Here is a 72,089-nt window from a genome sequence, read left to right on the forward strand (position 1 = left end):
GGTGCCAAGAGGGCAAATTAGCAGAAGTGAGAATGTGTACAGGGAGGACAAGGAACAGTGAGGAGACGTATGAAAGAGGAGAGTAGTGTCACAGTAAGCACACAGGGGAGTCCATGGATACACGTAAGTACAATGCAAAGAAAATGAAAATGGATATGGGTGGGAAAAGGATGCCAGTGAAGTACAGAGTGGGGATGCGAGCAGCAAGAGCAGACTAAAGGCAGAATATAACATCGGCCGGAGGAAAGAACGAGTGAGCAGATGCAGGCGGCCCTACAAGAAGAGAGGTTTAGTAATCAAGGTCAGAGAATACATGTGAGGTCTAAGAGTCTTAGCAGCCCAGAAATAAAGACATGATCGAATGCCTCAGTATTATATAACTGCTAGGGGCGGACTCAGACATGTGATGATAGAAAGGAAGGGAAGACTCTAAAGTAACACCTAGATTACAAGAAGAAATATGCATGGGAGGAGAATCGGGACAAAAGGAAATAGATGCAGGAGCAGTGCAATTTTAAGGGGAATTGGCAGAAAAAGAGGAACTGAGTTTTAGAAGGAGTAAGACGAAGAGAGTGAAAGAGCCTTCAGAGCTACCGGTGGCAGGCACTCAAAAATAGGCATGTGTAGAACAGTGTAGCGAATCTGAAAAAGTCATATATGAGCAGATGATACGAGCATCGTCAGCGTGGATATGACAGGAGAGGCCAAATAACCGAAACTTGGAAGAAATCGGGATAACACATACAGTAAGCAGCAAAGGTCCAAAGACTGAGCTTTGTGGAACACCCAAGTCGAGCAAGTAAATACGAAGAGTTATTCCTGGTGCATGAAACAGCCTATGTGTTATGCTAGAGACAAGAAGAGAGCTGGGACAATGCAACAACACAAGATATGCAGAGTACATAAAGAAGGAACAGACTAGAATGTTCCACAGTATCAAAAGCCATGGAAACCAAAAGAAGCATTAGAAGAGATCATTTCACATGGGAGAGGAACTGCGAAAACAAGAGATGTGTAAAAGAGCAGTCCAAATAGAGTGTGTGGGATAAAGGCCAGATTGCAGAAGTGGAAGCAGAGAATGTATTTCCAGATCTGAATGGAAGAACCGAGATGGGACAAACGTTAGATGGATGGGAAGAGTCATGAGAAACATAACATTGTAGCATGTTCGAAGGAGGAGGGGAAATACCCGAGGACAAGGTAGATTTGGAAAGAGAGGTTGGATAAGGAAGGAAGAAAGGGTATAGCAGGGTGACACGGAGGGAGGGAAGTGGATCCAAAGGGGGCAGCAGTGAGAGATGCCCATTGAAGCAAGAAAGATAGTGAGTGTTCAAAGAGGGGAAAACAAGAAGTGATTCTGAGACAGAAGGAAAGGAAGAATGCGAAGGGACTAAAGAGGTATAAGATTATCAATCTTCCAGTTTTGGAACCTGATTTAAAAAGCATTTTTCAAAGGGATTTTGCCATTGTTAAATGCCTTGGTAAATCCGGCCCTTGGTCTTCTGACCTCGCAAGCTGTTGGATGTCCAGCATTAGTAAATTGCTCAATCCTGAATGCTTCTTTGCATTCTAGTACATTTTTGCAATCTGTCTTGGTAGGATAGCTCAGGGGCAACGTGCTCGCCTTGGAAACTAGACTATACGGAGCACCACAGGTTCGATCCCTGGGTCTGTGCTTAGAAAACTCTGGGTATTAAGCGCATTATAAATAACATATCGTACCATATCATATGCATGTAGTTGTGCTTTTTCCCCTTCATCAATTTGGGGCATAAAGTACCAGAATTCATTAAACAAAGCAACACTTTGCTTATGTCGGTCCTGCAGCAACTCTATTGCAATGAGAATTTTTTAGATGGGAAGGATTAAAAGATACTTGCAAATATAGTCCATGTTTAAAATGCCCATTTGCTTTTCTGAAAGAGTCTCTCAACCTTGCTCAATACATATTTTGTTTGGTAGCATTTGGATGTTTAGTTTTCGCTATTATGTGTCACTTGCGACACCTATAAGCCAAAGCATTACATTAAATAACATAGAGAGAAAAATGGCATATGAGGGACACACAGCTTGCAGGTGTTGTTTGGTTATTTGCCCACCCACTGATGGCTATGCTAATCCCTACGACCATTCCCTCCCAGTTCCTGTGCCTCCCTGCTCAAAACATCTCCTCATGGGAACTCTTTGAGCTTGCTTTATTCAAGCCTTACCACTCAAAGTGCCTCACAGTGCTTTCTCAAAGCAGTCTTCTGAGAGTTAATGACTTAATTAGAGCTGTAAACCCGTTGATGGTCTAATAAAGATGTCTTAACCAGCTCTGCCTTCTGCCACTCTCTGAAGTCCTATTAAAAACAAGCACTGGTAAAGCCAACTGTTTTGGTTTGTGTATAAGGATTAGGCATTTGCCAGACACTGCTTTTAGGTACTCACACCATTTTGCAACTGATATTTCCAATGGCCACTTAATATCACTATGGTTGTGTCTTTCCCATTCCTACACACACGCCCAAACTATTGGCATTGCTGATGCGTGTTCTCTTCTCTGTGCTCATTAATGTGGTTGTTTCCTCCTTTGGGGCTTTCATGCATGAATGTGCACCAACTTAATGTGTTCATGTGGGTAGTAATAGTGGGATCAGGACTACAGCTATGCACCAGCATTTCCGAAAAGAACCAAATACCCTGCGTTAAGGGGCTTCCTAAGTATGACTAAGCCACTGTCCTCAGATTACCACTGTTTAGGATTGTCCTGTAAATGTGTCTCTCCTGTTCCCTCTAACGCCTGTACAGTGCACCCGTGCTCCACAACTGGATCTGTGCAATATAAAGCACAAATATAGAGAAATACAAATATTGTTCACCCATAAATGCAATTGCCTGCATTAAAAAAGTGATGGTTTATAAAGCTGATGTGATCACCAGCATGTCACGCAGACTCTGAGAGGGGTGCTAGCCCTCTATTTTGTTTACTACAACTACCAGATGTCTTACCACTTTGTTCTCTGACCAGCACCCCATATTCAAGGCCCCGCGCTCCTATAAATGCTCTGTCTGTGATGCTCCGCTGCTCCTTGCAACTGCACCTTGAAGTGTAAAGTCTCAGCTAACTAGGCACTATGTGTTCTCAAAGTAAAAACAATGGGCCGCTGGTGAGTCCTAAAGTTAATAAAGATCAAACACAGAAACAAGCCTTACCATGTCTGTGGAGCAGTAGCAGGTTCCATGTGCTAATGTCGTTGTGAAAAAGTCGCCAGGTAGGCAACTTTTTTTTTCCTGACCCCTAAAATCCTTTCCCCAAATATTCTAGGAGGGGTATAATTATATATCATTATCTCCAATCCTGGAATATTTGGGGAAAGTGTTTGATTGTCTGGAGGGTGCATTTTTGGGGAAATGTCAGCACCTGGCAGCCATTTCCCCTGTGACTTTATCACTGGATATCTAGTATCTCCTCTCCAATATGATTCCACTGTGTCTTGGGGCCGGATTGATAGAATTCTTAGCGTGGTGAAAAGGGGCTTTGCACTGCCAACAAACACTCTGATTCACACCAGGGCACAGTCAGTGAGAAGTCAGTGCAAAGTCACTTTGCACTGCAAAAATACACTTTGTACCGCTCTGTGAATCAGGGTGTTTCTTGGCAGTGCAAATTCACTTTGCACCACTGCAAAGTCACTTTGCACCTTGATTGCAATTCCATGACTCAGGCCCTGCATGATTTACTTGCATTTTCTTCAGGTTTGAACCTTGTGCACATGTTTCTTTTTTGTGTATATTCTTTGAGCATTGGAATGTACAGTCCGACTGTGTTTAGATTGTACAGCACTCCACTAGCCAACTGTTGGCAAAGTTAGCACTTGCTAAATGCCTAAAAGGAAACGGAAATACAATGCACTTCTGCGCTCTATGAAATGCCTATTAAACATACATGTCAGGGTACTCAGACACCGTGGCCCTCATTACGACCCTGGCGGAAAGGGTTTTACGCTAGCGTAATGCATGGCGTACCTTTCCGCCTTACTACGAGTTCCCGTAGCGCCATGGTGGTTTTTTCGCCTGGTTTTTCCGGGCGGAAAAATCCATGGCGCTACGGGACCTGTTGTTAATTACGCCACCGTAATTTACGGTGGCGTAATTAACGCCTTCCCCACTCCCATTATGCCCTATGGGGCAAAAATGGGAATGGGGAAGGGTAAATGGGGATTGGGGACTTACCGCCCCGCCAAGGTCGGAATGGGGCGGTAAGTCCGCCAACCCCCATGGCGGAGTTGGCAGCTCTGCGCCATGGACCATGGTGCAAATTGCACCATGGTCCTCCGCCAGGGTCGTAATGAGGGCCCATGCGTTTGATGCGATTCTACACTACCGAGTCGGCTCATACACACATCGGCTAATTCAACGATCTGGTTCTACAAACAGTAGTTACACAATGCAACACTGTTCCCACCCTAGTGTTTGGCGGCTCATGTTTTATTAAAGACGTTGAAACTCTACCAACTCGCTGCCCTTCAATTATTTAACGGTAACTCACGTTTGGTGTCGATGACGTTGTATCGACAGCCACAATCTTGCAAACCTGCCATTATTGTTTGTGTAGAGTGAGCAGCCTTTCATTTCCAATTGCGTACAGTGGACCACAAAAAACAAAATACTTCAACATATTATTGGAGGTTCTCCAATGAAAAGACAAAGGGCCTCATTACACGGTAGGCGGTGGACCATGGCGCTATTAGCGCCATGGTTCATGCCGGTAATTTACCGGTACCGCCTTGGAGGAAAGGGGAATTACCGCCCTATTCCAAGGTTGGCGGGGCGGTAATTCCTCCTTCCTCCATTGCCCTTCCCCATTCCCATTTTTGCCCCATAGGGCATAATGGGAATGGGGAAGGCGCTAATTACGGCACCGCAAATTGCGGTACCGTAATTAGCTCCACTGGTCCCTTTGCGGGTTGGTTTTTAACGCCTGCAAAAAGCAGGCGTTAAATTCCCCACCCCGCAAAGGGACCACGTAGTAAGGCGGTAAGGATTTACCGGTACAGGTAAAATACCGGTACCGGTAAACCCTTACTGCCTACCGTGTAATGAGGCCCAAAATATTGCTGGATGACACCCACCTGCCAGGAGTGGGGCACAAGTGGACACAGAGGAAGGCTGTAACTGTTACACTATTCTACAGTCATGTGTGGTGGCACTTGGGGAAATCAAGCCTTCTATCAGATGTCCTTGTACATTTGGGGTGGCATTACAGGCACTTTGCAAGTGCAATGTGCACTGGGGACAAGAGCAAACCTAGTCCAAGAAACATATTGGGTAAGTACCATGTGAAAACGCTATACCTAGAAAGCATCGCACATGGACGCTTTTTTTCTCTGGGTACCTGCATACCCCACATATTCTAGGACTGGAGTTTGTTTACATAAATATACCATTCATAAAATATGCCGGGAGGTGTGAATAGTTGGATAAAAAGAAATGGTTTCATGTGAATGTTGTGCAATGTTAAATGGGTGCATGGGGGCCATATTACTATCACTTTTCTTTGCTATTAGAGCAGTTAGCACTGGGAAAAAGACATCCATATGCAGAATGTTTTCTTTCAATGCAAATTTGCAGTCCTAATCCGAGCACTAGAGTGGTATTTGCCCTGGTGGGCAAATGCATTTAAAGAATACTTTTTTGCACTAGAACAATGTTCGCTTAGTGCTAAATGCAGTTTGCGATGATCGCCATTCCCTCTTCAATCATGATTTCTTAAACCAGAGATATGGGCCGGCAGGGTTGCCTTTCCTCCCTACCAGCACAGTACTCCTGGGGGCCAGGGCATCCGGCCTGTAGAGGGGTTTGTTTGGTGGCAGGGAGGCGGACAGGGGAGGATGGAGCTTGCTGTGGGGGCTGGCACAATCATATCATCACACTAGCCTCTTGCATCAACTTTGGGGGCATGCCAGGAGCTTGCTTGGGCCAGAGCAGTCTTTCCATCCCCGCTTATAGCAAAATGTTGTTTGTTTTGCATGTCCTGCAGAGTCTGTAGATGACAGAAAGTGCAGTATCAGGTAGAAAGTAAAGCACCAAAGATCCAGGTATTGTGTTGCCACCAGTGCCACGATGTGCAAGAGCCGGACAGGGCCGGGTCATCAGGGAGGCTTACATTAGGCGGGGTCTGACTGCACGGACCACCCTGCTCCTTGGGGGCCTTTGAGGAACCTTAAAAAGTTTACGTGGGATGTATCTGGGCTTCATGGCCCTTTCAACTGCATTTGATTGCATTACCCATGTAAAGCTTCGGGAAGTATTACGTGTACGAGTTATGCCAGAGGAGATTTTGCAATTCATGGTTCAAATGCATTCAAATTTATCACCAAGAGTGAGGATGGGGACCCAAGGCAAAATGACTTAGGCATTTCGCATCACTCGAGCAGTGAGGCAGGGGTGTGTAATAACCTCAATACTTTTTGATCTTTATATAAATTCATTGCCGAATGGACTGCTGGACCTGGAGAGGGATGTTCCTAGGACGGCTGGCCAAAAGAAATCTGTACTTCTGAATACTGACGATGCAGTTTTGATAGCAGTAACAAAGCACGCTCTCCAAACTTTGGTCAATGGGTTTAATAATGATATGGGACAGAAAGATTTGAAAATAAATGTGGGGAAGTCAAAGGTCATGTATGTTGGTAGCAGTAAACCTCATAGAAATGAAATATTCATTCACGGTACGAAATTGGATTGGCTTACTACCTTTCGCTATTTAGGCGTGACGATTTCCTGTGACCTGGCATGGTCCACACATATCAAGGAACAAACAATGAAGAGTTCACAAATCAATTGTTCAATTTGGAGATTTGGTTCAAGATTGGGTGGGCTGCCATTAGACCATATTGTCCGTATTTATCTGGCAATATCAGCACCATTGTTGATTCATGGTGCAGCTGTGTGGGGTTACTATCTCACAAAGGCAGCCTAAGTCAGTGAAAATCAATTCTTGAGGAAATAGATGGGTGTACCCCAAGGTTTCCCTGGGTACTTGCTAGACGAAGAACTCGACTTGGTCTCTATGGAAGATCTTATACTATTACAAGCCTTAACCTATTGGATGTGCCTTTGGGGAAACTGTCAACTGTCGCTAACTAAAACCTTGGTGGGAGAAGTAATGACCTTGAATATATGTTGCTTTTCTCCTTGGTTAAATTCCATTTAGTCATCCCTTTGCATGCTTGGTTGCATGCGCTTCTTTAGCGAGGAACCATTGGTCGGCAATGCTGGAAAGAGAGAATTAATGGACAGCTTCATTTCCTACAGAGCAAATGATATGAGGAGAAATGAATCGCAAAGGTAAGTGTGCAATTTTATCATAAGAACATCCCCATTGTAATTGCTAAAACAGGTTATGCCCAGTGGTTCACAAACCCAAGAAAAAGGGCAATCATTCTTAGTTTTAGAGCAAATCTACTATTTATAGCCAGTACTGCACCCTTGTCGCAGAGTAATTGTGCACTGGGCGGAAGTACAACTTGAAACACTTCTTATTTTTTGTCCTTTCTTTGTGGTTCTGAGGAAGAAATTCCTCCTCCCAATGTTGAGGGTGTGGGGAGTGCGACACGTACAACCAACCCTGAGGCTTCTTTTATCAGTTTCAGATTTATTTAAAGCACAGTGCATTTAACCCTATATTGAAAGTGCTCTTTTGTTGTGTAGCCAATTACTGTGAATGACATTTCCTATGTGCTGCTTATTTTAATGCATTATGCTTATAGGTTGTTTTATCTTCTTTTATATATGCATTGTTGTTGCTTTATTGTGTTTAAATTATACTCTTTGATGGAAATGCTTGTTTTCCGAATAAAGAAAGAAAAACTGAAACTTAAATGGGAAAAGGGTTTTTGGGGGTTGAGGATAGGTGCCCACTAAGGGCCCGATTCATGGAATAAAATTGTGTGGAAAAATGGGTGCTTGCGTGCAAAACGCGCGCAAGCACCCGTTTGTTGATTCATGGAACACAATGCACAGACTAGCGTTCAATCCGCGCGGGTCCAGCACATCACTGCGACACCACAAACGCGTTGCGCGAGACACCTAGCAAAGGCACATACCGTCTAGTGCAGTCACCTGAAAAGGGGGCGGAACATGTGGAATGGGTAACAACAAGCGTAAATGTGGGCGCTACGTGGGAAGTACCACAGTAAAATACTTGCAATGCCCACACGCCTTCTAACAACACGTATTCATGGAATCGAACAGGGCTCTCTGGCACGCGGAAAAGACGCACTAATCCAGAAACACGTCTGTCACGCGAAAGCTGGCGTAAGTGTCACTGCGCACTAAAAACAATGCATAAAAATGCACGCAAAAGCCAACACGCATATACAGCTACAATGAATGTACCATTTTCCGCAGCCATGATCGTGGGACACCGCAAGAGGAGGAGGAGGATAGCCAGCGCACACCTTTTTTTACCCAGGAGCAGCCTTTTTGGGTTGCCTGATGACAAGGTCTATGGCAGGTATGGGTTCCCACCTCATATCATATTAGACCTGGTCACAGAGTGGGAAGATGACCTCACATCGCCCACCCTGTGCTCCCAAGCACTGAACCCCTTGGAAAGGTGCTCAGTGTACTGCATTCCTTGGCCACTGGGCTATTTCAGCAGACAACTGCCATAGTCTGGAGCATTTCACAGGCCACACAGTCACGCTGCCTACACCAGGTGTTGGCTATCATGACTGCATGTCAATCAGTCCGCAGGCACATTTACTTGCCCAGAAAACCCGCAGAAAGGCAGGCCATGGTCCAGGACTTCTACAGGGTGGTGCACTTCCCTAAAGTGCTTGGTGCCATCGATTGCACCCATGTGGCCCTACGTCCCCCTAGGGCCACAGAGCACAATCATCGCAATCGCAGGCACTGGCATTCCATCAACGTGCAGGCTGTATGTGATGCCAAGGGAATCATTATCTCTGTATATGCTAACTATCCAGGGTCCACCCATGATAGTTTCATATTCAGAATGTCACCCCTACACCGGGCCCTGGAAGCTGGAAGGCATGGCAACACATGGCTCATTTGGCTCTGCAAATGCATGCTTGTCTTGTACAGACAAAACCACACCACTGGAAAGGGGAAGCAGGAGTGGCATATGTGTCTGGACCCAAAGACACAAACAAGGAAGGTACCAACATGAGACAAGCCTGCATTGGTCCAGCTGGAATCTACAGTGGATGCCCTCGTCTGCCACACAAATCAACACACTGTTACATAAAAGCACAATAGACAAAAAACAAGGTAAAAAAAAATCAAAAATACCCATGGAGGACCAGAGGGGGCACCCAGGAGGGAGGAGGTGCAAGGTGCACCTCAGCACCCATATGTGTGGATGTGTTGAGAGAAATAAAAAACCCTCCATTTCTTAGTGGGCCGCATGGGTATCGCTGCTGTTGCCACCCTCTGGTGTTGCATTTAAATGTGGTAGTGGTAAGGGAGGATCACCACGTATAGCCCTGGTCTGGTCCTCGATGGCAGTGGCCATGTGGGACTGAGATGCTTGCATCTGCAACATGATGGCTCGTAGGTCTCCATGTAACACATCACAGGATGCACGCAGTTCCTCTGTGATGGTACAAGTCATCAGTTGCATCTGCTGTTCAGACCGTCCACTGCTGGATGCCTCGGGTGCAGCCAGTGTAGTCCTGAGGGACCTTTACTCTAACGTCAGGGCTTCGCTGTGGGCCCGACCCTCTGCAGCCATGGGTGTACGCAGAGCCCTCAGTTCTGCCTGTCGGCTCCTGTTGCGGGCCACCATGTTCAGCCTGTGTGAGTGGCATGTGGACCACAATGCCTGCTGCTGGTGCTCCACCTGTCAGGCGGGGAGATCATGGAATTGGCCACCCTATCCATGCCCTGAGCCAACATCTCAGATGAAGAAGCCTGTTATTGTGCAACAGCATACAAGGACTTCTCCCACATGGCCACCGCATTGGCGGACCCCACGCCTGCCTGGGCCAAGGAAACCTGGCCCTTGATATGATGGTGCTGTCTGTGGCTGCAGGACTGCATCCCTCCCTTGATCAGCTGGCCCAGGAACAGGAGTCAATACTGTGGAGCGTGACCCTGCAACCGTAACCACCACAGACAGATGTCACAACACTGACTGGCCCTGTGAGGGGTCGTCCCCCCTTCAGACATTTGGGATACAACAGTACCCACATGTCATGATGCCTACCCCCGGGGATCCAGATCAAGTCCAGCAACCCCGGAAGCAGGCATCAGGTTATTCCAAGCAAGGGCTATTTGGGTGCAATCCTGGCGTCTATGGTGCCAGGCTCATATGGAGAGTCAGTACTGGCGACATAGGCGCCAGGCTCATAGATTAAAACTCACCTGATGCAGACCATGCTGCAAACTTTCTTGATGCAGACCATGCTGCAAGAGCTCCAAGCCAAAAGAGGCTTGGAAGGGACTACTTTACCTAGGGACTATTTTTTTTACTCGGGTGGGATCGAGGAGGAAAACTTACCTGGGACTACTTTTGAGGCTATTTAAGCCACGGCCGAAGAGCAGCACACGCTTCGCGTTATTCTGCATCCAGCAGCGTAACGCTCACCGTGTCTGCAAGTCTGCATCCAGTCTTCTGCCACGCCTGCCTCGAGTCTGGAGCTCCTAGAAAGAGGGAGAAAGAAGGAGAAAAGGTTAGAAAAAGAGCAATACCTTTAATCTTTACCTGAATTCTCGATCCACCGTGCCTTCGAGCTGGAAGAAAGAAGTTATTTTATGCGCGTCGCCTCGCCTGCTGCAATGCCACGCTGAACTCACCGGCCTTCGCAGCATCTTTGCTATCCACCGCATCCTTCTGCATTTTCCCGCCGCACTATGGCACCTATGGGGAATACCAGAAAAGCAAGGTGAGCCAAGGGAATAAACAGAGGCAATATTAGTTACCCCCCATAGACTTACCTGATTTTACCACCGGGGGTACTATTCCTCTTCATGGGTCGGCGCAGCCTCCACCGCATCTTCGCCGCACCCCGGCCCCTAAGGGGAACAAAAGGACAGCAAGGTGAAACAAAGGGACAAACAAGGGTAATCCTTCTCACCACAATAGACTTACCTAATTTTACCGCCGGAGGCATTATTCCCCGAGACTTCATAATTTCTCTCAGGACCTGAATAAGGGAGAAAGCAACAAGTTACATACTGACATTATTTTAATGAACTGTGTTGGATAATACAAATCCTTACCTGAATGTTACTGGTTGCCATGAGGAACTCTTTGCTAGGGTCAAGCTGCAACCTGCAAGGAATCGGACAAGAGTGAAAGTCAGACATTTGAACTCTTACGAACTATATACTTACGGAGTCTCGCCAGAAATCTCAAAGTCAATATTGTTCTGGAACTCACCAATTCCTTCGAACCAGTGAAGCAACTGGTTGTCTACTCGCCCCTGCGCTCAATGCAGGATGGAGAGCTCATCTTTCCAAACCATCAGTTGAAACTATAAGAGGGGACATTAAAGGTGATCAGTGGGGAGAACAGCGGGGGTTAACACTCAACTCCACTGGTGGTTAATTCCCTTTCTCCATTTGCAGAAGAATACTCCTACGGGCCAAGCGTGGGCCAGTCCAGTCTGTGATCTCGGCACTACGCGTCACATTGGTGGAGACCGTAGCTGTCCAGTTCAGTTCGACGTCCCTGTGGGAGCCAGGTGAGCGTAACAGAATGCGAAGCCTACCCACAAATTCCCACCCGGGCATTATGGATACCTCAGAAACTGACCAAGTAGCCCAATTACTAGGGCAACTGAGGGCTGAAGTGCATTCCGTCTGTCAAGAAACCAATGCTCTTAGGAGAGAACTGATTTTGTCAAAGGAGCGAACTGATGACCTTGCTAGGCAACTACTGCAAAGCCAGTCTGGACAAACACCCCTACCAGAACTCGGGGGAAATACAGCTCCTGTGTCATCGAGTAACCCTGTGCAAATAAACCTACCAGGAACTATTCCATTAGCTCCGCCCGAACGCTTTGCTGGGGACCCCAAAAGGTTCGCCATGTTTATGAACCAATACCACTTGCACTTTTTATGCAGAACTGGAGCCTTCCCAAATGATCAAGCCAAGGTAGCCTTTGTATTGTCATATCTCAGCGGCAGTCCGGCTGATTGGTCGATTCCACTAGTCAATCAGGATGACCCAATTCTTCGGGATTTTCAGGGCTTTCAAATGAGAATGAAAAGACTATTTGCCCAGCACTCCCAAGGACAGGCCCTGGATAACTAACTTTTGTCCCTACGACAGGGTAACCAGGACCTTCTATCCTACATCGCGACCTTTAATAGGTTGATAGTGGAAACTGGATGGCCCGAGGTAAAACAAATCAAGTTATTTCATCGAGGGCTTCGAGGAGAACTCAAGGATGTCTTGGCTCAAGTTGTGAACCCACCTCAAGACTGCGCTGAATATATAGACTTAGTGGTCCAGTTAGATCACAGACTTCAGAACAGAAAGGCTGATTGAGCCAAGTTTGAGAATCGGGTGTTGGTCAAAACCCACGCTAACCCTAAAGGAGCAGATGCTTCAGAACCCATGCAAATCGGAGGGGTTAAAGGACCCTTAACCCAGAAGGAAAGAGAAAGGAGACGGCAAATGCAATTGTGTCTATATTGAGGAACTTCTGGGCATTTTCTACGGGATTGCCCTGTAAAACCACCCAAGAAGGTGGTAGGAGCTGCTGATAAAAGCCATATGGAGTCAGACTCGGGAAACGACCACGCCCGACAAGCGTAGAGGTCCGCTTGCCAAGCTTGAAGAAGGATACTCAGACCTCGCATTTCATCATACCAATGGTCCTTGTAGATCCAAGGCAGCCATCACGTATGCACGCAGTAAGGGCATACATTGATAGCGGGGCCATAGGAAACTATGTGGACTACGAATTGGCTTCCAGGATGAATCTACCTCTCTGCCGAAAGACCACCTCAGATGTCATCACCACAGTCGATGGAACCGAAATTGCCTCTGGGCCTGTAACTCATTCCACCGCAGAGATGACACTATTGGGTCAGGATGGGCATCGAGAGACTATTGTGTTTGATCTAATCAAAGCCCCACAGTTCCAAATAATACTGGAGGTACCTTGGTTGGAAACACATAATCCTTGTATTGATTGGCGAGAGAAGAGAATAACCTTCCCGGATTGTGCACAAACCTGTTACCCAAAGAAAAACTTGAACACAGGCCTAGCCACAGTCACCACATCAGTCGTACAATTACATCCGGAATATCAAGAATTCCAGGATGTCTTCCAAAAAGAACAGGCAAACACCTTACCGCCTCACAGATCGTACGATTGTCAAATCGATCTCATACCCAGTGCACAACCCCTTTGTAGCAGGATCTACGCCCTTACGGAACCTGAGAACCTTCACCTACGGAAATACCTAGACCAGTACCTTGCTAATGGCTTCATACGCCCATCCAAGTCCCCTGCATCTTCATCTTTGTTCTTCATGCCCAAAAAGGAAGGTTACCTCAGAACGTGCATAGACTACTGCGCATTGAACCAGATCACTGTTAAGAACCGATACCCATTGCCTCTGATCCCCAAACTACTAGACCAAGTAAAGGACGCTTGCATATACACTAAGTTGGAGCTCTGGGGGGCATACCATCTGGTACGTGTGAAAGAGGGCGACGAATGGAAGACTGCTTTTCGCACTAAGTATGGGTTATTCGAATACAGGTGATGCCCTTTGGGTTGTGCAATGCACCAGCAGCCTTCCAATACTTTATGAACGATGTCCTTCGTGAACTCATTAACGTTTGTGTTGTCGTATATATCGATGATATTCTAGTGTACTCCTCCTCAGAATCTGACCATGTGAAGCACGTCCGAACAGTCCCTGAGAAATTGCGCCAGCACAACTATATGCAAAACTGGAAAAAATTTGTTTTTCATGCCACAGAAGTTGAATTCCTTGGGTTGATCCTGAGTCCAAAAGGAGTCCAAATGGACTCACGAAAAGTGGATGCAATTCTTAAGTGGCCATCACCAAGTTCAGTTAAAGGAGTACAAAGCATGCTCGGCTTTGCCAATTTCTACCGCAGATTCATCCCGGATTTCTCACATGTTGTACATCCCATCACAGCACTCTTGCGAAAAAACAAACGCTTTATGTGGACTGAAGAAGCTGAAAATGCCTTCCAAGAGCTGAAAGTGAAATTCATGTCTGCACTTGTACTAAAGCACCCACGCCCTGAACTTCCATACATAGTGGAAACTGATGCATCCAGTTTAGCCATGGGAGCTGCCCTGTCCCAAAAGGACCCTGAAACTGGCCAGCTTCACCCAGTAGCATTTTTGTCCAGAAAGTTCTCGGCACCCGGGTTAAACTATGCGGTTATCAACAAGGAGTTATTAGCCATTAAATCCGCCTTCAAGGCTTGGCGGCACTATCTTCTCGGTGCCAGGCATACCATTACTGTGATCCCCGATCACCGGAACTTGCAGTATTTAAAGACAGCCAAGGCCCAATCGTCACGCCAACTCCGATGGGCATATTTCTTTGCCGAGTTCGATTTCCTGATAACCTATCGACCAGATTGCAAGAATGGTAAAGCAGATGCCTTATCCCGAATAGGGATGGGAGAGGCAGAAGTGAACCCAGAAACAGTACCTATAATTTCCGAACAAAGGATTCTTGGCATGACTACTCTGCAGACACTAGAGGACATTCAGGTAAAGATCCAGCAACTCTTTGATCCTACAGCCCTGCAGGACTGGGTAAAGAAAGGCCCGGACTACTCTGTCACCAATGACCTGCCTTATTACCAAGGGCGGCTATTTCTGCCACACAAGGAACTACAAGAGCTAGTCATTTCCCATTATCATGACACCCTAATGGAGGGGCACCCAGGTATCGCAAAGACTGAAGCTAAAATTAAGAGACAATTCTGGTGGCCCACCTGGGGAAAGGATATTAAATCATTTGTAATGTCTTGTGGCAATTGCGCCCAAAACAAAAGTCAGAAGAGAAAACCAGCTGGACTCTTACAACCTTTAGACATTCCGCCTACTCCATGGCACACCTTATCGTTAGACTGTATTACTGATCTACCTCCATGCAATGGATTTAACACCATTCTAGTTATTGTGGATCTTTTTTCCAAGATGGCCCACTTTATTCCTTTAAAGGGATTACTTTCAGCTTCAATCCTGGCCAAGGAATTCCTCGAAAACATTGTTCGCATACACGGATTTCCATCAGTATTGGTCTCTGACCGGGGCAGTCAATTCATTTCACATTTTTGGAAGAAATGTTGTCAATTGGCGCAAATCAATGTGAGGTTATCGACCAGTCACCACCCCCAAACCGATGGTCAAACGGAGAGGACCAACCAGACTCTCGAACAATACCTGCGTTGTATGTTACATCAGACTGAGAGTAATTGGAAAGACATTTTTTGGATCGCTGAATATGCATACAATAATTCTTCAGTACATTCTGGAACTGGACAGAGCCCCTTTTATACCTTATATGGGCACCATCCTCGAACCTCAGACCATGACTCACCCCAACACTTAGAAATACCCGCAGTGCACCATCTGCACGCTAAGATTACACAAGCCTTTAAGGAAGCAACTGCACATTTAAAACAAGTGAAAGAAAAATACAAGAAAAATGCTGATCGGCATAGAAGTGATACTCCACAATACCAGATAGGGGACCAAGTATGGTTGGCCACATACCTCTAAAGGGAACACAGACCTTTAACCCCAGATATTTGGGACCTTACTCTATTAAGGCCATTATCAACCCAGTGGCCGTCAAGTTGGACTTACCTGCTAATATGCAAATTCACCCGTCTTTCATGTTTCATTCACTTTTGAAGCCAGTGCAACCAGGGACAAGACTAACCAAGCCACCAGACCCCATCCTTATAGAGGGGGAACCCAAATTTGAGGTTATGAACATCCTGGACTCCAAGCTGGTGAAGTCGAAGCTTTTTTATTTAATCGACTCGAAAGGTTACGGACCACAGGAAAGGTCATGGGAACCTAGTGACCACATTCATGCACCCCGATTGGTGAAAAAAATCCACCGAAATTTCCCAGACAAACCAAAACCACGGGGAAGAACGACTTTAGGAGGGGCCTTGGGGGGATTGCTATCATGATGCCTACCCCCGGGGATCCAGATCAAGTCCAGCAACCCCGGAAGCAGGCATCAAGTTATTCCAAGCAAGCCCAACAACCCCTGCTAGGGGCTATTTGGGTGCAGTCCTGGCGTCTATGGCGCCACGCTCATATGGAAAGTCAGTCCTGGCGCCATAGGCACCAGGCTCATAGATTAAAACTCACCTGATGCAGACCATGCTGGAAACTTACCTGATGCAGACCATGCTGCAAGAGCTCCAAGCCAAAAGAGGCTTGGAAGGGACTACTTTACCTAGGGACTATTCTTTTTACTTGGGTGGGGTCGAGGAGGAATACTTACCTGGGACTACTTTGGAGGCTATTTAAACCACGCCCGAAGAGCAGCACACGCTTCGTGTCATTCTGCATCCAGCAGCGTAACGCTCACCGTGCCTGCAAGTCTGCATCCAGTCTTCTGCCACGCCGATTCTGGAGCTCCTAGAAAGAGGGAGAAAAGAAGGAGAAAAGGTTAGAACAAGAGCAATACCTTTAATCCTTATCTGAATTCCCGATCCACTGCGCCTTCGAGATGGAAGAAAGATGTTATTTTATCCGCGTCGCCTCGCCTGCTGCAACGCCGCGCTGATCTCACCGGCCTTCGCAGCATCTTCGCTATCCACCGCATCCTTCTGCATGTTCCTGCCGCACTCCGGCACCTAAGGGGAACACAAAAACAGCAAGGTGAGCCAAGGGAATAAACAGAGGCAATATTAGTTACCCCCCATAGACTTACCTGATTTTACCGCTGGGGGTACTATTCCTTGTCACGGGTCGGCACAGCCTCCACCGCATCTTCGCTGCACCCCGGCCCCTAAGGGGAACAAAAGGACAGCAAGGTGAAACAAAGGGACAAACAAGGGGAATCCTTCTCACCACAATAGACTTACCTAATTTTACCGCCGGAGGCATTATTCCCCGAGACTTCATAATTTCTCTCAGCACCTGAATAAGGGAGAAAGCAACAGGTTACATACTGACATTATGTTAACGAACTGTGTTGGATAATACAAATCCTTACCTGAATGTTACCGGTTGCCATGAGGTACTCTTCGCTAGGGTCAAGCTGCAACCTGCAAGGAATCGGACAAGAGTGAAATTCAGACATTTGAACTCTTACGAACTATATACTTACGGCGTCTCGCCGGAAATCTCAGAGTCAATATTGTTCTGGAACTCACCAATTCCTTCGAACCAGTGAAGCAACTGGTTATCTACGCGCCCCTGCGCTCAATGCAGGATGGAGAGCTCATCTTTCCAAACCATCAGGTGAAACTATAAGAGGGGACATTAAAGGTGATCAGTGGGGAGAACAGCGGGGGCGGGGGTTAACACTCAACTCCACGGGTGGTTAATTCCCTTTCTCCATTTGCAGAAGAATACTCCTACGGTCCAATCGTGGGCCAGTCCAGTCTGTCATCTCGGCACTACGCGTCACATTGGTGGAGACCGCAGCTGTCCAGTTCAGATAGACGTCCCTGTGGGAGCCAGGTGAGCATTAACACCACAGTCGATGCACTCACCTGCGACACCACAGAGGTATCCATATCTGTTTCACCACCAGAGCCAAAGGCTTCCTCGGAGGTGGACTCAGACTGAGTCAGGGCCAGGATGGCCTGTAGCACCAGTGGATCTTCATGGGCTACCACACCACGTCCTCCACTGGTGGTTAGTCGTGGCACAGTATCCTGTTCCTCCTCCAACTCCTCCTCTACATCCAGTGCCTCATCACATGCACATAGACAGAAAAATACATGAAGAGCCATGTAAATAGCATAGCCCACACACATAAGCATCACAATGTCCCCATGCAACACATCAACCTGCCATGTCACAAACTCCTGCACGTATGCAGTGCCAATGAAGTGAAGGCTAGCATGAAAGCAGCTATGGACGTGTGTGGAATGGCTAAATACAACATGCAGTACATGGTGCATAGCACTTGCTACACACATGAGCAGCTGACTGGCATAGTTCATTTACCAACATCACTGATGCAAAAACACATATGCGACGTAGCATAGCCATGCTTGAACTGTATACTGCATGAGATGGAAATCACAAACTCAATACACACAAGTGTCATACAGTGCTACAATGCAAGGGTGGTGGAATAGATTGAAGCCAGACACACCCATCCCATGAGGCCAGGTCACATTGACATCACATGAGTGAATAGGCATGGGGAAGGTGAGACCTGGGGTTGGAAGTGGGTGTGAGCAGTGCAGTACATGGGAATGGCATACCAATAAAATACAACCTACATAATCAGCAATGAAAATGCGGCAGGCTGGTGGAAGTGTATGTGCAGACATCGGGTGTCAATTGTTACTAGAGGGTTGTAGGGATACAGTAAACAGCCAGTGAGTGTGGGGTATGGCAGTGAGGCAGTGCATGGGTGGCTCAGAGACCCGTGTCGGAGATCAGAGTGTGGGCAGGTGACTAGTGCATTCTCTCAGTCATCCAGGACTCCAGCAGGGGAGAGGAGATGGTGAAAGCACAACACATGAGGAAGCATCAGAAGTGCCTCCCAACTCGGAGAAGGTTCACCTCCTGTTCCATTGAGGCAGGGAGGCCATACCAGAGTGAGGCCCCAGTCATAGATAGACATTAACAACCAACTAATTGCTATGAGAATTAACTGACCCTGAGGGAGCAGGAAAGGGATGATCAAAGACCATGAGAAGGAAGCGATTTGGGAAGATTGAGTTGAAGGAATTACAGCTCCAGGGCCCATTTGGCCATGTGGACAATGCACAGCGATTGGAAATGAACAGTCGTAGCCACTGGGAGCCAGTGCAATCATCACAGTCCTAGGGAGATTCAATACCTGACAACAAGACAAAGGACAATCCCCACTGCCCAGGTCAGGATGAGTAGCAGAAGGAAGAGTGTAGAGCCACAGAAATCTTGGTAGAGGCCATTGCAGTACCCCACCATAGGTATGACCAGTCCTTTGGAGACAGTGATCTACTGGGGGAATGAGGAAAGTAAGAATACCCCTGAGGCGGTGCAGCTGGCAGGGTGACCTCTCAGAGACATCAGAGATGTGCGGAGAGAAGGTGAGTGTGGAGTGCAGAATTGTCACAGGCTATCCGCCATCACAGGTTGGAGCAGGAAGAGGGCCAAGAGAGCCTGGACAGAGAGTGACATGGAAGGAGTGAGCAGGTGTGGTGAGGGGATTCATCACGGTGTGTAGCACATTGTGCACATGCAGTCTGCAGGACAACAAGCACGTGTCAGTCCACCATGACATGGTTCACCCATGGCAGTCATGTAAATGCAGGCAAAACTGCCAGACAATCATTACACTTCATCCAAGCAACATACACATTCCTGGACACACATGCATCACCACTCACCAAACATTTCCTCATAAATCAGCAGATCACACACGCCTTGGATCTGCTTCACATCAATCATAGCACCTATGATCTTCTCGTGTGGAGTCAGTTCTTCGTCCTCTCGAGGTGACCCACCTCCAGTCACCTGAGTAGAGACATAGTTGGTTCCCAGCTTATCTTGGCTCAGCGCCAGAGGTCATACAAATGCTTCATTGCATCAGAAGCTGAGCGCCTCTCATGCCCCAAGCGTTAATACAATTGGCAATACACTGCCAGTGGGCCATATGCTGGGAAGGCGTATGTGTGCTCCCTGTCCCCACAAGCATGTTGTGTTTGTGTTCCTGCATGTAGTACATGAGGATCTGGAGTTCCTCATCACTAAAGCTCCTCTTCCTCGACATGTGGGTCTCCTGTGCCATGCCTTGGGACTGAACCTGTTTGTCTACTCCCCGCTTTGCCTTCTTGCAAGGTCCTGCAGACCCTGAGTGGCTCGGACCACTTGGGTCAGTAGGGGCTGGAGCACTGGTGGCCTGACCTGTGGCATCACACACTGATGGTGTGACAGTAGGTGCCCTTGCAGGTGGCTGTACCTGTGTGCTAGTGCCACAACGCTGTACAGCATGTCCCTGCCCCTACGATGCACAGATAGCATCTGCCCCTGCATCTCCGTGGACCGGGGTGGGGAGCACCACAGGTCTGGTTGTGTGACCCGGAGTCTGGGTAGTGAGGTCTGCAGCTGCCCTTGCAGCTCCCTGAGCCTGGCGGGTGTGTACAGTAGTTGACAATGCTGCATCTGGACCCTGGGTGCCGGTGTCAGGACGCTGCACAGCATATCCCTTCCCCTTCGATGCACAGATAGCATCTGCCCCTGCGTCTCTGTGGATAGGGGTGGGGAGCACCACAGGCCTAGCTGTGTGACCCAGAGGCTGCGTGGTGAGGTCTGCGGCTGCCCCTGCAGCTACCTGAGCCTGGTGGGTGTGTACAGCAGTTGACAATGCTGCATCTGGACCCTGGGTGCCGATGCCAGGACGTTGCAAAGCATGTCCCTTCCCCTTCGATGCATGGATAGCATCTTCCCCTGCATCTCTGTGTACCGGGGTGGGGAGCAACACAGGCCTGGCTGGGTGACCTAGCGGCTGGGTGGTGGTTGCTGCAGCTAGCGGCTCGGTGGTGGTTGCTGCAGCTGCCCTTGTAGCTTCCTGACCCTGTTGGGTCGGGGGCATAGCTCTCCCTGCATGGGCCCGGAGACCTCGGACACCTCGTCCACCTCCACCACCTCAGCCACCTCTACCACCCCGGCCACCTTTGCCTCCCTTCCCACTAGTTGCCCTCCCAGTCATGGCACATATGGATTAGTGCAGTGGGAGGTGCAGCTATCGATTGTCCTGGGCAATTTGAGTGAGGGGGCAGTGTACGTGATGTTAAATGTACCAGTGTGCCCCAACAAGGCTCGATGTAACCCCAGGGGAAAAAATGAATGGGCCGCGTAATGCACAGGCACCCAAATATGAAAAATACGTGTATGCAACCCCTCGGCAGCCCACTTGTAAAGGAAAAACCTAATGCAGTACGCTGTGGCACCAAGCTACACAAAAAATAAGTACGCGAAGGACACATAAGCTACAGTGATGGTAAATAAGGGGCCCCCAAAGATTGCAAAATGCATACGCAACTCACCGTCAGCCTCAAAATACACGCATGTGTGCACGGAGGCAATCCCTCACCAAAACAAGAGGCTTGCACACAATGAAGAGATTGCGTGGAAACTAAGTCCACATGTTCGTCTGCTATAACTCGGCAAGCACGTGATGCTCTCCTACGCACTACTTTATCCCGATCCTGAACGCCATGCCCAATGTTCAGCAAGTCACGTAAGTTACGCACTTAGGGCCTTTCCTCTGATTTCACACTTATGCGCTGTTTCCGCATGTGCAGAGTCACTCTGTTTCTGGCTGGCCACGCAAGTAACACAGAAGACCTACACTCCTGCCTACCAGCCAATTTACCTGCCTCCAAGTGCCCCGAGCAGCTTCCTATGAGCCATCTGCTGCTGCCTGCCCACTGTGTGTGACTGCTGCCCACGTGACCTGCATTTTTGGTGCCTGCTGTACAGCCATTGCCAGTGCTCCTGTCATTGGACCTGTGTCCACATCTGCTGATCCAGAAGACTCCCGACGTGCCAGACCACCACTCCACTGCCCAGCACCATGACTACCTTGCCCATTCACACCTGCTTCAGGGGTTGCCATGTCTGAAGCAACATCATCAGAGGCAAGTGGCAACCCCCGACAGCGATGCAGAGGGCTGTCAGCTTCTCAGCCAGGGCAGCTGACATCCTGGTGGAGCAAGTCCTGGTGCATTATAATGCCCTCTTCCACGGACCATCGCAAGTCTGCAAGGAAGGACGGAGGAAGATCTTGGCGGTCATTGTGCGTGCCATCAATGCAGAGGGTGCGGCACCATGCGACTACATCCATGTCCACAAGCGCTGGGAGGACTTCAAAGCTAGACCCGCAACAAGGCCCGGCGCTTCCTCAATGCTGGCATGGACCAAGAGGGGCACCGGGGCTGGTTGACCACCGACAACAAATGGGTCATGGAGAGCGATTCTACACAGCGCTGCACACCCAGGTCATGGATTTGGAACTCCGTGGAGTCAACAGGCAAGTGTCCATGTGTACTTGTCCACCATAATGCAAGTGCATGTTGATGTATGGTTGGAGTATGCACCTTGGCCTTATGTCTGGTATGCCTCTTGTACAGATGTCTGTGTGCATGTTCCAGACAATGCTGCATGTGAGTCCATTCAAGCATGTGTCACATCAACAGTGTTTGTGTAGCAATGTGTAATGCACGGCAGCATGTAACGACATGCACATGGTTGATTACATGTGTCTGGACTTGGCCATGTGAGAGGTGTCACACATGGGTGCTTTTGGCAACATCATGGACATGCATGGTGCATATGTGCATGTGTCTGAAGAGTGTGTGTGTGACTGGCCAACACTCCGGGATGGATGTCACTTGAGCATTAGATTGTGTGATTGAGTCATGCTGCCAAATTGACCTCTAGTGCACTCTGACGTGATAGTTCCATGCCCTGCTTCATGACTGTCAGATGGTGTGTCTGAATGAGATGTGTAAGTCACATGGTGCATGCGAGGTGAATGCACAATTTTGAGGTACAGACAGTGCCTTCTCCAAGGATGTGATTGTCTGTTGGGAATGCCAGACATGATTGTGCATGTGTGTTGATTGCACTATCCTGTGTTTTGTGGATGGTGATGATGGTTGTGACCTTTGACAATGCCACTCATGTACATTTGCTTTGTGCAAAACAGACATATGTTCAGTACCCTGATGTTTGTTTTCTATGTCTCCCCATCCACAGCAACAATGGTAGAAGAGGGCAGAGAAGGCGCTGTGGAGCAAGGCAGCAGGGATGCCTCCACCAGGCACAGACACAAGGCCCAGTTACACTCCCAGCTCATATCATCATCGGGGAGCGAGGAGACTGGTGCCACGTCCGAGCCAACGGCCACAGCTGCTGAGGGGAGGCCCAAGAGGGTAAAGTTGGTCGTGGGCTCCTCATCAGTGGGCGGGACAGGTGAGGTAGCACAGGGGCAATCCGCAACAATGCCACTAGTAAACAACGCTCTTGTAGGTTGTTACATTTATTTGAAAAAAGAAAAAAAGTAAAAATGATTCTCTCCATTAATACCATGATGCAAGTATTGTATCCACTGGCAAATGAGCACACAGAGCCTATCCACTATATAAAGATATCTCAGCTATCTGTATAGGTAGGCTTTGAGGAAAAACAGGCCCATGAAGACAAATAACCTACACTTGATGATATTAATTATTCAATATAACCAGGTCCAAGATATAAATCCTTCTTTAAAAATGTGTCTTGATAGGAAATGCCACCAGACCATGCTTGACACGACCGATAATATTAGATACACACAAATAATTCATTTGATGCTGTGCCATTCAATATTTTCATTAAGTCCCATTACATGGCTATTAGTTAGAAATATCAATTTCTGTTCCAAATTCAACAATTTTCTATTGATATCTTCCTGTGTTTTCCCTTTTACTTTCTTAAGGATACACCATTCAAAATCCATAAAAGAATGGCCCTTCTCCTCAAAATGTTTCACCAGAGGGGCTTTCTCAACATGGTTTTTAAGACAGCTCTTGTGTTCTATCATGCGTGTCTTGCATCTTCTGTTGGTCTTACCTATGTACAATAAGGCACACGGGCATCTAATCATATAGATCACATTATCAGTCTGACAATTAGTATGTTCCCTCATTTGCCATTCAGATTTTAAACCCAGATTCACGGAAGTCATTTTTCGTGTAAGGGGGCACATAATGCAATCACCGCAAGGATGATGTCCTACAATCCTGGGTAATCCCCATAACGTGCTCTGTCTCACTTCAGTGCTATGAGTTTTCTGCACATCATTCCTCATTACTAAATTGCGAATGTTGGTACTTTTCTTAAAAGCCACTAGAGGAGGTGGAATGGTCATTATTTTTTCCAATTCTTATGGATGATATTCTTGACTTTATAAGAAATATTGCTAAAGGTGTTTACGAATACTAGTGGGCTCTCTACAATGTCTCTATTTTTCTTTTCAAACAAAGCTTCTCGATGATTATTAGAAGCTCGTTTCGCAGATTGTTTAACAATCTTGGCTGGGTACCCTCTTTCTGTAAGTTTGTTAATCAAAATGTTGGCCCCGTCTTCATAGTCTGACCTAGTGCTACTATTGCGTTTGAGGCACAAAAATTGCTCAAAGGGCAAATTGTCATGCACATGTTTAGCATGGTGACTACCATAATGCAGTAATGCATTCTTATCGGTACTTTTTACAAATGGTTTGATCCACAATTGATTGTCTCTTTGATAAATAGTCAAATCTAAATAATTAACTTCATTGGAACTCATAGATGCTGTGAATTTCAGGTACCTGTTTTGATTGTTCAGCCACACCACAAAATTATTAGCTTCTTCTACTGATCCATGCCATACCATAAAAACATCATCAATATATCGCAACCACTGAGATATTTGTTGTCTAAAAGGATTGGCCCCAGAGTAAATGACGGTTTGTTCCACCATATCTACATATAGGTTTGCTAAATGAGGGGCAAGACTGCAGACCCCAGGAAGTAAATACACTTTATAACTGAGGGATACGAAGGTAGGATCGTTTTACTCTCCCTTGGTTTTCCCTTTTTTAGGCTGTAACCTTAAAAATAAGAACCTACAGAGTGTTCTGTGTGTTTTTTAGCAGAGTGTATGCCTTATGGTGAATGAGTAACCCTGATTCGGGTTGGAAAAGATCCGAAATATTGTGCCTACAAGACAGAACTATCAATATTGGAACTAAGGTGAGGGTATGCCCTGTAAGACTGGTTTTGGTCTATTTATTTAGGCTTTCTGAATAGAGATATGTGCTCAATGAATAGAATAGACGTTAGCAAGCAAAATGTTTTTGATGATGACAGTAGAGTATGTCGTAAGATGTGGGCTGTCTCTCTCCAAACCACTGTTAATGGTGAAGGACAAGAATTGTGATTGTCATATAAACCTGTATAACATTTATTGGTTACAAGTTTGAAGCACTAGTATTTTATAAAGTATATACTTGATGCATCCTAATGGTGATTAGGTTTGGCTAGGTTAAGTAAAAGAACCAATTATGCCAATGTAGTAATTTGTATGTTTTGTATGTACCCCCAACTATAGAAACCGGAACCATACAAAGTACTCTACGAGAAGCACAAGACAATTTTCTGCCTCTGAAGAATGTCCAGTTAATAATAACATCCAGGACAGAAACTTATATAAGTCGGGCCAAGTTGTTGTACACTGTAGGAAATAAGAAAAATTGAGTTTGCTACTGTTGTGTGTTTTCAAGTATTTGTTTAACTTGAATATGTGTGGTGAAATCACCATTTTTAAACATTGTATATCTTTTATGTGTTGTAAATGCATTTTTTAGTAAAATGTTTTTTGATACTTGTGCTGTTTAGCAAATGAATTAAAATATAATATTTTAAATGTTGGATAGATGTCACTTATTAGACTTTACACAGCCTATATTTGTTTGAATGGCTGCGTGATCAGGTTTCAGATTATTGAGGGTAACATATTGTGTTAAAAAATATGTATATGTCCCTTCTTTTGATTAAATAAATAGTATATCCCCATTTGGTAGGAGGGGTATCACCGTAGTGTGGGGCAACCCACATATGAAATAATGCTTCTGTGAGGCAACATTTTGTCTCAGAGGTTTTTTCCACTTGTTTGTGGTTGGGAGAGTACTACTGATAGCCATATTCTTGCCCATGTTCTCGTACTGTGTTAAATAGATCTCTTGAATTGAGAGTGACCTAAGGGATATTATGGCCACTGCTGCTGATAAGAGTTTGGCCTACACTGAAGATTATATCTTACAACTTTTGAACTCGATACCTGAGTTGGGTTTAGATAGTGAATTAAGTGACATCAGTAAAGATGATAAATGGAATGAACTCACACAAACCCGTAAGAGGCTCGTACGGACCGAGTTGCATGCAATCATTATGTTGGAGTACCTTAAGAACCAGGCCCCACCTCAGGACCTTATAGTACGCAATGAACCAAGATTATTCTTGGATAATGCAGACTCCAAAGTAAAATGGAGATAGCTGGTTAGTATTAATCATTGAAACAGCCCAAGAAACCACAAAAAAGATCATGGTGGACCTAAACACGTAGAAGAAGAAATGAAAAAGAACTTCGACATTGAAAGCTTCAAAACCAAATTAGAAGCTCACATGAAGGAAATGCAGAATTTCAAAATAGAATCCAGTGCAGACAGAATTAAAAGGCTCAAAAAAGATCTAGCCAGTTTTGGACATGAAAAAGCTTTTCGGTATGTAATGAAGGATTATAACTTCGGAGCACCTGTCGAAGGGCAACAAACAAATCAAAGAGTGAGGTTTAGGAACACTTCCTATAGCTCCAGCGAGGAAGGTGGTACATCCAATGAAAATGAAGATACTAATGGGGGTGGACAGGGAGGAAGAAATACAAATGCCCCTCCACAAAGAGGCCGTAATACTGGAGGGAACCAGGGTACAAGAAATGGATCGAGACGCCCACCTTTTTTAGGCAGAGGGAACAGCCGGCAAGATTGGTCAATGGACCGAATGCAAACACGCAGTTACCGGGGCTGGTAGTGAACTTATCTAGTAAGATTCTCACTAAAGAAGAGGAACGGTGCCTTAATAAAGGTCTAAATTTTGTGGTGTTGAAATATCACAATCCTTTTGAGTTTAGATTGGAATTTAATGCTTTTATGCGGAAGGTACATTTGAAAGAGTTCTTTGAAGACAAACCAGCTAGTATTTATACCAACTATGGTGGTTTGAGAAATCCATCTACTTTTTGCCCTCCCCAGCACACTCATTCCCTGGAATCATTGGTTTTTGAAAAAAAGGTACTCCGGGAGATACAGAAATTAGAAAAGAAAGGGACGCCTAAAAATTCCAACTTAAGTCAATCAGAAATTACTATGTTACCCAATCTGGGTAACGATGAGAAAATAGTGATTAGACAGACGGACAAGGGCGGCGCCATTGTTATTCTAAACAAAAAAGATTATGTAGATGAATGCGATAGGTTATTGGCAGACAATAACAGCTACCGTAAAATTGAACAAGATCCTAGTCCCGGTATTATTAAACAGATAAGGGAAAAGGTTGATAAAGCTGTCGACCAACAGCTTATCAGTAAACAGGAAGGTGACTACCTCACCCGAGAAACAGCGAGAACCCCGATATTTTACATTTTGCCCAAAATCCATAAAAACAAGGATAAACCTCCGGGTAGGCCGATTGTTTCAGGGGTAAACTCCATTTTGGAACCTTTGTCCAAATACGTAGATTGTTATCCATGTCCTTTTGTCAACAAAATGAAGAGCTATGTGCAGGACACAAGAGATGCTATTGTAAAAATTGAAGGACTTATTTTTGATCCAACTACTGATGTATTAATCTGTCTAGACATACAATCGTTATATACTAACATTCCCCAAAGAGCTACGTGAGAAGTAGTGGAGGAAAACCTGCTTAAACGTGAGGATAACCATCCGGATAGTAATGCTTTAATTATATGGTGTGCCGAAATGGCCCTTACTAAAAACATTTTTCAATTCATGGGCCAATTTTATATGCAGGTGGAAGGCACTGCCATGGGTGCAGCAATGGCCCCTAATTTAGCAAACCTATATGTAGATATGGTAGAACAAACCGTCATTTACTCTGGGGACAATCCTTTTAGACAACAAATATCTCAGTGGTTGCGATATATTGATGATGTTTTTATGGTATGGCATGGATCAGTAGAAGAAGCTAATAATTTTGTGGTGTGGCTGAACAATCAAAACAGGTACCTGAAATTCACAGCATCTATGAGTTCCAATGAAGTTAATTATTTAGATTTGACTATTTATCAAAGAGACAATCAATTGTGGGTCAAACCATTTGTAAAAAGTACCGATAAGAATGCATTACTGCATTAAGGTAGTCACCATGCTAAACATGTGCATGACAATTTGCCCTTTAAGCAATTTTTGCGCCTCAAACGCATTAGTAGCACTAGTTCAGACTATGAAGAAGGGGCCAACATTTTGATTAACAAATTTACAGAAAGAGAGTACCCAGCCAAGATTGTTAAACAATCCGCAAAACGAACTTTTAATAATCATCGAGAAGCTTTGTTTGAAAAGAAAAATAGAGACATTGTAGAGAGCCCACTAGTATTCGTAAACACCTTTAGCAATATTTCTTATATATTCTTAAAGAATATCATCCATAAGAATTAGAAAAAAATAATGACCATTCCACCTCCTCTAGTGGCTTTTAAGAAAAGTACCAACATTCGCAATTTAGTAATGAGGAATGATGTGCAGAAAACTCATAGCACTGAAGTGAGACAGAGCACATTATGGGGATTACCCAGGATTGTAGGACATCATCCTTGCGGTGATTGCATTATGTGCCCCCTTACACAAAAAATGACTTCCGTGAATCTGGGTTTAAAATCTGAATGGCAAATGAGGGAACATACTAATCGTCAGACTGATAATGTGATCTATATGATTAGATGCCCGTGTGCCTTATTGTACATAGGTACGACCAACAGAAGATGCAAGACAAGCATGATAGAACACAAGAGCTGTCTTAAAAACCATGTTGAGAAAGCCCCTCTGGTGAAACATTTTGAGGAGAAGGGCCATTCTTTTATGGATTTTGAATGGTGTATCCTTAAGAAAGTAAAAGGGAAAACACAGGAAGATATCAATAGAAAATTGTTGAATTTGGAAGAGAAATTGATATTTCTAACTAATAGCCATGTAATGGGACTTAATGAAAATATTGAATGGCACAACATCAAATGAATTATTTGTGTGTATCTAATATTATCGGTCGTGTCAAGCATGGTCTGGTGGCATTTCCTATCAAGACACATTTTTAAAGAAGGATTATATCTTGGACCTGGTTATATTGAATAATTAATATCATCAAGTGTAGGTTATTTGTCTTCATGGGCCTGTTTTTCCTCAAAGCCTACCTATACAGATAGCTGAGATATCTTTATATAGTGGATAGGCTCTGTGTGCTCATTTGCCAGTGGATACAATACTTGCATCATGGTATTAATGGAGAGAATCATTTTTACTTTTTTTCTTTTTTCAAATAAATGTAACAACCTACAAGATCGTTGTTTACTAGTGGCATTGTTGCGGGTTGCTAATGACAACGTCGCATTTTCCAGCGACGGCGTCGTGCGACGTGATGATGTCATCGCGTTACATCTGACGCGATGACATCATCGATGCGCGCTAGATCGCTGTGCGCGATATAAATAGAACGGCTCGCGTGGTGAACGTGCCAGCAGGACAATAACGAACTGCGCATGGGATTCCGTTTAAGCATTAAAAGAGGTAAGCTAGAGTGCCTACAAGGGGCATATGTGAGGTCCAGTATTTACAATTTTTCCCCTGTGTATGTTGAGTATTTAAGGGTGTACTTTTTTTCGTTACATTCCCATTATAGGGAAGCTGTTTTTCCCACAGAGGGCTACAATGTGGAGTAGAAATTAGTTTCTGTAAGCGCCTTTACAAGACTGCAGACCCCAGGAAGTAACTACACTTTATAACTGAGGGATACGAAGGTAGGATCGTTTTACTCTCCCTTGGTTTTCCCTTTTTTAGGCTGTAACCTTAAAAATAAGAACCTACAGAGTGTTCTGTGTGTTTTTTAAAAGAGCGTATACCGTATGGTGAATGCATAACCCTGATTCGGGTTGGAAAAGATCCTAAATATTGTGCCTACAAGACAGAACTATCAATATTGGAACTAAGGTGAGGGTATGCCCTGTAAGACTGGTTTTGGTCTATTTATTTAGGCTTTCTGAATAGAGATATGTGCTCAGTGAATAGAATAGACATTAGCAAGCACAATGTTTTTGATGATGACAGTAGAGTATGTGGTAAGATGTGGGCTCTCTCTCTCCAAACCACTGTTAATGGTGAAGGACAAGAATTGTGATTGTCATATAAACCTGTATAACATTTATTGGTTACAAGTTTGAAGCACTACTATTTTATAAAGTATATACTTGATGCATCCTAATGGTGATTAGGTTTGGTTAGGTTAAGTAAAAGAACCAATTATGCCAATGTAGTAATTTGTATGTTTTGTATTTACCCCCAACTATAGAAACCGGAACCCTACAAAGTAGTCTACGAGAAGCACAAGACAATTTTCTGCCCCTGAAGAATGTCCAGTTAATAATAACATCCAGGACAGAAACTTATATAAGTCGGGCCAAGTTGTTGTACACAGTAGGAAATAAGAAAAATTGAGTTTGCTACTGTTGTGTGTTTTCAAGTATTTGTTTAACTTGAATATGTGTGGTGAAATCACCATTTTTAAACATTGTATATCTTTTATGTGTTGTAAATGCATTTTTTAGTAACATGTTTTTTGATACTTGTGCTGTTTAGCAAATGAATTAAAATATAATATCTTAAATGTTGGATAGATGTCACTTATTAGACTTTACACAGCCTATATTTGTTTGAATGGCTGCGTGATCAGGTTTCAGATTATTGAGGGTAACATGTTGTGTTAAAAAAATATGTATATGTCCCTTCTTTTGATTAAATAAATAGTATATCCCCATTTGGTAGGAGGGGTATCACCGTAGTGTGGGGCAACCAACATATGAAATAATAAGACTATGAGGGAGCATGGTGAGGAGAATTAGCCCGCTGCCATTGTATATAGTTATTTAGGTGTAAGTTTCATTTTTTGGTTCTGTTTTTTTTTGGAGTTATTGGACTGTGCTCCACTTTTTGTATATAGTTATTTTTTGGTGTGTCATTTTGTGGATTGTTTTTTCCATGTTTTTGTTATGCATTTGGGACAATGGACCTTTCATACTTGTACATAGTTTTCATCTTTTTGGATCCTTTGTGTTTGTTTGCCATGATGGAATGGATTTATTTAAATTTTTAATTTTTAATTTTTCATTTTGTTTCTTTTTTTGAGAGTCAGTTAAGGACATGGACCACATTTTTTGAGTTTGACATATTTTTTTGTGACCTTTGTTTTTTCATTTGGACCTGCTTGATTTTTTTGTTGATTTCATGCACATTTTATTTAATTTCAGGAAATTATTATGATTTTCATACTTGTTTTAATACATTTTCTTTTTTTTTACTACAAGTGGTGTTTGGTCTCAGATTCTGTGCAAGTTTCACTCTTCCGTACTCTGTTCTGTGTCCCTGATGATGACCAATGTGGTTCATGTGTGTGCACACAAGCATGCATGTGTCATGTTTGACATCCATTCACATGGGACATGTCCTGGTGTGCATGACCAGTGGATGGGTGTTATGGTGGAGTTGGAGTATGCACCCTGTGGTGGTCTTTGATTTCACATGTGCAGCATATGTGTGTCTTGGTCCTCAGTTTTTTGTGAGGGTGGTGGGTTGGGTGAGTGATGGGAGTGTGTAATCTTGAAATTTCTGGAACAGGATTTGCTTGATGCAGTGTAAGTGCCTTCACAATCATGTTTTTGTGCTAATTTAATTGTATCTCATGTAGTTGGACATCCTGCTTTGCTATTCCTATTTTCCTATTGGTAGGGTTTGACTCATGGATAGAACAATTCTGCAGTATACGTTGTTAGGTAACGGTATGTTTGCCATGTACACAATCATGACTTGAGTCATTCCTCAGTGCTTGTGCTTTTGGTACTGCCTTGAAGAGGTCCTGTGGAAATCTGCTATGGTCAGCTGTGTACCCTCTGAATTTGTCATAAGGTCCCCTTGTACGCCACTTGCACTGGCTCACAAGCATGTGCAATCTTTAGACTGTTTTTATGTATGCCGACAGTTTGCTGTTTCCACTTAGGCTTGTAATTGACACTGGCTGGCCAGATTAACTTTGTTGTGGTTTGGGGTGTTTTTCTTGAGGTGTCTTTCACAAGTGCAGAACTGCCACCTCTGCAACCACATTTCATCCATCAACACTTCCCAAGCACGGACACCGTCTCAATGTCACCTGCCCAGACTAATTTCTAGTGTCTGTTTTCACTCAGTTCTCCCTCCCGGGACGCTTTGGCCCTTAGCACACTTGTGTACATGTACATTGTGAATGGCATGTGATTTGATTGGATGTCATGATATGTCCCTCACACATGGGAGGGTCACTCGTGTGTTTATGGGGTAATAGATTCATGTGATGTGTGCTCATTGAGGCTCATGCCTGATACAGCAGGCACATTTCTCTTAATTTGACACAAATTGAGGGTGCTTTGGATTCTATCATGGTGTGTGTATTTGTACATGTGTTTTTTTTTTTACATTACTCTGTCACATGGAATGCAGGGCTGCCTTTTGCCATACACATTTGTGATGTGTATGTTGGGATGTGGTTGCAGTCAGCAATTGTCTATGATCAGCTGGGACACTGATGCTTGTGGGTCAGGTGTATGGCTTTTTTGTTGTTTGCTGTATGTTTTGTGGACATGAGGTTGAGGGTGGTATCAATATATGGCATGCATGCTCACAGACATGCCATCAATGGAGTGTAGGTGTGTCACTATGTCAGCATCCAGCATGCAGATGGTGTCCAGTATATGGAGCCTGCCACGACGGGTGATGGGGGTGTCCCATGACACGGGGCCTGTCTGCAGTTTGCCGTGATGGGCTGGGGGTGTCCCATGACACGGGGCCTGCCTGCAGGTTGCCGTGACGAGTGATGGGGGTGTCCCATGACACAGGGATTACCTGCTGGTTGCCATGATGGATGATGGGGGTGTCCCATGACACGGGGCCTGCCTGCAGGTTGCCGTGATGGGGGTGGGGGTGTCTCATGACTAGTAGCCTGCCTGCAGGTTGCCATTACAGGTGATGGGGTGGGGGTGTCCCCTGACACAGGGCCTGCCTGCAGGTTGCTGTGATGGGTGATGGGTGGGGGTGTCCCATGACACGTGGGCCTGCATGCAGGTTGCCGTGATGGGGTGGAGGTGTCCCATGGCATGGGGCGTGCCTGCAGGTTGCCGTGATGGGTGATGGTTTGGGGATGTCCCATGATACAGGGCCTGCCTGCAGGTTGCCATGATGGGTGATGGGGTGTGGGGTGTCCCATGGCATGGGGCCTGCCTGCAGGTTGCTGTGATGAGGCGGTCCCTTGTGGTGTGGGCTGCCTGCAGGGTGTGGTCACAGGTGATGGGCTGGGGGATCCCATCTGGTGTAGGCTGCCTGCGGGGTGTGGTCACAGGTGATGGGGTTCCCTTGTGGTGTGGGCTGCCTGCGTGGTGTGGTCATGAGTGATGGGGGTCTCTTGTGGTGGGGGCTGCCTGCAGGGTGTGGTCAAGGGTGATGGGGGTCCCTTGTGGTGAGGGCTGCCTGTGGGGTGTGGTCATGGGTGATGCGGGTTGGGGGGATCCCATGTGGTGCTGGCTGCCTGCGGGGTGTGGTCACAGGTGATGGGGGTCATATGTGGTGTGGGCTGCCTGTGGGGTGTGGTCACAGGTGAAGGGGGCTGGAGTGTCCCATGTGGTGTAGGCTGCCTGCAGGGTGTCGTCACGGGTGATGGGGGTGTCCCATGACACAGGGATTACCTGCTGGTTGCCATGGTGGGTGATGAGGGAGGGGGTGTCCCATGACACGGGGCCTGCCTGCAGGTTGCCATGATGGGTGATGGGGGTGGGGATGTCCTATGACTGGCAGCCCGCCTGCCGGTTTCCATTACAGTTGATGGGGTCGAGGTGTCCCCGAACACAGGGCCTGCCTGCAGGTTGCTGTGACGGGTGATGCGGGTGTCCCATGACACGTGGGCCTGCCTGCAGGTTGCCGTGACGGGTAATGGGGTAGGGGTGTCCCATGACATGGGGAATGCCTGCAGGTTGCTGTGATGGGTGATGGGAGTGGGGGTGTCCCATGACATGGGGCCTGCCTGCAGGGTGCCGTGATGGGTGATTGTGTGGGGGTGTCCCATGACACAGGGCCTGCCTGCAAGTTGCCATGACAGGTGATGGGGTGTTGGGTGTCCCATGACACGGGGCCTGCATCCAGGTTGCCATGATGGGTGATGGGGGTGGTGATGTCCTATGACTGGCAGCCCGCCTGCCGGTTGCCATTACAGTTGATGGGGTCGAGGTGTCCCCGAACACAGGGCCTGCCTGCAGGTTGCTGTGACGGGTGATGCGGGTGTCCCATGACACGTGGGCCTGCCTGCAGGTTGCCGTGACGGGTAATGGGGTGGGGGTGTCCCATGACATGGGGCATGCCTGCAGGTTGCTGTGATGGGTGATGGGAGTGGGGGTGTCCCATGACATGGGGCCTGCCTGCAGGGTGCCGTGATGGGTGATTGTGTGGGGGTGTCCCATGACACAGGGCCTGCCTGCAAGTTGCCATGAAAGGTGATGGGATGTGGGGTGTCCCATGACACGGGGCCTGTCTGCAGGTTGCTGTGATGAGGTGGTCCCTTGTGGTGTGGGCTGCCTGCGGGGTGTGGTCACAGGTGATGGGGCTGGGCGGATCCCATGTGGTGTGGGCTGCCTTCGGGGTGTGGTCACAGGTGATGGGGGGCCCCTTGTGGTGTGGGCTGACTGCGGGGTGTGGTCATGAGTGATGGGGGTCCCTTGTGGTGTGGGCTGCCTGCAGGGTGTGGTCACGGGTGATGGGGGTCACTTGTGGTGTGGGCTGCCTCTGGTGTGTGGTCATGTGTGATGGGGCTGGGGGATCCCATGTGGTGTGGGCTGCCTGCGGGTATGGTCATGGGTGATGGGGTCATATGTGGTGTGGGCTGCCTGTTGGGTGTGGTCATGGGTGATGGGGGCTGGGGGGATCCCATGTGGTGTGGGCTGCCTGTGGGGTGGGGTCACGGGTGATGGGGGTCTTATGTGGTGTGGTCAAGGGTGATGGGGGCTGGAGTATGGCTCTCCCTTCAGGAGGGGTCAGATTCCAGGGTATTTTCCATGCAATTTGGCTGGGGTGATTCCGGCAAATGCGCAGTGTTTCCACGCAATTTTGCTGCGGTGCATCCGGGGTACGCGCAGGAGTTTCCACACGATTTGACTGGGGTGCAGAGTGAGTAATCGTGTGAGAAGTCAGCGCGCACCATGGTCATACCACAGCCAAATTGTGTGGAAACTCCCACGCATACCCTGCCCGCACACCAGCCAAGTCACGTGCTAACTCCTGTGCATACCCCAGACATACCCCAGCCAAATCATGTGGAAACTAAGTGCGTACCCAGGACGCACCCCAGCCAAATTGTGTGGAAATTCAGCGCATACCCCGTTCGCACCTCAGCCAAATCGAGTGGAAACACTGTGCGTACCCCAGCCAAATCGCATGGGATCTCAGCGCATACCCCGTCCGCACAAAGTTTTCACGTGATTTGGCTGGGGGGGGCTGTATGCTGGAGCAGGGATGGCGCAGGATTGCGTGGTAAATCCCCTGGAATCTGACCTCTCCTGACGGGAGAGCCACACTCCAGCCCCCATCACCCTTGACCACTGAATGGCTGTATGCTAGAGCAGGGATGGCGCAGGGGCTTGTACTGTGTTACACATTTCGCTAGCTTTTTACTGCACATGGGGGCGTGTTGGGGGTGTTACTGGCTTTGCTTGATGTTCCTTGTGCCACGGCCAGTGAGGACTCGGGAAATCCATGAATATGCATGCCCCTCAATTGTTTCTTTGCTCCACGGCTGGCACACGCGTGGCGCATGCTCCTTCTCGGTGTGTGGTGCTTGTGCCTTTTCTGCGCTGGATTCCATGAATCGGGGCCTAAATCACCAGGGACACTGGGGCAAAGAGAAGAACACTAGGCCCCAGCAATATTCATTGAAGCCCACTAGGCCACCAGGCCATCTTTGGGGGGAACATAGAGGAGGGGCAGCCCTTATAAGTAGAGCACCAGGGAATAAAAAACAATAGGGTTTAGTTGGGAATGTATGTTAGTGTTTTTCCTATTTTACAATGCATTTGACAGCATATATACTGTTGGTAAGCATTGATACGGTGGGCAGCCCAAAATGATTTTAGGAATGGTCTGCATACATTTTGTTGACATATTATTGGAATTCTGCCCATTAAGTGCAGTGAATAGGTGGTTGCTGATTGGGTCTGTCCCCTGTAGAAATTAACTCCTGCCAAAAAAAAGATTGAACAAGAGACCTCACTTTCTCACTCCGGGCTCAAGGGTGGATTTGTATTTGTATTTTATTGATATTTATAAAGCGCTTTTGCCAAAGAGCTGTACAGCAACTGTAAAAAACAGTTCAATAAATGAAAGGCAACGCAAAAGAAAAATGTTTACATCAGGATGGAGCTAAACTGAAGAAAGCGAAAGGAGGACATGAGCTTCAATTTGAGAAAGGAAAATAGGAAGAGAGAGAGAGGAACGAATTTTGAGTTGCAGGGAATTCAAGAGTTTAGGGGCTAGAATATTGAAGGAGCAGAAACATATAGAAGTACAGAGGGGATTTGGGATGGAGATGGGATGAAGATGTTGGGAATGAAGAGATCAGAGAGGAGATGTACGGAGGAGCAAGACCATGGTATCACTTGAAGAAAATGCAGAGGAAGTGATACAAGAGCCAAGAGTCAAAAGGAGGAAGAGAGATGGAACAAAGCGAGGAAGATATAGAAAAAAGGGAGCAGCAAAAAAGACAAGCCTAATGGTGGAATAAAAAATGTAAAACAGAATGGAAGGAAGTGAGGTGTGACAAAGGAAGACCAACCAGAAGGGCAGAACAAGAGTCGAGACGAGAGAGGATAAACATAAGAAGTTTAGCTGTGTGAAAAGATAGGAAAGGACGGATGCTATGGATGTTGAAAGTATGGTAGCAGCAGATTCGGACAGTGACGGAAATATGGTGAGAACAAGTTAAGTCAAAGGTGACTCCAAGATTGCGAGCTGTTGGGGAAGCTGAAAGGGACAAGGGAGGAAAGAAAAAAAGAAGGAGGGGAGGGGTGAAAGAGAACACAAGGGAACGAAAAGGACCTCAGGCTTAGAAGGGTTTCGCCATTAGAGAGTTTTAAGCTGCTGTTCATGAAAGAGATGGGTGAATTGAAATCAAAACTCACGCAGGCCAGAAAGGTGGCAGTGCAGCTGGCAAAAAAAGTGCCAGAGCGGAGGAAGGACAGGGAGGAGGGGCAAGAGGAGGGGCAAGGTGATGTAAGATGGGGGAGAGAGGCTGACAGAATGGACAGGAACCTGAGGGGAGTCATCGGGGAATGATGGGAGGGAACCCACCAAGGAGCTTGGCACCTCAATCAGGTAAATGGGGAGTGGCGGAAAGGAAAGCAGACATGGCTCTCCATACAGTAGAGAGGACCACTTATTGAACAGTGAGAGAGAAGCGAGGAAATGAGAAAGGAAGCAGGGCACAGGGAGGAAGAGACGATACAAAGCTTCATAAGGACATGCCAACTCTTGGAGTTTGGGGGTGTAAGTAGAGCAGAGGAGGCAAGCAAGCAAGGAAATATATGGCGGAAGGGGGTCACAGTGTCAGGGAGGTGCAGAGAACAGATAGGGATAGGTATGAAATGCCTAAATAAAGGGGCAGAGGATGGGGGGCAGTAAGGACAGAGGAAGAGGTCATTGACATGGGCAACTGTGGAAATGAGCGAGTCATGCCAGGAAGGGGAAAACAACAGCTGCTAGGTGTATCAAAAGGTTGAGGCTGATATCCTTCAGCTAACATGGGAATTTAGCATCTCTTATAGGGGCCGTTGGATTTAATGGTGCCAATAATCTCATGCCAACAAGGGATAACAGTGCAAAAGAGGATATGGCATCAGAGTTAAGTCTGTACTTCTGCCACTGGTGGAAGTACCAAGGCTGATTTGCATGTTGATTGTCCCCTTCTTTAGTAGCATAGAAGGGCTAAACACAATGGTATGAATAGCTGCCCAGAGAAAGGCCAGGAGGTATGGTTGAATCGGGGTCTCCCACATCATCCAATGTTTATCAGTCTCTATCACCTCCTTAATTCAGGCATGCAAAAATCCCACATTCAGCACCCGGATCCCACCACACCTCACTACCTTACTCATCACCAATGACCCAGCACTACCCTGTCCCACAGTCTCATGGTCGTCAATGCACACTCTACAGTCATCACGACTCTTCTCACCATATACCCATGATCTACTTTTCTTCAAAGCAACCCGGTTTTGAGCCAGCGCATATGCCCAGGACATCCTCATCCACACAGGCTACAGCATACCACATTCACCTTGCATAGGAAACACAGGGGAAAGCATAGATGTTATCATAAAGACTTCATGTAACTGACTCTTTCAGGAATGCACATCATTAATTTCTTGGTCTTTGTGGAATCAGAAAATACAATATTAAGGCTTTTACACCATGCAAAGAGAAATACACCAACACAGGCTTGTAAAGATTCCCAGAATCTTTATTGCAACACTGAACAGTTTACAAAACAAAGTACACAAATAGCTATTTGGCCGTCAGTACTTCACAGAGACCACCAGCAGGTTCAATGTGAACAGTGAACAGGGATTGCTAGCTGGACATTAGCATATTTATACAGTTTCTTCGTAACGATGTCCAGCCTCTTACGAATTAATCATGTACTGGGCTAGGGTTCGCGCCAGGTTCATTCCTAATTTACATATCTTGTGCATGTGGTTTACTTCTTAATACATTTACTAACAAGTACTACTATTCTCTGGATGTGACTTTACACTCTTTACACATTTGCTTCAATGCAGGTCAAACAGATGTTTTGCATATCATGTTTAAATAGCATTCTTGTTCTTGTATACTTGTAGGTTAACATCGCCGATTCAAGTAATCCCCTGATCCCTAGGTCAAGAAAGGACAAGGTCTACATGACCCTAACATATAGCTTGCAGGCAAGTTGGACATTAACTCGCCTACAGAGGTTGAAGAGGTTAAAGTGAAAACAAGAGGACACAGGTCGGCCATTTTTGGCCACAGGGTGACTTTGCACGATAAACCAAAATGGCGGTCTAACCTAAAATGGAGGCTTGATTAACTTAAGGTCACGACCTTGCAATACGGATTTCCTCGCAAAGCGACTGGGCATAGGCCAACATATACAATGAAGACGAAACAATATTATATCAGTTTCGACAAACCCTCCTTTTGGCCTATGCCAAGCGCTAAACTACCTTCGATCACCTTATGACTAACTCCACATTTCAACATCTATACACCCCGAATCATTATCAGACATATCTATTGCCATTAGATCAGACACTAGAGTTTCTTTCAACACGTACTCCTTGGAAACCTTATCTGGGGCGTGTATTTTATGTCCTAATACACTTGTTGCTTGCGCGCAACATCCCCCTAATACCGAACATATACCAGGGAGACACTGTATACAACAACAAAGGAACAGTAAACTACCCAAGATAATCAGCAGGGCCGAAAACAGCTTCCATCCCCAAGACCGTAGGAGGTCCCAAAACCATGCACTAAGTTTCCAGTTTCCCTCAGGAACATGCACTTCCGAACTAAGAACATGTAGATTTTGGATTGCCCTAAAGATCGTTGGAGAGGAGTCTGGTACGTAAACGCAGCAAGCGGACCCCACTAATTTACATACTCCTCCATGCTCAGCCAAAATGACATCTAATGCCATCCGGTTCTGAAGAGCTACTAATCTTGTCACTTTCGGTTCTAACGTCATATTATAGAGTATGTCAGTGGTCCGGTTGATGGTTCTCTCCAGTACTCTCGCTAGTCCCCTGATATCTTCTGAATTCATAATTTGCCCAAAAAATGTCACAAAGGATTTCATTATGTCTCCTAGAGTTTGTGCTGGAGTATCCCCCTTCACCTCTCGCTGTGGGCGAGTCTTCGAGATTTCTGCAGTACTGTCAATAAATACCCCAGGTAATAGGATCCCTAAATAGCAAGTTCCTTGCCACTCCCTAAGCAACCATGGAAATGCAACATTACCAGAAACAAAATAGATAGGTTCACCTACTTACAGAGGTCTGTTCTCACTAGTCAAGTTCGCAACGTTCGCACAATTTCTAAAATCACCCATTGACCGTGTTCCATTCCTCTGTATGCAGAAGGACACTGAGTCAGGGCTATGGTTAACAGAATAAGATGGAGGCGTGGCATCCTTATTGCCTATAGGAGCCATTTTGAAAGAGATCAAAGACTGAAAGGGACGAGACAATCTATCAGAGGGCCTAACAGAAGCAACGTTTAGCTTACTCCTATCTGCAAAAAGCGAGCATCCCAGGGGCATCAAAATACGTTTTTCAAAAGTATTCAAATTTGTACCATCAAAGTTCCCTGAGATGCTGTCATTCCAACGTCCAAAGAATAGTACTCTAAGAGAAGCGTAACAAGCAGTTGTCAAAGATAAAGGATGAATGTACCAACCTAGCCCCTAATCCCCATGTTGCGGCAAATGCGAGCAGATCCAGCAGTTGGTCTTATTGAAAATTGCATGAGTGGCATACATTATTAACAAAAGAGTATTATTCTGATAGTTCCGTCTATGTGAAGAATCTCTAGGCGACAAGGTATGCAATTGCACGGAAGGAGTGGGTATAACAGATACATTTTCAACAGGTAAAAAGTCCTCTAGCGGATATGCTTCCTCCAGGTACCACAACCCAAAACCAGTAGTTACTAAAAACCCAGTTATTATTACAAAAAGCCAACAATACGTTTTCGGGGTCCCCTTAGACGTTTGCTCATTGTCTCTGCTAGTCACATATTTATCTAAAAATTCGGTACGAGCGGTAGCGGGTGCAGGCATCGTAGTCTTCAATCGAAAAAACGCCAATTGTTCGTTTGCTGGCGACTCCAGTTACGCGTCTTCTTAATGTCTTTCCCACAACCCATAGCCAACAGAATCATTTCGTATAGTTGGGCCAAAAGGCAAGCCCTCAAATTATTTCTACAATCGCACAGTCAAACCGTGCCATACGTCTATTTGCTTGGACGTAAATTATATTTCACATTTTCCGGTGCTGAAGGATCAGAAAGCAAGGTGTCGTCACTTCCCATTGGAGGTGTCGAGTAAACGGAAATGGGATCAGAAAATGGGTGATCCGGAAGTACCACTGTTGGAGAGTGCGGAGACAAGATGGCCATTTTGTCTGGCCTTACAAATTCTGGAACGTCTCCGATACTCTCTTGTCAGTTGTTGCTGTTTCGGGAACATTGGTTACAGCATTGGAAAGGGATTCTGCGTCTTCTGTATCGTATGGCACGGGCCGCGGCATCCGTTTGGTGTGCGTTGCATGTATCCAATTCTTCCGCCCCGCTACCCGCACCGCAGTCTGGGTGACTAGCAGGACCTGGTAGGGACCCCTCCACAGAGGCACAAGGCAAGACGACCTTTCAAAAACTTTCCTGAGGATCCAGTCTCCTGGTCGTAGACTGTGACCGGGACCCTCGTATCGTACAGGTAATGCCTCTCCCACCTGGTGATAAATTGAAAATAGATTTTTAGTCAACTGGTTACAGTAATCTGAAAGAAGCACATTCTCTACATCCCGCAATGAGCGACTCTTTGGCATACCCCAAATATTAGCAGGCCTCCCCATCACCACCTCAAAGGGAGAGAGCCCAGTCTTAGTTTGAGGGGTTGTTCTCATCGACAGCAACACGATCGGTAAGGCCTCCGGCCATTTTAACTTGGTGCCAGCACACGTCTTAGCGAGCTTGTTCTTTATAATGCCATTATGCCTTTCCACTAATCCGGCACTTTGGGCATGTTTGGCCGAATGGAACCGTTTATCAATCTGCAATCCTTCACATATTTGTAGGATTACAGCAGCGATAAAGTGTGGCCCATTATCCAATCAGATAACTCTCGGCAGCCCAAACCTAGGAAATAACTCTTTCAACAGAGTCTTTGCAGTGGTTATGGCCGTTGCATCTCTAAATGGAAGGCCTCAATCCACTTGCTAAATGCACAAATGACGACCAACACGTATTTAAGATTGTTGCAAAGTTCCATCTCAATAAAATCAAAGTCGATGACCCCAAACGGAACAGAAGGTGGAGCGCAACTTCCTCTAGGAGTCGAGGTACCTTTTCCTACATTGTGCTGCAAGCAGACCATGCACCCTTGGACAAAGCGCTCCGCAATTTTGAAAATGTTATCATTGGCCCATACATGTAACATTTTAGTCAATTTACGCGCACAGACATGGGTCGGACCATGAGCCATAATGACCATCATTGTAATATAGGCATCAGGGAGTAACCATTTTCCTTCGACATTGTCCACCCAACACCCATCACCATCCAATCTCCCTGCACCCTCGACCCATTTCTTGGTCTCCTCTACAGTAGCATCTGCTTGAATGTCTTTTACAGAATCAATACTTTCACCAAAAGTACAAACATTTATAGTTTACCTTACGGCATACATTTCTGAACTAAAATCAGTAGCAGTTTGTTTAGCTATCTGATCAGCGAAAGCATTCCCTTTTCCTATATCATCTGTAATCTTCTGATGTGCTGTACATTTTACAATGGCTAACTGAACAGGGAGTGCGAGCGCTGAAAGTAATCGCACTATTAAAGTGCCGTGCTGTATTTTTATGCCATGTGAGGTCAAGAAACCTCGTTCTTTCCAGAGTCTACCAAAGTTGTGAACCACCCCAAAGGCATACTAGCTGTCGGTATATATATTTACTGTAAGCCCTTCAGAAAGTTCACAAGCTCGAGTTAATGCTATAATTTCTGCGGCTTGTGCAGAATTATGCATGATTCTTTTGGTTTCCACAATCGTGCTCAAGGTAGTGACGGCATAAGCAGCCGTGGATGTGCCATTCGGAAGTTTTAAACAAGAGCCATCACAAAATAGCTCCCCTTGTGGGCTATTCAAAGGCGTATCTTTCAAATCGATTCTACCTTTAGTCTCTTGTTCTGTAGTGTAAAGGCAATCGTGTGACGTTTCATCACCATCAACAGTATCTTGCGGGACAGGTAAAAGTTCAGCCGGATTTAATACACAACACCTCTGAATTTGGATGTGGGGAGCAAACAAGATCAATTCATATCTTGTCAATCTTGCGGAAGTAAGGTGTTGCGTTTGAGTTCTATTTAATAGAACATCTACAGAGTGAGGTACCATTAGGGTTAACGATTGACCCAGGACCATTCCCTCGCTCTGTTTTACAGACGCAGCAGTGACAGCTCTCAAACATCTTGGCAAAGTGCATGCAACAGGATCAAGGACGGATGAGAAATAGCCGCATGGCCTATTCTTCCCTCCATGTTCCTGCGTTAACACAGCCAAAGCACATCCATCACGTTCATGCACATACAACACAAAGGCCTTTTCATAATTTGGAGTTCCTAAAACCGGTGCCGAACACAGCGCGGTTTTGAGTAAATCAAATGCTGTCTGGTGTTCCAAAGTCCATGGCAATGGCAAAGAAATGCCCTTCTTTTTCAAAGCCAGCATTGGTTTAATCGTTAACGAAGAGTTAGGGATCCACAATCTACATTAAGAAGCCATACCTATCAGGGCTCTAACTTCCTTCTGCGTATTTGGGACAGACTTGCCAGAAATAGTTTTTATTCGTTCAGGTGTCAACCTTCTTCCCTTCTCTGACAGGAGATAGCCTAAATAGGTGACCTCCTGGCAACAATATTGGAATTTTTTGAGTGAAGCTTTATGGCCATGTTTTGCTAGATGACAAAGCAACAACATGGTGCCTTCTTTACAGGCACTCTCAGAATCAGCAGCCAAGAGTAGATCATCTACATACTGTAGTAACGTGCAAGTAGTAGGCAACTCGAGAGTATCGAGTTGCTCTTTCAATGCTCTACTATAAATACTTGTACTCTCAATGTACCCTTGTGGTGCACGAGTGAATGTGAACGAGCATCCACCTAGGGTAAACGCCAACAAATACCTACTATCCTTGTGTATAGGAATACTGAAAAATGCATTTTTGAGGTCCACAACGCTAAAGTGAGTGGCAGAAGCCGGAATCATAGTTAGTATCGTTGTTACATCAGGTACAATGGGAAACTGAGGAGCCACAATTTTGTTAATAGCACGCAAATCAATTATAAACCGAAAAGGAATCGCATTATCACCTTTTTTGTACACTGGCAAAATCGGGCTGTTACACAAACTAGCTGTAATTTCCTCAATTACTCCACGATGTACAAAATCAGAAACTGTACATTTCAAAGCCTGTTCGCCTTCAACTGAGATCTTATATTGTGGAATGCGAGGCAGTTTTACTCCATGTTTCAGAATAATTTTAACAGGTTCAATTTAAGAATGCCCACATCATTATCATCAATTGCCCATAAGCATTCCGGAATGTTACTGAATTCTGGCGGTAAAGGTCGAGTCAAAAACTGAGAGGCGAGTGATTGCTGAGGTAAAATTGTTAACCGAACTCCGTCCGAGGAGCAATGTATTACTGCATTCAATTCCTTCAACAAATTTAACCGCAGCAAATTCTCTCCGCAGTTTGTAGTAAGTAGAAATGGACACTGCTCGGTGAAGGGACCCACTGTTATCGGTACCGGCAAAAAGACTGGACAAACTACAGGTGTGCCTGAAAACCCTACGGAAACGTTGGATTGCCCTGACAGGGGAATGTTTGGAACCCGTAAATGGTCAATGGAACACTTTTGTGCTCCCGTATCTACTAAAAATAGATGCTTCCTATTTCCCATCACCATCTCAATTTAGGGACCTTTCTGATGAACGGGAATAGGCGTTGGTTCCAAATCCTGCTTCAGGCAATCCTAACGAAACAGAATGTTATCAAAAGGAAGTTCCTCAGAGAGGTATGCAGCAGAAGGATGATCAAAAATGTTTCTATTATCCACACTTGATACTTGTTTATCCTGTGAAAAAGGTTGCTGTGATTCTGACGTAAACTGACCTCTACCAGGGCCCCCTACACATGGGCGACCTCTGGATCGTCTACCCATGTTCCCAAATGACCTTTGCTGCAAGGTCGGACATTGTGCGCGTCAGTGACCATCCTGTCGACAATAGGCACACTGGTTAATGGTTACCGGAGCCAGGGGCATTCTTCCCTGTGGAACATATTGACCTCTAAATTGTGTACTACCCCCTCTGGGGCTTCTAACAATCTGTTGTAATAGTACTTTTGTTTTCAGGTCACCTTTTCTTTTCTCAAGTTTTTCCTTTTCATTATTCACACGATTTTCATAGTACTGAGCGATGTGCAGTACTTATGATTGAGACTTCGCCTGCCAAGCGCATTCGGAGGACATAATCTGCAACTGGATGTCAGGCAGCAATCCACGTACAAATTTGTCGACAAACAACCTTTTCCCTGACTCTGTGCCTAAGTCTTGTCCACTGAAATCCGAAAACACTTGTCCAAACCGATTAAAGAACTCGGTAGCACCTTCAGACTTACCTTGGACACAGGCCATAAGCTTGTCCCAAATAATTCTCTTTTCAGGAACTATGGTTTTTAATTTTATAATAATCCTATCAGGCAAAGTTAATATCACTTCAGGCGGTCTCTCGCCAGCTGGTCTTTCTCTGTCGAGCCTAACCATATTATCCCATGTATCACCTAACCCAGGTACATCATCTACGGTCCTAATCTGTTTCCACAAATCAACTGGCAGGAGTACGGGAAATAATAAATCAATATCACTTAAGGTGAATACCGATGATTGTAAGACTGACTCTATTTCTTTATAGAACCCCATCGGATTCTTTCTTATATCAGGAATAGATTGCTTTATGGTGTTCACTTCCTGTCTCGAGAACGGGACGTGAACAAACTGCGATACATAATGTGCAGGAATGTCCACAGCGACTATACCTCGTGCAGCATCGGCCGCAATCTCAACCTTTGGGACAAATGTCGGAGGGACCTCTCTCATAGGCAACTGAGAAGTAGGTAGCTCCGAACGCTTACTAAGCAACAGAGCCAAATCAAGTGCTAAGGCATTCAAAGAGGTATCAATCGAAAAGGCTCTCTTATAAACATCCAACAATTCTGCGGAACAACAAATCTTTTTTTTTACACACTCATCCTGCAGGTATTCTACCATAACCTGTATCACTTTCTTTTGCATTTCTAACGTATACTGACTATACGTGTCATATACTTCGGCTGGAGTTATCGACATATCCGAAATCCATCTTATCGCATCCTTTGTACAAACTCGCACTTCCTCACCTATCAATTTGCGGCGAGGAGAAAACCGTTTCTGTAAGAATACAGTGCCTAAACTATCACCATCTAGTTCTTCATTCTGTAACTCTTCCAACTCCTTCCTATACACAAAAATCCTCTTGACATGCTCATATACTTTCTCCGCAGTATCTCTAGACAACGCGAAGGTGTTCAAATCCCGCAACCCTTGTGGGAGATCTACATTGTTTAATCTATTCCACATTATGCTCAAATGAATTCCTAGTCCTTCAATAAAAACATTTTTCTCAGGGATACTTTTTAGATTTTCGAGTGTGGAAAAAACATCAGCTTGTTCACCCCTCTCCATACAATGTTTAGCCCAAGCAATTAATTCATTCTTTTTAACTGGGGACACAGTATTACGAGTCACAACCCTTGATCCCGTTCTCTGGTCTACTACAAGCGATGCAGAATCACTTGGAAGAGGGAGAGTAGACACATTCTGAATATCAATAAGTGGAGGCAAGGGAGCAGGCAAAGGAGCGACGGCTGGAGGAACAACAGGAAGAACAATAGGAAGGACCGGGGGAACTATAGGAGGAGGAATAGCGACAGGAAGGGGCAAAGCACCAGGAGGAGGAACGTACGGGGGTGGCGCAGAGGCATCAGGCCTTCGTTCATGCAAAAGTTTGTTAATCAATTCATCGGGCGTATGAAAATCTTTCGAAGGGTAAATTTTCTGAATGCCTAATTGAAACGCTCTGTCCGTGTTCCTAACTGATTCCAATTGTTTATTTTGATCATATAACAGTGCTTTTTCGGCATTTGTCATATGTCGACGCATGTGTTTCTCTCTACTCTTTTGTTGCTGCAAAGCTTCTGTTTTCCAACTGTGCAATGCGTCAAATGCTGCAGGTCTAGCCTGTTTCTTTATCAATACAGACTCTAAATATTCTAACCGAGGGATTTCAAAGCTACCATTGGTTGGCCACCGAAGACTAGGGTTATGTCTGGTCTGTCTGTGCCAAATATCATTAAATGCTATACTACCAAAGCCTTTCTTACAGTAGATAGTACATGCCGGCGACCCCTCCTGTAGTGTGGGACGGCTAACTTCCAAAGATTGTCTGTCACTGCGGAATAATGCCCTGGAGCAGGCAGACAATTTCCCAGGCATATCAGTATTCTGGTCAAATAATTGTGCTCGCGAGTACAATGCGCCAAATTCAAATTGTCATGGTTAAATTAAGAATCGGGTCACGATTCACCTGGCCAAAGGACTGGGAGGCCCGATCGGGTTACTAAGGACAATCTAAGGACCCACGTGTCTGGTGATTTTGGCAAATTTACCCACCTCGATATATGGACCCTCGTCAAGATGTCGTCTCGGGCTACAGCTCACCGTTCAGGGATCGGATCGTGCTGTTCTGTCGAGGAATTTGCTTCTCGTCCAGAGGGGCCTTTTTTGTTGACACCGTCCGATCCCGGTCCGATAGCTGAGCCAACCTTCAACGAGACGAAGTCAATCTTGAGGGTCCCTATTTAGGCGCCATCTGTGGAATCAGAAAATACAATATTAAGGCTTTTACACCATGCAAAGAGAAATACACCAACACAGGCTTGTAAAGATTCCCAGAATCTTTATTGCAACACTGAACAGTTTACAAAACAAAGTACACAAATAGCTATTTGGCCATCAGTACTTCACAGAGACCACCAGCAGGTTCAATGTGAGCAGTGAACAGGGATTGCTAGTTGGACATCAGCATATTTATACAGTTTCTTCGTAACGATGTCCAGCCTCTTACGAGTTAATCATGTACTGGGCTAGGGTTCGCGCCAGGTTCATTCCTAATTTACATATCTCGTGCATGTGGTTTACTTCTTAATACATTTACTAACCAGTACTACTATTCTCTGGATGTGACTTTACACTCTTTACACATTTGATTCAATGCAGGTCAAACAGATGTTTCGCATATCATGTTTAAATAGCATTATTGTTCTTGTATACTTTTAGGTTAACATCGCCGATTCAAGTAATCCTCTGATCCCTAGCTCAAGAAAGGATCAGGTCTACATGACCCTAACATATAGCCTGCAGGCAGGTTGGACATTAACTTACCTACAGAGGTTGAAGAGGTTAAAGTGAAAACAAGAGGACACAGGTCGGCCATTTTAGGCCACAGGGTGACTTTGCACGATAAACCAAAATGGCGGTCTAACCTAAAATGGAGGCTTGATTAACTTAAGGTCACGACCTTGCAATACGGATTCCCTCGCAAAGCGACTGGGCATAGGCCAACATATACAATGAAGATGAAACAATATTATATCAGTTTTGACAGTCCTTACCTGGCACTTTCTAATCTCCCACACACAAACAGCCACCTTCCCCTGAACTATCATCAGTTCCAGACAAACAAGCACTTCTTCAATGACATAACCGATTTCATCACAACAGTAGGCACCAACAATGTTGTCAACATCTATCTCATGGGTCTAAGACTGCCAGCAACTCACGCAATCAAGAAATACATAAGCACTAACCTATCTTCTCAACTCCAAGCACTTCAAACAGAGTGTCACAGAACGCACACTCAAGACAATACTTTCAACCTGCTCCAACACTTCCTCGCCCATGGAATGCCTCTCGTCTTTACCTCTGAGCAAGAGAAACTACATCACCACACCAATCCAAATCCAACACATACTTCCTACCCACGGTGACCAATCTAAATCAGTGTAGAGGCCACATCAGAACTTCAAATATGACCCCATGAACAAACTAGAACGAGAACTTATCTTCATAGAAGTCTCCTTCAATCTCAAAACATAAGTCAAATGCATAATCAGTGCACTCAGTCACTGCCTGATGGAAAGTGTCAACACTTTCAAACCACACACTAATAGACCCAACCCCTCTGCTACCCGGTGCATGCAAGAACTCATTGAAAGCCAATAATGCATGTACAATAAAAGAAAATAGCTGGACAAAATCCCAAAGACAGGAAGAGCTCAACCATCTAAAGAGCCTCCTGTACGTCTACGCAGTTGTGATTGCCAAAACCACAACTCTAAAGCAGACTGAAAATATTGTTAAAGCATCCAACAAGAGCAATGCATGATTTGGCCCTGTAAAGTAAGTACTTCATCAACACCTGCCAGAGCCTGTAATACCTCAATCCAAAAACAAGCACAACATCATGCAAACATTACTGGCAGAAAACAATAAACCAATTTGGAGAGAAAAATGCAGTATGAATTGTACAGCACACTCACAGCCCTCAACCCCACCACAGATAAAAAAACATCCTCGTAGCCTTCATAATGAAGGCAAATGCCTTAAACAACTTTGACCACTAAGCCTTACTCCACATCCTCGTCAGACACATGATGGTTTAGCCTGTTAGGGAGAATTCCCAAAATGTGCTAATTATTCCCTACCTTATAGACCCTCAGCTATTTTGCTGAACTTTGGGACTCTGTACATTTTAGTTCTGTGTGTTTTTACATTTGTGCTCTTTGACTTTGGAGTTTTAAGATAACTCCATAGGCATCTTTTCATGTCTGTTACACAACACCCTCAGTGCAGTGACACAGGGAGGTCCTTTTAAACTTCCCAAAGGTTTAAATACCTTCTCTCGGATAAACTACTGTTTCCCAGAGAATGTAAAGTGAAATTGACTTTGCTAGTCTTTTCCAAATTCATCGACCCAGCACACACCAACTTACAATGGAGTGCTGGAGGGGTTACATAGTATCCCATGTGTCGAAACTCTCATGTAGCAGTGAAATGCTACCCTTTCCTATTGAAAAGGCTGGTGGCAGTGGTTTTACAAGGAACTACCATGATTTTTCCCGACTGCGAACACCGGTAGCTAAAAATCACAGGAGCCATGTTTTTCAAGGTGGCGCCTTGAGCCCCTTTGTTTAAACGTGTCCCGATCTTCTTTTTTCATCATTTCTTTTTGGAAAGGTCCTTCTAGTGTTTGTCTCTGCATGCCAAACCAGGTTTGGTCCCTTTGTTTGTGTGCCTTTGGCGGGCTTCAGGACTGAAGTCCGCCCTTGGTGTCTGAGTGTCTGGGATGGGCAGGAAGTGAGTGAGGTGCCCGAAACTCCCTGTGCTTAGTCTCCTAGGTGGCCCAAATGCACTCTGGCGTGATTGGCTGGCTGACTGTCCAGCAAGGACAGCCACCCTGCTGGGTGAGTGGCAGCTAGGCTGGAATGAAAGGGAGAAAACTGTTTAAAAGGCGAGTCTCGTGGACTGGAAGGCAGAGTCGACCACTGGAGCGAAAGAACCGAAGACAAGCTGGAAGAGGATGGCTGCTGCAAACACTGGACCATTGGTTTGCCCGGTGGAGCCCTGCTGCAAAATCCGAATCGCCAGAACTCCATTTGACAGAGAAGCTCCTTCAGGACGGCTTCTTCCTTTGAGTTGGTGGGAACAATCAGCTCAGAAGACACCTGGATACCATTCTCAATGCTAGTTAAGGTTTAGCCAGGGAGAGGGAAACCAGTTTGTGTCTTGAAGTAACGGCTACTTGAACCAAAGTGACTCCATTTTGTTTACTCCGACGATGATACTGTGCAGTGCAGGAGTCCCCCGACGTCCTCCCTCTTGTCTCCTCGACTGAGGCTCAGGAACAGTGAGATCTGCAGGAACTGCCAGGAACCAATGTCTGCAGGTGCATGTTTTTGCTTCACTTTAAGGTACTGTGCCATCCGGTTGAGAGATCCTAACTCTCGCGGTGAAAGTTTGTGAAACTTTCCCAATTTACAGGCATAATCAGCTTGTGACCCCACAAATTATCCTTTTTCGCCTAAACTACTTCTGAGAACTTTGGCAGAGACTTTACCGTTTGATACCAGAACTGCTCCTTCCTATCCAGAACACTAGCCCATTGATTATGGCCTGGCCTATTGACTTGAATTGAACTATTCTGGTGAACTAAACTATTTGCACTGCTTGAAAGTAGATATAATCTATTCAACTTACTTTTGTCCTTTTTGCTCACTGCTAAGTAATTGAACTGCCATTTCGCTCCTATTTCAGGGGAGCTCAAACTGCCTCAAAAGATTACAGTTTTGTATTGAAGTGTATTTGTTAATAATATTAAGTTGCCTTCTGCTAGTGAAATGTTTTACAAATGATTGTGCAAATAAATTAATAAGTGTTTTACCAAGAATCATTGAGTATAAGTGTCTACTTGACCGCTGTGATTGAAAGTCCTGTGTGTAACTACTTGTATTGCTCACATTCAATCTTGAGATAATCCTAGCTGCTCAGCTCGCTACCAACAAACTGTGTGGTACAGACTTATATCAAAGGTTGTTCTTGCTTACACCTGTATTCCTAAATGTGTGTGGTGGTCCCAGAGGGTACTGCATGCAATTCTGCCTAACATAGCCCTAGGATGATTCACCTCTTACCTGACAGGCAGACAAACTTCACTCTTCCAGGGGGGCAGCAACAGACCATAAAGCAGCCGTGTAACATGTAGAGAAATGCAAGGTTCCATCCCCAACCTTTACATGAACCTTTACAGGAACCTCTCTGAAACATTACATAAGATCCTTCAATTTAAAGGCAATACACAGCTATATCCAAATGTCAACATAGTCAATTACCACGAGCAAGTGAATACCTGCCTCTCTGTATTACAAGCAAAGATGTCAAGCCGCAATCTGAAATGTAACCCCATGAAAACAGAATCATCCTCCTTATTTCTGCTGGATGATGATCTTAATATCCCAACGATTGGCTGTTTTTTGAACATACAAACTTTTAGAACGTTTCCAGAGATTCATCTGGGGAAGATCAGGTAACCCAGGAGTACTAGTTAAAGCCCTGCAAGGCTAAGCAGGCTCCTTCCATCCGCCACATGGCCCTACAAAACACCTACAGACCGAGGCCTGACCTACCACTGCAGGGCAATGGGACATGTTAAACATGTTAGTTCTAGTGCTCTTGTGTTGGAAATATAACAACGTTAAATTATGCTTGGGGTACTGTGGGTGGTGGTAGGGTCATGGGGAGCACTAAAGTTTAGAGGGAGAAACAAAGGTGATTTTAGCAGGTGTATGGGGCCTGGTTTGTAATTCTAAAGTGCCCCACGTGAATGTGTGGAAAATAAAATGTTTGGGTCTGCGTCCCACCATTATTTGTCCAGTCTTACTCCTCAGAATCCACCAAGCACATTCTCCTTTCACAGAATTGAAACTCAATGAACAATCTCCTCAGCTCACATTCAGCGCAGAGTCACTCAGGTTCATCATTGAATATAAACGTCACTTCAAGACAAACATTACAAAGAAACAAAGTAAGCTTTTAAGCAGATCTCACTCCATGGCAAAATCAATCCCTTCCTATCCACCTGAAACATCGGAACAGTCACCCAAGGCATTGAAAATGACCTGGATAACATACAAGGCAATGCTGGCCAAGACAATTACCTAGCAAAACAAACCACATTCTGCAGCGGCCAATCTAACACCAGAAGAAGCAACTTATCCAACCTAAAAACCACGAAATGCAAGAAGAAGAACATTAAAATTAGAAAACTGCCCTTTGCATGCAGTCCACCAGACTGCTGGAAAAGCTTACTGACTCAATGAAGATCGACCACCTCTCTCCTACACTCCATCAGGGGGAGTGAATTGAAAACACCTTGTGTATAGGCGCGTTACAAATGCCATATCATATCATATCATAAAACCCTGCTTATTAAAAATGCCTTCAACATTTCCATTTACAAAAAATGTCTAACTTTTGCATTTGGGCTGAAGAAGTGGGCATTAAAAAAACATGAACTGTAAATCAAGGAATGTGATGTATCCCATATGATGCAGATCTGAGCTGTAGAAATATGAGCAAAATAATATCAGAAGTGGGGAAAAAATTATTATGAAGAACCTATAGTAGAACATTTTATTAAGTTTGAACATGATTAAAGTGATTTAACATTGCAAAGCATTGATACGGTCAAAGATGCTTAAAGACAGTAGAACATGGGAAAATAGTCAAAAAGATTAATTGTATGGATCCGGAGAACATGCACACATATTTTAGGTATCAGTTTAAAGTGATGTCCCCACTGGTCTTTTAAATGTCCAAAACTGTTATTTGATGTATCTAATTACCACCAGAGGGATATGAACTCCCTTTATGATACTCCATTTACTGCTACACATTTATTTCAATATATAACACATTTGATGATTACTTGTTTTGATATGCAAAAGGTTTCCTGTTTTGAGATGACCAAGCTATAACTGCCAGCGTTGCGGGGACCTCAACAAGGGCAATAAGATTGATCTGAAACATTCATGTACATGTGACTCAGTGAATGTAGTGTACGCATTTTTTTTTAATGTAGGAATAACAACTCACAAAGCAAAAGTCTTTTGGGCTGATCATAAGTACAACATTAGAAATAAGAACTGCAAACCCCCAGTGGTGGTACATTTTTCGGAAGAAAGGCACAATGTAGCGCAATTAAAGTGTGCAATATTGCAACAAATAACAATGCCCAAAAGGGGTGGGGATCTACAGAGGAGACTAATGCAGAGGGAAATTGTTTGGATCAACCTTCTTGATACACTATCACCAAGGGAAATACATTGTAAGTGGGATCAAATGTGTTATATTTACACAATAATCTGTGGGGAAATTAATACACTCTGAACAGGATTTGCTTGAGAGATATAGTTGGACCAAAAATCAGAGAATGGAATATATGGACAATGTAAGCAAATGAGGATAGTTGCCTCTACAATATCGACACATTGATATAACAAGCTAGGTACTGATAATGGACTATGTTGCGATGCACAAGCTACCTGCAGAGTGTGAGCAGGTTTTACCTGTGCATTGTGTAGATACTGAGACTGCACTGAAAACAGTACTTTGAATATCATGATTGATGCACAGGCACAGGTCAATAAGGTGTATATTAAGGAAGTACAAAATGGCCACCGCTATGACAGCAGATCTGGAGTAGGATCCAAACTGGAACAACAATAATTATGGGCAAGAAACATGGGAATGTAACACTGGTCAACTGCTTCAATGCCCAATCTTTAAGCTGAGGAAATTTGCTATGAGCCTCCATGCGAGGGATAACGTTTTGAAAATAAACATTTTAATACACTGATGAAAGTAATATATAATGAAAAACTATGTCAGGGGAAATAAGCCTCAGCAGATGCTTGATCATTGGAAAATCTCTACCGAACGGCGGCCAGTAGGTTGCATATCAAAAAACCTGGGAGGGACGGCACAATTGCATTTATACTTAAGTATATGAGAGACAAGGATGTAATTTAAAGCTGGCCACCGTATTTTTGTGTATATACACATAAAGAGAGTGAAAAGTAAACACCAGACAAATACTTCCTTAGTTAAACGGACACTGGACACCTCACGGGTAACGCCAGTCTGCTGCCTCACGGAATGCACATTTTCTCACCTTTGTGAAATAAACACTGCCTTACTGATCCAGAGGTAGTTAGAGACAACCTGACTCAATGGGGAAGTAAAAGGTGATACAATCTGTTGAACTTTGTTGCAGAAGTGGTCACATTTCCTTGATGTTGAGTGGAAATCCTACAGTACGCAGTGGGACTTGACTCTGAGGAGCTGTGTGAGCTTTTTTCTCTAATGCCTTTTAATGACTTGCATATTAAAAGTTAAGTAAGTAGAAATCAGACAGCAATCAGAATGTCAATAGAATCTTTTTTTGTTTTAGGTAAACTTTAAGGGTGATTTTTGGGAAACAGAAGAGGTTAGTGACATACATTTGGATATTATTGAATTGTGAAAAGATGAGAACACATTGGAGTAACACAATGCTATTTGTGTGGGTACACTGAAGACAACATTTTAGTTTATAAAAGAACAGAGAAGGACAGCTTTAAAGCGCTGAAGATGGATAATACAATTTATCCAAAATGCTTTGGCAAAAAGGAGAGTCAATTTCATTGACAAACATTACTAATCTTTACCACGTGCAAAGAGTTTTTGGGAATTTTTTGTGAGCTAAATAACTCATAAAAGTCTAAGGGCCTGATTCATGGAACGTTTTCCTATGGGATTGCACCATTATAAAACACTTCCATGAATCAGGCCCTTATGAGTCGGATGAAACCTACGTTTCTGTCTGTGATTCTAGTAAACCTTCCAACAATTATGTGTTGCAACTTTTTGTGTTATAATGATTTTGAATGTGCAATTAAATTTACTTTTTCATGAAATCTTTTTATTTAATCATTAAGAACAACTTCAATTATCCAGTAAGGACAGAGCCCTGTAGGGGTGCATTTGGGTTACTGGTTGGCAACAACCTGCTGTTCCTTATTAGCCTTTGTTTTGTTCCCTTAGGCTTGGAAGCAGTACCCAGATGCACCTGAAATATATTCAAATTGTGTTAAGAATGACCTTTTTAGCTACCTGTGTCACATTTGTGTAACTCTGTTACTGCACCTCACCCCCTGCATTTGAGTTTATTCTGTTGACAGGGCTCATTATCTGCTTTTGGCACCGGAATCAAGTAAGTGCATTATGACGCTGAGATGCTGCATGCATTGAGCAGAGGTCAGAAACTTGGAGAGGTTTTACTACAACATAGTGGTAGAGGAGCTAACAGAATCTTTTTAAGAACATTCATGAAACTATTTTACATAACAACTTCTTCAAATTTAAAGTTGACTACTATTTACACTTGGCTGGAACTGCAATGGGAGCATTATGCTGATATGGTCATGTTTTTGTTTGAATCAATACGGATTCTGTTTCTAGATCAATGGTTCAAAAATCTTACATTTTCAAACATTAAATTACACGGCCCGCGGTAGTGGCCATGTAGTTATGGTTAAGTTGCTAATGCCATAGGACAAACACTTTTTGGGTGGCTTATAACTTCGCTCTGCCTGAATAAATTCTCACCAGACTTTGCAGTAAATGTATGTTGCCCATTCTGAATTGTTTTGCAAAGTTTAGTGAGGTTTGGTGCAGGGGGGGCAAAGTTATAAGGGGGGTCCCAACATTTATTTTTTTCCCATAGAGTGAATGGTGAAAAAACTTTGCTCACACCTACAGGTCAAACTGCTGGATGGATGGATGGATTTGCACCAAATTTGCAGCAGGAGCAGCGGCTTGGTCCCGAAAGCGTGCTTTTGTAAATTTGGTGGAAATCCGTCCAGTAGTTTTTTTTAAATGAACAAAAAGTAGGTCTCCAAAAATTAGTGATATCTATGTCCACTCCGCAGACACATTTCCCTGTTTGCTCCGTGAACAGGACACCGATTGGCTAATCGGCTTGCGTCATGTCTGCGGACATGCAACGTGTTCGCTGATTGGCTGAGGTGAAGCGTGAGGTGCATCACATTGTTTTGATGTGCCCGCCATCTTGGATCCGCGGATATCCACGGGGAGCACAGCATCCAGCGGGGGGGAAAATACTGTTTTGGGGAGTGTGTTGGTGTGTAAGAGTGCTTGGGGAGGGTGGGGGAGTAAGAGATGGGTCAAATGCTGTATTTTGTTTAGGTGGCAGGTCCCCTGATGTGTTTGTCATGTCCACAGGCTTCACGGCTGGCTATTTTACTTTAGTATGATATTGGGTTTGGGTTGTTAGTAGAGCATTAGTTGTAATTAATATCCTGTATAAGTAGCCCATATAATATAGTTAAAATGTTTGATTCTATGGGTGTGTTATGCTGCGGTGGTTGTGGCCAGGGTTTATGCTTTATGCTTTATACCAGGGTTTATGGTTTAAGGCTTTATGCCTTCGGCCATGCACCCAAGACTCTAGGCCCTGGCCACAACCACCGCAGCATAACACACCCATAGAATCAAACATCCATCAAATATCCGCAAATCAATAGTTTTTGTACTATTTGATTTGTAGAGTTTGTATGTGATGTTTTGGCTAAGTCATGCAATTAAGATTGCAGAGTTGGGTAACAAGCACTACAGTATAACATATCCATGGAAGTAAACATTTTGGATTGTGGTGTTTGGTTAGATGTTTGCTTGAATGGTTGTGTTATGCAGCAGTATTTGTGAGTTGAAGTATTATATACTTACTGTTAGACTTTTTATGATTGGATATATTTTTTTCATGACTTGGGTAACTGGAGCAGATGTTCTTTTTCAATTTCTGTGATAAAAGAAAAGATCATATGCTAGTGTAGGTAGCTCATAATGAGTTATTGTATTGCATAATAGACATTTCTGCATTATTTCAACCCTCATATTTAATACTTTAGAAGTACTATATTTCAAACCAGTGTACTGTGCAATTTGCTCAGTTTCTGTGTTTGTTTATTAAATCATTGTGTCTGTGGGAAAAAAATCCATGCTTGATTAAAAAATAAAAACCTTTTTTTGTTATAGTACAATATATTTATTTCTTTGTTTTCAGTGCTTATTTGTTCTTTCTGGCTAATCTTCTATCTGTTGGTTTGTTGCAGATTTTTGGGGCAGCTTGATACTTGGTGTATTCTAATTGTTTACTTATAATGTTATGCTAATCTTTTATTTGTCGGCTTGTTGCAGATTGTTTGAGGCAGTTAGATACCTGTTGGCATATTCTAACTTGTTATAGTTTTTTATTTATACTTTCAAGTTATTCATCTATCTGTTGGGTTGTTGCAGATTTTTGGGGCATTTAGATACCTGTTGGTGTATTCTAACTGTTTATTTCTTGTTATATTTTAGGGTATTGATTTATCTGATTGGTTGTTGCAGAATCTTGGGGCAGTTAGATACTGTTGGCATATTCTTATTGTTTATAGTTTTCTAATTGAAATTTTGTTAATGTTTATGCACAGATTAGTTATTAAATTTTGGTTTTAAGAATATTAAATGAGCGTTTATAAGATTTTCTGGTAATCTCTGCTTTAGAGTAATGGTACTATCATTACATTCGAACCATCCACAATTCTTTTTTATATATACAGTGGAGTGACCTGCATTGGTTGTGGCTCCTGCGTGGTAGATTATACCTATTTTTGTGAAGGTTTTCTTACCAAGTCATACTTGACCATATGTGAATCCAGTCAGCTTGTAGTTGTTTTTGGTACCATCTGCATTGTAACGTAAAAGCATTACTATTACGTATTTACTCTGTGTCTGTATTAGTAAGGTGAAAAGATTATCTGAATTGCAGGTAGTACATAATCTGCCATGGTTTGCATTTATACAAGTTGCTGAAATGGAATGAATTCACAGTTAGGTATGGATATATACACAAAGCGTTCATTAGGGATTTGTTCCTGTGCCACATGGTTGCAGAGAGTACATGTATGTTTCCACATGTATGAAATCTAAAAGATTTCATTTATAGGTATGTTTTTGTTTTCCAGTACTTGTAGTAAGTACATTAGAAATTCTTGTGGATCTTCTTGTGAGTTTACAGTGAATTTGACCATTCCAGCACAGTAGTCCAATTCTTGTCCTATTCTGTGAACACTGTAGGTGTTGTCAGGATTGTTGGTTGCATGTCTATGAAGGACTAACATTTGCAAACACAATTGGTCTGTATTGTGTAAGTAAACGTTGTCAATAATTGGTGGCAATTGGAATAGAATATTTAGTGCTACATTTGCGTAGCAATTTACACCAGTTATATTTGACAATTTGAATGGACCTGATAGCTCTGTGGCCAAGTTATTTGTTCTGAATGTATGTTGCTTCTTTGAAGAAGTACTTGAGTTACTTTGAGCAGCAGATTCTTCTTTGGTTGTGGTAATTGATGAAGTATTACCTTCTTTTACTTTCTTTGGAGGAATTGCAGTGAGATCCTGTATCAATTCTGTTTGAAGTAGTTTTCTTTTACAACGCTTTGCTTTTTGTGGAACAGGATAGTTCTTCAGATGGGGGGTGTACAGTGAACTTAGTCTATTGTATTCTAGAATGCAAGGAATATCAGCATTTACTTTACTTGCATCAAAGTTCATTAGAAATATTCCATCAAGTGTACGTAAGCGGGATAGTGCTACATAACTCATGCCTTCTTTAAAGACTGTGCTCCCAATATCTATCAATGCGTTATCTATGGTAAGACCTTGTGATTTATTAATGGTGACTGCGTATGCTAGAGTTAGAGAAAATTGTTCTCTGCGTACATACATGTCTTTGAATAGATGGAATCGGGCTGTTGAGCGTCCTATCCTTTTAACTTCTGATAGTTTGTCAAAGAGAATATTGACAAACTGACTGTTGTTGTCACGTGGGTATGTTTGAAAGCCAACAACTGTACCAAGTGCTCCATTAACTAGTCCTTGCTCCACGTCAAGGTTATGTTTAAACATTACTCTACAGTTTAAAGATAATTTTAATATTTTTCCAAAGCAGCTGTGTTGGAGATAGAGTTTTCTAAGGTATTTAGTCTTGTTGTGGCTTGTCGACACATGGGTAGTGTCATACCATGTACGTCCAGTTTGTCTGTGGAACAAATTTCAATTATTGGTTGCATTTCTTTTTTCAACATTGTTTCATTGAATTTTGAACAGCTTGCAAGAGTTGGCATCAAGGACATACAATTGACATTTTTGTGTGCCCATTTTTCCATGACATCGGTAGCACATGAGTTATGGCCATAGAGTGCATGGATGTGCCAGGATTTTAATTGTGATTGTGCTTCTTGAGTACGCCAACTCTTATACTTTTTAAAATGATGGCATATGTGAGGTCTGCAGACTGGCGCATGTTTTCTGTTAATTCTCTGTATTGTAAATGTTGCCGAAGGTTGACATTTCCTATGCTGCTAACAGTTTTACGGCAGAGTTTGTGCCCTAAGCTTTTAAAAATAGGTTCACCTTTCACTGGTGTTAATTGAAGAAGATCTCCGAAAACAATAATGTGTTTTCCTCCAAAGAGCTCTTTGTAGTCTGTTTTGAGTACCTCTTGTAATCTGAGGTGAATCAAAGCCAACATTAGGTTGGAGGCCATGCTCACTTTATCTATTAGTAGCATTTTCATTTGTTACACAACTCTGCGCAGTTCCATTGCAGCCTCTTTATAAAGTCTGTAATAATCTAATTTGTTTTGGTGTTCTACTGGAAGGAGTAGTAATTGGTGTAAAGTGACACCGCCTATGTTGTAGGCAGCTAAACCTTTGGGGGCATTTACAACAGCTGACAGTGTGTTGTTTGTCAATTGTTGAAGGAACTTGCTGATGATTTTGATTAAGAATGTTTTTCCTGAACCAACTTGACCACTGGCGTATAGCATTATAGGTTTGTAGTTTTGGCAGGTATAGTTTTTATTTTCATGTTGTTCACCATGTTCAATTAGTTTTGTTACTTCTTGGAAAATTCTACGCTGCTTATCGTTCAGTTTTGATTTTTAGTAAAGTGAAGTCTTCTGTATCTTGTTCATAGTGACACATTGGGCCTCATTACAAGTTTGGAGGTAGCCATGGAGCTATTACCTCCATGGCTGCCTCCAAAGCGGGCTCCATTACCGGGTTCCTGTAATGGGGACTTACCGGGTCATTCCGACATAGGAGGAACCGGTAAGTCTTCCTTGCAGGAACCATTCCCAATTCCCATTTGAGCCCCCATAGGGCTCAATGGGATTGGGGAGGGAGGTAACAACGGGCACATTAGCAAGTGCCCCGTTGTTACCTCCCTCCTCCCCTCGCGGGACCCGGAAAAGACATCTGGTTTTACCAGACTTCTGATCCGGGTACCGCAAAGGGAACCTCGTAATCAGCCCTGACGGAATGAAGGGAGCCGGTCCCGTACCGCCCCCTTCATTCCATCAGCGCAAGCCTCGTAATGAGGCCCATGGTGTTTTCTACTTCTGTCATAGCTAATTCTGCCTCATTTGCTATTAGTGGCTGTCCCAGTGGTTCTTGGCTTCCTGTTACAGAAGGATGACTACTGTCGGGAGTGTCCTCATCTGGTTGGGCCTGGAGTTCTTCTTGGTGTTGCAGTTCATTGAGCAACATTGTTTTGTACTGTGTAAAGTTTACATCTGTTATAGTGCTTTCATTTCATTTGAAAGCGGGCTTCATAAGAGTCATAGATATCTAGTAACTCTTCTTCTTTTCTCCATGGTTTAAAAAGTTGTAGCAGGGACATGTAATATAGTTCTTTATGCTGAGGAGTTTTTAATGACAATTTGACATGATTAATTAAGCTTCGTTTGATAAGTTTCACTAAGCTGCCTTCACAATTTGTCACTCTGTATCTACCTTTGTTTTCATCTGGTTTTATATTATTTTTGTATGTGAAGTTTTGGGCTACGTGGCGTAGACACATGGTTTCCAAAGTGGCACTCCTGTTTGGGTAGTATGTGTCTAGTGAATTGTTTTTCAAAATAGCTTGGCTGTTGGGATCATTTTTGGCTATTGTTTCTATGTCCTCATATGATTTCAGAACTCTTCTTCTAGATTTAGCAGGACCAAGACTTAGCCATGCTATATTTTCAGATTTTCCATACAAAACAGTACCGGTTAAACACTCTGCAGCTTCATAGCAGCCACATTCTCTATGGGAGAGCATTTTTATGCCTAAGCTATGCAATTTCTATGACAGTGTTTTGTCAGATGATAGGTGATCCCAGAGGTCTTGAAGCTTTGTTTTTTCTGCTTCGGTTAAGTAGGCTGTAACATATCATGCAACTGCAGTGGAATTGTCTGCAATGTACTGCACATCTATGTTTGCATTCCATAAGAGGGCAATGATTGTATTGTAATCATTTATATATTTAGCTTCTTCTGTTCTTTTTATGTAATATGTGTTTTTAGGTGATTTACGTTTGACACTTTGTCTAACTGAAGACATGAAGGTGTTTATTTGACCTGTTGTTGTAACTGGTCTAATGAAACCAAAGCGGCATTTGGTGTAGTATTTCCCTTTGTTTTTATATTTGCAACAAAAATATTTCCCACATTCGTGTCTTTGAAATTGTAAAATGTGTGCATGAATGTCACTATTTGTTGTTTGTGAAGGAATTTCACAAGTGACATATTTTTCGATAAACTGTAAAACAGTGGCTTTACTGTCTTGACCAAATTTAGGAGCATCTTTAATACATAAAAGCATGTGGATATGTGGTGCTCCTCTGGCTTGGTATACTTTTCTCCAAAAGAAGTGTTGCACTTCTCTGAGGGGATGAACAGTTTTATTACAAATAAAGTGTAGCATAGCAATGAAGCGATGTTGGAAATATCTTGAAACATTAACGGGATCTAGAGAGCAGAGTTCTCCAGGTGTTAGTATATCTATGTTTGTTTTATTTTTCTTTGCTATGCGTAGAAAATCATGTAAATCTTCCCATGCATATTCTGCACAACTTAATGTAACAAGCCAAGTGGGTGGGCCAAGGTTTCTTATCATACAAGGTACATCTCCATGATGTCGGAACCAGTATTCTTTGTACCACGCATGTTTTCTAACAGATTTGTAATGCTTGATTGTAGAACCTCATCTTTTTCTTTCACTTTTTGTAGTAATTGCGTAGCTGACATATTTTGAAAATTGTTACCTGATTTCAATGTGTGTGCAACTCTGTAGCATAGAGTTGCTAGATCACTTTCAAAGAGTAGGTGGAATATGTATTCCACCTTTTGTCTAAATCTGGGATCTTCAGAATACATTCGTAAAGAGCAGTATTCTGATGCTGTTATCTGAGTGGGTCTATTGTCGTAAATTCCTCCATTCACAGGAGGAAAGAGTAGAGAAAAGATACATGCTTCTATACTTTTTTCCCATATGCTGATTGGTGATCCTTTGGTTTGTCGCATTTGGTATGTTTCCAGTGCATCATCTATGGTGTCTTTAGAGTGTAATGGAGGAATTGTATAATGGTCTAAAATATTGAATACTGTAGCAGGATCTAGAAGTTGAAATTGACCAGTTTCTGGTGACTCTTGAATTATTTCAGTAGTTTCTCTCAGGTTTTCTTCAATATTCATTTCTTTGTAGTATTCATTATTATCTTTTAGATATTGCAAGGCTTGTCTAACTTTATGTAAGTCCACGAGTTGTTGCCAAATTTTTTTGTCTTTTGTAGGTACACCATTTACTAAGACAATTAAAGATTGATCTATTGGACGTTGCACTCCCAGAGTGTGTACATTTTCTTTCAGATCTAATAGTAAATAACCTACTTTGCCATGAATGCCTTTCACTAATACAGAGGGAGGTAATTTTGCTGTTTTTGGTTGAAGGCGTATTATTGCTTGAAATGGGTTCACTGTTTGAATTATGATGCTCTCATATAAATTGAGTTGTTGGAGGGGTTTTGGTAGTGGGAATAATTCCAAGTTATTTGTGATAGCACGTGAAGGAGTTTGGTTGTTGTCAAGTTTTGTATTGCAGTAACTGCAAAGTATTAAGGGGTCAGTTATTTTGTATTTGTTTTTTACAGTTTTTGTGCTACTTTTATAAAAAGTTCTGCGGCAACACACACACACATGGTTTGTTACTTCAGATGTACTTTTAAATTTTAGTATTTCTTTTTTGTATGTGTGTGGTAGAAGGTTGTCATCTGTACAATCTGTACAATTGTTGCTAGTCTGTTGTAAAGTTATTGCATTTTGCAGGTGGCTTTCACTTCCAAAATATTTTCTCTGGATATGCTCTATTTCTTTGAGTAGTTCTATGGCTGTACCATGTAGAAGATTGTTATTTAATTTGGCTAGTGCTAAAGCAGGACCTTTAGCATAGTACAGTTTATGGACCAGATTTCGTATAGTTGAATGATGTGTTGATATCATTTTGATATGATGGAAGGTGCTTTTGCAGATAGGTCCTGAAATGCAGGCTAATGAATGTCCTTGTAGTCCTGTGTATTTGCGCACTGGACAGGTATCCATATTTTGTAGTAGCTTCATTTTGAATTTGTCTTTGCCTTTCACATACTGATTGAGTAACTGGCGTAAAGATTTGAACGATTTTTTGGCAATGTTACACATTGACGTGCACAGCCGTTTGCACACTGCACGTTTTGATTCAGTCAAATGGGGAGGTGATACTGAGTTTTCTGGGGATATTTTTGTAAGCAGCATTTCTTCTTCCATTATGGTATTATTACGTTTTTCATACCCTCGTCCACTGCTATGTATGGCAATTGTGTTTGTTTGCTTTTGTTTGTATGCTTCTTCATTAAAGTATGGTTCTGTGCTCGTTGTGTGACTCCATTCACCTCCACAGATATTTTTGTATTTTAGTAGTTAGTTTTGTTAGTGGTTTCATTCTGTTTAAAACTAAAATAAATAATGTCCGTTTGAGAAGGATTTCACTGTCTATGAGAGCTTCTAAGATTGAGGGGGTAACTCATAAAATTTAGCGCAGAAGGTGCGCACGCGGCTGGTGCAGAGAAGGAGCGTGCACCAGCCTGCGCCAGGCGCGTGCGCCAAAACCCACTTTCACGCACAGCGTATTCATGGATACTTACATCCATAACCAGCCGTGGAACAGAGTAGCACAGCGACCCTGCAGCAGCACCCGTTATGCCCCCAACCCCGCCCCATGCGCCAAAAACATTGTGAAAATCCCCTACATGGCTCAAAGGCCAGTGGACCAGCATACAGCCCCTCAACCATGAAAACGCGCTAAAAACACCACTCAGCCCGCACGCGCCAGTGAAATCGCGTGTACTTCTCACTCCCGTACCCCCAGATTCGCGCAGCAGTGTGGTGAGAAGCCACATGCACCCCCTACAGCCAGACCACACCAAAGGGGTCCACCCTATACCCCTACCCTTGCCCCACAGGCAGCCCATCCACAGTGACCATGCCCCGCAGGCAGACCATCCACCCTCCCCATGCCCCGCAGGCAGAGCATCCACCCTGACCATGCCCCGCAGGCAGCCCATCCACCCTGACCATGCCCCACAGGCAGACCATCCACCCTCCCCATTCCCCGCAGGCAGCACATCCACCCTCCCCATGCCCCGCAGGCAGCCCATCCACCTTGACCATGCCCTGCAGGCAGATCATCCACCCTCCCCATGCCCCGCAGGCAGGCCATCCACCCTGACCATGCCCCACAGGCAGACCATCCACCCTCCCCATGCCCCGCAGGCAGCCCATCCACCCTGACCATGCCCGGCAGGCAGACCATCCACCCTGATCATGCCCCAGAGGCAGACCATCCACTCTGACCGTGTCCCCCAGGCACCCCATCCACTCTGACCATGCCCCGGAGGCATACCATCCACCCTCCCCATGCCCTGCAGGTAGGCCACATGGCACCATGCACTTGGGAGCCCCGACTCATGTCCCCACCCCCCCAATTGACAGGCACCTGCCGGCAGGCCCTGACTCATGTCCCCCCACCTCCAACCCCCATTGATGGGCACCTGCCAGCAAGCCCTGACTCATGTCCCCCCATCCCCCAATTGACAGGCACCTGCCAGCAGGCCCCGACTCATGTCCCCCCAAACACCACATCATAACTATAAAGACCCATGGCCCTAATGCCAACCCAAATCCCACACCCCCACTCCCCCAGTACAAACACCCAACGATCCACTGCACCCACTCCCTACTAAATCACCCATTCCATGATAGTCTGAAAAGAACCAGCATGCCCATCAACAAATGTCCTACTGAAAGGGGCCCCTAGGGGTCCCTCGCGTTATGGAAACAAGGCAAGTCACCACACACAATAGATACGCCAGACACGAGGTTGTATTCCCAAAGCTAGGGTTTATTGCAAAGCAAATAGTCTCAGTTGCCCAACTCGGTCTCATGCCCCGCGACGTGTATCTCTAGACCTCGAGGGACGCAAGAGAGCGAACTACGTACATCAATTCCATATATACAAAATGCATATCATACAATCAGCTGCGACATGTTTAATACCGCCCTTTATTGGGTTTTTTTGAACTCGGTTTGATGATGGACAATTTCGACGAATATGACACCTTCAAATATCTATTCTAACAACAATATGCAACCAACCTTGCAAGTGTAGAGACATCTTTTCTTTGTTGAACAGAACACAGTGCTTCTGTTCTTGTAAGCGAGCTACATACGGGGGAAGAGTCACATTCCAGACCATGCTATCTATGAGGTGCTATTCGTGTCCTGGGAGTTGACACTCTCTACAGGGCTCGGGAAAGGGGGGCCGTAAGAAGAGCATAATTCAAGCCTTCAGCTGCTTTATTCTAACATATTCTACCATATAACGAGACTGGCTGGCAGCTGTGAAATGATTAAATGCCCTGCGGCTCTCCTTCAAGGCTACATTCGGGAGGGAGCCGGGCATTCCTCTCCGGAGCTGCCTACGTTGTGTTTCAACAAACTCCTTATTAGCCTCGCGGCCTTGTCCTTTCACGTTCAGACAACAATGTTAACAGTCGAGCAGAGTAAGCAAAATGTGCTGCGAAGCAGTTTGAACAGAAAGCAATGAGCAATCATTAGAGAACAAAATGGCGATCCTTGTTACATCAAAATAACCTGTATTTCTATCGTTATGTACATGAAACGTACATGAAACGGTTGGTCTTCGGCCACCAAAATACGTTTGCCGTCAATCGTGAGAGGTGTCAATTTTTCTAGACCGACAAACCCTCTTTTTGGCCGTATGCCAAGCGTCTCATTCATTCATTGTATCCTCCTCTGATGACGATAAGTCTGAAGTACCTATGTCTGAATTTTGCATGTTATTATAAGCATCATCATCGTCATTAATATCTATAGCCATTAATTCTTTCACTGTTTTCATTTCATTTGTGTCTCTGTCATCCCGGCCATAAGTTTGTTTTCTTTTTCTTATCATATGCATACATCCCTTAGTAGATCCCTCAGTTATCTCAATGCAAACTATTGGTAGGCAGTGTATGCAACAACAGCACATTATTAATATCCCAAACACTACTACTAATATTGCAATCAACTTCCATCCCCAAGAATGCAGTATTCCCCAGAACCAGGACCCTATTCCCCAGCCCCCCTCTCCAGTAGGGAGTTTGGAGCTTAGGACATGCATTTTTTTTATTGCTTCAAAACTCGTAGGGGAGTAGTCATCTACGAATACGCAGCACGCTGATCCCACAATCTTGAAAATTCCCCCACGATAAACCAGGATTACATCGAGAGCCATTCTATTGTTGTGTTTATCGTATCCTTTAGTATTCTGGACAGCTGCCTTATGTTATAGGAGTTCACTATCTGGGTCAAGAATGGTATGAATGATTTTGCTACGTCCTTCGCTATCAAAACACCTTCGCTATTCCTTCGGTTTCTAGATCTGGATATCCTGGCCATATCTGCTGTTTCAAAGAGGAACACTCCCGGGAACAGTAGACCTAGGTAACATGTACCTCCCCGGTTTCTAGGCAACCAAGGATATGCTTTTTCTCCACATATAAAATAGACAGGATCTCCCACATATACTGGTTCTATTTCCCATTTTAGTACCGCTGTATTCATGCATCCAGTAAATGTTCCTACTGAATAGGAGCCTTTCTTTTTTAGACAAAAAGGGACAGTTCTCGGGTTGTAATTCACTGTGTAAGAAGGGGGGATTGCATCTTTGTTCCCGTCTGTCCTTACACGAAACGTCATCACAGATGTTTTAACTGGTGAGGACAATCTATCTTGTCTATTTTGTCGTGTTATTTTTCGCGTACTTTTAGGCGTAGGTTCTGGGATCATCACTCGCGCTTTATGGAATATGGAACAACCCACAGTCCTCATAATTATTTCCTCAAACTCATTCATGTGTGTTCTATCTAATTGACCCGTACTACTCTTATTCCACTTCCCATAAAACATTGCACTTAAAGATGCACTGCATGCAGAACTTAATGGTAATGGTTGTACATACCAGCCTATTCCTTTCCCCGCATGCTGCGGTAAATGGGCGCATACCCAGCATTATTTTTCTTTAGAATTGCATGCGTCATGTTCATGATGAGTAATAGCGTATTGTTCCCATACCCTTCTCTGTGTCTCTCTTCCTTTGGGGACAAAGTATAAGTAATCACCTGAACCGGGCTTTCAGTAGTGGATATATTAACTATTGGTAAGAACATTCCCAATGGGTGTATAGACTCCACATACCATAACACAAAAGCTGGCATTATTGGTGCTACCACACTCATGAAGCACATGATTATTGTCAAAGTCAGCATGCAATTTTTTTTACCATGAGTTTTCCCTAAGTTTACAGTCTTTATAACTAACTAATTCTCAGCAGTGGTGCAGGAAAAGGCTGAAACCGGTCCCGATATTTTTCTCACCATCCTTCTTCCTGACAAAGTTCATTGTGGATATCTCTCTTCATTGCACTTGTCCGGATGTCAATAAGTTCAATGGAATTGTCAAAAGTTTAGTCTGCCAGCCCTTTGCAGCCTGGATTGCTTATTCGTTCTAGGCAAGATCACTTGTCCTCTCTCACAATGCTCAGAGGACTTCTGAACAGTTCTCTATTGCCTTTGTACCATGTGCGTCCAGCTTGTCCGCTCTGGTTCAGGACACATGTACTTTTTATGATCGCACCGAGGAGCCGCGAGTCTTGAATTGTCCGACTTGCACAACTCTCACGCTTCTCTCCTCTACACCTCTAGTTCCTTCTCCGTCCATGAGCGGAACCAGAGGTTAGTATAAACACCAAAGAACTGTGGATCACTCTGTCTTTTGAGGCCGCAAATCATATTGCCTCACTCCTGGTATTCTGTGATCCGTGAACAGTGCCGTTGCACTTCCAGATCAAGGCTCAGAGTCAGCCTGTGGCACAATGGCAGGTGCTGGTGTGCGCCGTGACAGTGATGCGGATTCGGTCTTTGGCTCTGATGCAATGGCAAGTGCTGGTGGACGCCAAAGGGGTACACGTTTAGTGTCTGCCATTATTTGCAATGCAGATTTCGTGTTGGTCAACAGTGATGTAGGTTCTGCTGGGCAACGTTGGGGCACTCTTTGCCCTTCCCCCTTTTTGGCAATCTTTTCAGGCTTTGTTTCGAGTTTCACTTCTCGCTCGGACAGATTTAGCGGCAGTGGACTGGCAGCAGTTTCTTTCGTTTCTGGGAACACTGTCTCTTTCCGGTCGTCCGGATTGAGCAAATCTTTCAGTGAAGATGGGATCTTTTTGGCATGGGTGGCATGGATCCACGCCTTCCTTCCATCCACCCGTATCGCCGCCTGCGTTGCCAGAAGCACTTGATAGGGGCCGCGCCACCTGGGTGCTAACGATTATTTTCTCTCAAAGTTCTTAAGCGGCACCCAGTCTCCTGGCTCCAGCGTGTGCCCCGGACCAGTATATCTTACGGGTAGAGCCTCCTGCACCTGCTGATGAATCAAACGCAATTTCTGCATTAAAAGGCCACAATAAGTGATAAGTACAGGATGCTCCACTTCACTCAGTCACTTTGGCTGAGGTGCGCACCAAACATTTGCCGGCCTCCCCATCACAATCTCATACGGGGAGAGCCCAGTTCTAGCCTGTACAGACGTACGCATGCACAATAGCGCTATCGGTAATGCATCCACCCAAATCAACTTGCTCCCTGCACATATCTTGCTAATTTTTGACTTGAGGATTCCGTTGTGCCTCTCAACAAGACCGGCCGAACTCGGATGCCTCGAACTATGAAATCTCTTATCAATTTGAAGACCTGCACGTATCTGTGATACCACTGCGCCCACAAAATGTGGACCGTTATCTGACCATATGACACGGGGCAAGCCAAAACGGGAAAAGTATTCTTTAAGCATTACTTTTGCTGTACTCATTGCTGTGCAGTCTTTTAAGGGATATGCCTCCACCCACTTGCTGAATGCACAGATCACCACTAAGACATATTTCAAGTTTTGGCACCTCTCTATCTCTATGAAATCAAAATGGATTACCTCAAAAGGCATAGAGGGCGGGCCAAAACTGCCTATTGGAGTCACTGTTCCCTTTCCTACATTGTGTTGTAAACACGTAATGCAGTTCTGCACCAACCTCTCTGAATTCTTCTTTATGTTTACATTCTTCCATACCGTAGATAGGTGCTGGATTATTTTCTTGGCACAGATGTGGGTAGGGCTGTGAGCCATTGTGACCATTGCAGTTACATAGGAATTTGGCAACATCCAGTTTTTAGTTCCCTTGTCCACCCAACAACCCTCTAAATTTAACTCAGCAGAGCCCTCTGCCCACCCTTGTATCTCATTGGCCGTTGCTTCGGCCTGCATTTCTTTGACAGTGGCAATTCCATCTTCTATCATACAGGGTACTTCCTCAGTCTGGACTGTCATCATTTTATTATTCAAATCAGTGGCAGTTTGTTTCGCAATTCTGTCTGCAAATGCGTTTCCCTCTCCCACTTTGCATATTACCTTTTTATGTGCCTCGCATTTCACTATTGCTAGGTGCTTTGGAAACGTGAGTGCAGACAGCAATCGTACAATCAAAGGGCCATGTTGAATTCTGTCCCCATGCGATGTCAAGAAACCCCTCTCAGCCCAGAGAAGACCAAAGTTATGAACCACCCCAAAAGCATACTGGCTATCAGTATATATATTCACGTTCAAATTTTCAGAAATCTCAGAGGCTCTGGTCAATGCTATTATTTCTGCGGCTTGTGCCGAGTTGTAGGGGATTCTTTTTGCTTTCTACAACGCTCTCTAGGGTAGTGATAGCGTAAGCGGCAGTTGACGTGCCATCAGGTAGTATAAAACAAGAGCCGTCACAAAATAACTCTCCATCTAGCTCCTTTTGTGGGGTGTCACTTAAATCAACTCTCCCCTTTGTTTCTTCCTCAGTGACCATTAAGCAATCATGGGGTGGTGATTCGTTGTCACCAATTTCTTCTGTGGGTAGTGGCATTAATTCTGCAGGATTCAAAGCGCTACACCTCATAATTTGGATATGGGGCACGAATAAGATAATTTCATATCCTGTCAGTCTAGCAGAGGTGAGGTGTTGCGTCTGTGTCCTATTTAATAGGACATCTATGGCATGTGGCACCATCAGAATTAAAGTATGCCCCAATACCATCCCTTCCGTTTGTTTCACCGACGCAGCAGCCGCCGCGACAGATTACAAACATCATGGTAGGGTCCAGCGCAGAAGAAAAATAGCCACACGGCCTATTTCTTCCACCTTGTTCCTGTGTCAAAACAGCCAATGCACATCCTTCATTCTCGCATACAAACAATCTAAAAACGTTTTCATAATTTGGTGTGCCCAAAACTGGAGCAGAACATAATGCAGTTTTCAATTGATCAAACGCTCTCTGACATTCTTCATTCCACTGCAAAGGCATCACTGCATCCTTCTTAGTTAATAGCACCATTGGCTTCACAATCAGAGCAAAATTACCGATCCACTGCCGGCAATAAGAAGCCATGCATATTATGGCTCTGACTCCTTTCTGTGTCTTTGGAATAGGCATACAAGAAATACTTTCTATGCATTCTGGCGTTAGCCTTCTCCCTTCTTTCGAAAGTAGGTAGCCCAAATAAGCCACCGCCTTTCGATTATATTGAAACTTCTTCAGACTAGCTTTATGGCCATGTGTCGCTAGGTGTGACAGTAGTAATACGGTGCTCTTTTTACAAATCTCTTCTGTATCAGCAGCAATCAACAGATCATCCATGTATTGCAATAGTACACACCCCACTGGTAATTCTAGCATGTCTTGCTGCTCTTTTAACGCTCTACTGTAAATACTCAGACTTTCCGTATATCCTTGTGGAATGCGCGTGAATGTAAATGATCGTCCCCCTAATGTGAACGCGAACAAATATCTACTGTCCTTGTCCACCGGAATGCTAAAGAAAGCATTTTTTAGATGAATTACACTCAAGTATTCTGCTGAGGCAGGTATCATTGTCAATATTGTAGTGACGTCTGGGACCAAAGGAAATTGTGGATCTA

This window comes from Ambystoma mexicanum, chromosome 7p (assembly GCF_040938575.1).
Source record: "Ambystoma mexicanum isolate Mex_15411 chromosome 7p, UKY_AmexF1_1, whole genome shotgun sequence".
NCBI lineage: Eukaryota > Metazoa > Chordata > Amphibia > Caudata > Ambystomatidae > Ambystoma > Ambystoma mexicanum.